The following is a 72,089-nucleotide window of genomic DNA, read 5'->3' on the forward strand; positions in this document are numbered from 1 at the left end:
CTCTTTGTGGTTGCCTTAATATTTACCCCTATTTTTCTAAGTAAAAACCTAACTTGTATTGTTCTATATCGCCTTGTATCCCTCTCCATATGGCAATTCTATGCCACCTGTATTTAGTCCCTCTTTTTGATTATTGTGATCTTTTACATATTGACTTCAATGATTCCGTGTTTTGAGCATTTTTTTTAATTAATCTTAATTTGTTTTTGTGATTTCCCTATTTGAGTTGATATCAGGATGTTCTGTTCTGTGACCTTGTGTTGTGTTGGTATCTGAAATTATTGGTTTTCTGACCAATTTCCTTTAGTATTTCTTGTAGCTTTCATTTGGTTTTTGCAAATTCTCTAAGCTTGTGTTTATCTGTAAATACCTTAATTTCGCCTTCATATTTCAGAGAGAGTTTTGCTGGATATATGATCCTTGGCTGGCAGTTTTTCTCCTTCAGTGCTCTGTATATGTCATCCCATTCCCTTCTTGCCTGCATGGTTTCTGCTGAGTAGTCTGAACTTATTCTTCTTCATTCTCCCTTGTAGGAGACCTTTCTTTTCCCCCTGGCTGCTTTTAAAATTTTCTCTTTATCTTTGGTTTTGGCAAGTTTTGATGATAATATGTCTTGGTGTTTTTCTTTTTGGATCAATCTTAAATGGGGTTCGATGAGCATCTTGGATAGATATCCTTTCATCTTTCATGATGTCAGGGAAGTTTTCTGTCAGCAGATCTTCAACTATTTTCTCTGTGTTTTCTGTCCTTCCTCCCTGTTCTGGGACTCCAATCACATGCAAGTTATCCTTCTTGATAGAGTCCCACATGATTCTTAGGGTTTCTTCATTTTTTTTTAATTCTTTTATCCGATTTTTTTCCAGCTATGTTGGTGTTAATTCCCTGGTCCTCCAGATTTCCCACTCTGCATTCTAATTGCTCAAGTCTGCTCCTCTGACTTCCTATTGCGTTGTCTAATTCTGTAATTTTATTGTTAATCTTTTGGATTTCTGCATGCTGTCTCTCTATGGATTCTTACAGCTTATTAATTTTTCCACTACGTTCTTGAATAATCTTTTTGAGTTCTTCAACTGTTTTATCAGTGTGTTCCTTGGCTTTTTCTGCGGTTTGCCTTATTTCATTTCTGAGGTCATCCCTGATGTCTTCAAGCATTCTGTAAATTAGTTTTTTATATTCTGTATCTGATAATTCCAGGAGTGTATCTTCATTTGGGAAAGATTTTGATTGTTTTGTTTTGGGGGGTTGTAGAAGCTGTCATGGTCTGTGTCTTTATGTGGTTTGATATTGACTGCTGTCTCCGAGCCATCACTAAGATATTGTAGTGATTTATGCTATATTTGCTCATTGAGTCTTGTTTTGTTTTCTTTCTATATATGTGGATGGGCTACTAGATTGTGCCGTCTTGATTATTGTAGCCCTTGACTTACTTATGATCTATTACGAGCTGTTTTGGGCTGTTACCAGATATATAAGTCTGAGTCCATTCACTGTTCTTGAGTAGAATCTGATTTTGGGTCATCAAGTGTGTAATGCACCCTAACTCCTATCCAGCTTGAGAAGTAGTGGTGATAGTTGTGTGCACCAGATTGTATTAGCAGCTGGGGTTCACTCTTCGGGGGGGCAGGATGCTGACAGGCTTCCCCCAAGTGTCAGTGAGGTAGGTGTGTCTCTATTCCTAAAGCACCTTGGTGGGAGGGCTCAGCAGCTGTACCTTAGGCCCCCAATGCAAGTACCTCTACAGATTGGTAAGTGTCACCCTCCTTAGACCCCTAAGGCAGGAATCTAGGTGGTCGGGGGAGAGCTCCAGCCCTCAGTTCCCTGTTGTGGGTCATTTAGGGCTCCGTTGAATACGCAAAGATATCAGACCTGGAAAACTTGTTTTTCCAGTAAATCCACTAAAAGAAAAAATGCAATCAGATCCCTATCAGAAATGTCTTTGCATTATAATAGCCACCTTGTTCCCTGTAGGGATGAAAGCCTGAGATATGGATCACATATGCTTGGCTGGAGCTGGTTCTGTGTTTTTAGTTCAATTAGGGAAGAATTATTGGTCCCTGGGTTTTTTGTGATTGCTTCTCTCAGGCCGGAAGAATGGGTTAGGAAAAGACCGAAAAAAAAAAAAAAGGGAAAAGAAAAGCTGCAGAGCAGTTCTCCCTCTGGCTCAGGAAATTCCAATGTTAATGAAGCCGCCTGGGAAGGGGAGGGGAGGGTTCAGAAAAACAGGAGTAGCACCCCGGAATATAGACAAAGTTACTTATCTTGCTTGGGTTGACTATTTTATCTGAGATTCCAGAGAGGCGTGTCGCCTATGCGTGCTGGCTGGGTTGAGATTGCCCCCAAGGGTCAGGCCCGCAGAAGCTGCAGTCAGATCCTCAGCTGCCAGTCCAAAGCCCAGCGTCAAGGTTCCCCGGCTGGGACACTGCACTCCCAGCTCCAAAACCCAGTCGCTGCCTCCCGGGGACTTCTCCTCCCAGCAGTCGCTTCGCCGCACTGCCCGCGATGACAGGCTGGGCCCCCTCCCGAGGTCAGTTCAGGGGAGTAGGGCTGCATGCTGTGTTTGCGCCATGACAGGATACCGTGCTCAGCTCCCCTGTGCCCAGTCCAAAGCCCGGCACCTAGGTTCCCTGGCTGGGACGCTGCACTCCTGGCTCCAAAACCAGTCGCTGCCTCCCGGGGACTTCTCCTCCTGCCAGCCGCGTCACCGCGCCCCCCTCATGGACCGGCTGGGCCCCCTCCTGGGATCAGTTCAGGGGGGTAGGGCTGTGCCCCGTGTTTGCACCTTCACAGGATGTCCTGCTCAGCTCCCCTGCACCCAGTCCTAAGCCCAGAGCCAAGGTTACCTGACTGGGACGCTGGCTCCAGGCTCCGAAAACAGTCTCTGCTTCCCCATAGTTGTTCATTCTCCATCTCTGTCACTCAGGTCAATCCTTTAAATCTGTGTTTGTTGTTCAGGGTTCTTAGATTGACATGTATGTGATCGATTCACTTGTTTTTCCAAGTCTTTGTTGCAAGAGGGATCCGAGGTAGCGTCTACCTAGTCAGCCATCTTGGCCCCCCGCTCTGTTTTGAGCATTTTTTCAATCTTGATTTATTTTTGTGATTTCCCTGTCTTGGTTAACATCTGATTGCTCTGCCCATTGTTCTAGTCTCGGGTTGATATCTGATATTATTGCATTTCTAACCAAAGGACTCCCTTTATTATTTCTTGTAGTTTTGGTTTGGTTTTCATGAATTTCCTAAACTTCTTTTTATCTGGAAATTCACAATTTCACCTTCATATTTGAGAGACATTTTTGCTGGATATATGAGTCTTGGCTGGCAGTTTTTTTCCTTCAATTTTTTTAATATAAGTCATCCTATTGCCTTCTTGCCCACATGGTTTCTGCCAAGTGGTCCAAGCTTATTCTTATTGACTCTGCTTTTCATTTATCCCTAGCTGCTCTTAAAATTCTCTTTTTATGTTTGATTTTGGCGAGTTTGATTACAATATGTCTTGGTGACTTTCTTTTAACATCTACCGTCCGTGGAGGTCAATGAGCATCTGGAATAGATATCTTCTCATCTTTCATGATATCAGGGAAATTTTCTGCCAACAATCCTTCCACAATTCTTTCTGCATTTTCTGTAATCGTTCCCTGTTCTGGAACTCCAATCACTTGTAGGTTATTTCTCTTGATAGAGTCTCACATGATTCTTAAAGTTTCTTCATTTTTTTTTAAAATTCTTTTATCTGATTTTTCTTCGAATATATTGGTGCCAAGTTCTTTGTCTTCAAGTTCACAAATTCTGTCTTCCACTTGCTCAATTCTTCTCCTCTGACTTTCTATTGTGTTGTCTAATTCTGTACTTTTATTGTTGTTAATCTTCTGAATTTCTGATTGCTGTCTGTCTATGGATTTTTCCAGCTTATTAAATTTTTCATTACGTTCCTGAATGACCTTTTTAATTTCTTCAACTGCTTTATCTGTGTGTTCCTTGGCTTGTTCTGCATATTACCTGATTTCTTGAAGGGTTTTGTATATTAATCTTTTGAATTCTGCCTCCAGTAATTCCAGGAAGGCACGTTCATCTAGAAGATCCCTTGGTTCTTTGTTTTGAGAGCTTGTTGAGGTGATCGCGGTCTGTTTCTTTATGTGGCTTCATATTGACTGTTGTCTCTGAACCATCTGTAAGTTATTGTATGAATTTATTTTATGTTTGCTTACCATATCGTAGCTTCTTGCTTAGTTTTCTTTTGATATGCCCAAGTGGGTTGCTTGGCTGAGCTAACTTGATTATTTTCACCTTTGGAGATCTGACTTCCTGTCCCTAGATAGCTAGAGCTCTTATCAGGGATAGCAGGGGTTAGTGTCTGAACAAACAGGGGGCTGAGAATCATCCCCTTAGTGTCTCTGAGGAAAGCCTGTCCCTGTTCCCTAGAGCATACAGATGGGTGGATTCTGCAGACAGGCCATGGGCACCCAATGCTTTTCTTTTTAAGGACAGGGAGGTAGCAGTTATCTTTGGACCCCTGTCACAGGTGGCTGGGTGACCTGAGTGGAGCTGCCAGTCCTTAGGCCTCTGATGTGGGTAGATGAAGACCCTGTTTAATAAGCAAATTGGTGTCAAACATCAAACACCCCCCTCCACCGCACAGCTGAAATAGCTGTAGTCTGTCAACAAGGGCCTATTCTCCTGAAATAGGCCCACACAGGTCCATGTAGAGGGGAAAGGTACTCAAAGTCCATGGGCCATCTGTGCTTGGACAGGAGCCGCTTTTGTCCTGAGCTCCTCAGTTAGTGAAGCTGGCAAATTATCCTTTCCCCCAACTGAGAATTTATTCCTTCTCCAGGGCATGGAGGATGGGTCTAGGAGCTCAATAGGGCCTATCTCAGGGCCAGGGTAGTCAACAGCCGCTGAAGCCAACTTTGGGTCAGGGAGGGCAATAAAATATATGTAAGTACTTAGCTTTTGCTGAGAGCGACATTCTTCTCTGGTTCAGGAGGTGTGAGTAGTCTGTGTGGCTGGCTGCTTCTCCCTGAGAAAACTGAGGTCGAAAGCTAGTATCAGCCTGCTGCAGCCGCTCCCAGGAATGGTGCTTAAGTGCTCCCTGTGCTTCAGGTCTGGTAACTCAGCTCCACTCCTGAACCACCTCTTCCTCCCCCTGCTCCTCAGTTCATTTTCTAAACTTGCCTTTGATGTTCAGAGCTCCTAGCTTGTCATAAATATAATCATTTCACTTGTTTTTTTGGTCTTTGTTGTAAGAGGGCTCACCAGAAGCTTCTGTCTATTCTGTCATGCTGGCCCCACATCCTCTCAGTAGGGAATTCTTACTGTACTTCTTCCAAGAAGATTTGTTTCTCCTTCTGGCAGTCCATGGTATATTAAATATTCTTCACCAAAACCATAATTCAAAGGCATCAATTGTTTTTTGGACTTCCTTATTCATTGTCCAGCTTTAGCATGCACATGGATTAGGCACACCTTAGTCCTAAAAGTGACGTTTTTGCTTTTTAACACTTTAAGGAGGTCTTTTGCAGCAGATTTGCTTAAAGTAATGCGTCATTTGATTTCTTGAATACTGCTTCCATGGACTTTGATTGTGGCTCCAATTAAAATGAAATCCTGGACAACTATAATATTTTCTCCATCTATCGTGATGTTGCTTATTGGTCCAGTTTGAGGATTTCTGTTTTCTTTATGTTGAGGTGTAATCCATATTGATGGCTGTGGCCTTTGATGTTTATCACTAAGTGCTTCAAGTCCTCTTCACTTTCAGAAAGTAAGGTCTTATCATCTGCATATCACAGGTCGTTAATATGTCTTCCTCTAACCCTGATACCAAGTTTTTTCACATAGTCTGGCTTTCAGATTACTTCGTCAGCAAACAGATTGAATCAGTATGGTGAAAGGATACAAACCAGATGCACACCTTCCCTTGCTTTAAACCATGCAGTATCCACTTTTCTTTTGAAACAACTATCTCTTGATCTATGTCCAGGTTTTCACAAGCACAATTAAGTGTTCTAAATTCCCATTCTTTGCTATGCTATCCATCATTGGTTATGATCCACACAGTCGAATGTCTTTGCATAGTCAATAAAACACAAGTAAACATCTTTCTGGTATTCAGTGCTTTCAGTCAGATTCCATCTTACATCAGAAATAATATCCCTCATCCCATGTCCTTTTCTGAAACCTGCTTGAAATTCTGACCGTTCTGTGTTGATACACTGCTGCAGCCACTTTTGAATAATCTTCAGGAAAATTTTGCTTACGTGTGATATTAATGATATTGTTAAAAAATTTCCACATTTGGTTAGATCAACTTTCTTAGGAATGGGCATAAATAGGGATCTCTTCCAGTCTATTGGCCAGGTAGCTGTCTTTGAAATTTCTTGGCATAGAAGTGAGCACTTCCAGAGTTGCATCTGTTTGCAAAAACATCTCAACTGATACTCTGTCAAATTCCTGATACCTTGTTTTTTGCCATTCCTTTCAGCGTAGCATGGACTTCTTCCTTCAGTACCATTGATTCTTGATCATATGCTACCTCCTGAAATGCTGATCATCAGCCAATTATTTTTGATGTAATGACTCTGTGTATTCGTTCCATCTTCTTTTGATGTTTCCTGAGTTGCTCTATATGTTGTCCACAGAATCCTTCAATATTGCAACTCACAGCTTGAATGTTTTCTTCAGTTCTTTCAGCTTGAAAAATACTGAGCGTGTTCTTCCCTTTTGGCTTTCTAACTCCAGGTCTTTGCACATTTCTTTATAATATTTTACTTTGTCTTTTCAAGCTGCCCTTTGAAATCCTCTGCTCAGCTCTTTTACTTCTCAATTTCTTCTATTGGCTTTAGCTACTGGAAGTTCAAGAGCAAGTTTCAAAGTCCCTTTTTGACATCTGTTTTGGTCTCTTCTTTCTTTCCTGACTATATGATACGTATAAACCAAAACCCATTACTATCAAGTTGATTCTGACTCATAGTGATCCTATAAGACAGAGTAGAACTGCCCCATAGGGTTTCCAAGGAGCACCTGGTGGATTCAAACTGCTGACATTTTGATTAGCAGCCATAGCTTTTAACCTTTACACCACCAGGTTTCCTATAATACATATAACGAAACAAAAAACCAAACACAGTGCCGTCGAGTCGATTCCGACTCATAGTGACCCTGTAGAACTGCCCCTATCGAGTTTTCAAGGAGCGCCTGGCTGATTCAAACTGCTGACCCTTTGGTTAGCAGCTGTAGCACTTAACCACTACACCACCAGAGTTTCCGTAATACATATAGAACTCCTCAAATCAACATAACAGTATAAAAATGAGCAAAATATATGTCCAGTAGAAGATAAGAAGGCACTAATATATTCATGGAAAGTTATCTAATTTTGCTAAAATTTAAATTAAAATGGCAGTCGGAATTCATCATTTTTCCAAATGTTTTAGCAGATACCAGAAGATTTGAAAATACTTAGTGATGGTAACGGTCGAAGGGAAAGAAACCGTTCTCAATCATCATTGGAAATATGGATTGTCAGGCTTTGTGGTGATATATTTTGGAGTTGTTTTCAATATTTATATTTGTGCTAGGTACAATCCAAGTTAGGAATTTGTAAAATGGGAATAAATGATTTTACATACTTTTCTTTGTTACATTTTAAAAGAGCACTCTTTGAAGCAAAATAAAAAAAAATGGAAAGAATTCCAATGACTGTAAATACCCATCAATCAGGCATTAGAACATGTCTAGTTTGAAAAAGTGAGGAAAACTTGTATTTCTAACCTAGAAAAATATCTATCAAATATAGCTAGGCAAGAGTGCATTAATTTTCAGTTTGTATTTTCAACACTTTTTTATTTCATTAATACAAAAGTAGGGAATTTTTACTTCTACTTAATTCATTCTGAATAAAATAAATATTTTAAATATTTTTTACAATCAGAAATAAAAATAACATTTAAAAATTTTAAGAGTTTTTAACCATAATGTAAATCAATGTAAATTTTCCATCACATTAATGTCCATATCTGCATAGTTAGGAACCATCGATTTTCTATTTCTTTATTTTATCTATTTTCAGACTGAAAGCAACTATAGACTTTTCCACAAATTGAAATAAAAATTTTTATTTATCGTGAGTAATCTACTCTTCTTGAATCTCTTTTTATTTTACAATATTTTACAAAAAGAAGCACACATATGTATGAACAGTTTGGTGGTAAAACAGGCAGGTACAACCTAAGATAAAGTTAAAAAAACAATAAACAAAACAAATTTTTTTCCAGCATGTCTGTCTGTGTCACTATATTATTTTCACGAGTATAGTTTTTCCAGGTCATATGTGCAATATTCTTATGTTAAAAGTAGGAATGAGGGCACATAGTTGGAAAATAGTCACAATTCATTCCGTTACACTAGATGTTGTGGCCCTGTGATTATATGGACTGCTCTCTAAATCAATACAAAGTGCTATACAAAGTTTTCCCTAATTAGTTCCTTGTTTCCTCCACTTAGGGCAGAAAGAAGTCATCAACCGAGAATGCTAGGTTTTGTTCTGTGATGATTTGCCATACAAATATAAACAACATATCCAGCAACAGTCTGCTGTAATTGACTGCTCAGTGATGTGTACCACGTGTAGACCTGATCTCCCACTCTGGTGAATGCACCTCTTGGTTTGTGAATTACAGAAATTTTAAGTACGTTTTTTTATTGTGTATGTGCAAAACTTTGGGACAAATAAAAATATTTTATTTTCTATTTTTCATTTCTACTTACATCCAAGTATTTCTTTCACCCCAATGAATGAACTTTAAAAAAAAATTCTATTTATTTTGTTTTTGTTGAGAATATATACAAAAAATCATAAATGAATTCAACAGTTTCTACATATACAATTCAGTGACACTGATTAGATTCTTTAGTTTGCTAAATCCATTCTCGTCCTCCTTTTTTAGCTAATGCTCCCTCATTAATATAACCTCACTGCCGCCTAAGGTTCCTATCTAATCTTTTGAGATGCTTTTGTCAGTTCGATTCCATATAGAACATTCTTAAAATAGGATAATGCTCAAGGCAGATCTTTTATACTATGTAAGCTAAACTATTTTTCAGTTTTAAGAAGACTTCATGGGCTATTTTGGTTTAAGATTTAAAGATTATCTCAGAGTAATAGTTTCAGGTGTTCATCCACACTCCGTGTTTCTAGAAAGTCAACAGTCCATGAAAAGCTGAAATTCTGTTTTGCATTTTCACCTTTTGATCAGAAATTGTCTGTGGGATCTTTCTTTTTTTTTTAATTGTCTTTAAGTGAAAGTTTACAGTTCAAGTTAATTTTTCATAAAAAAAAAATTTATACACACATTGTTATGTGACCCTAGTTGCTCTCCCTATAATGTGACAGCACACTCCTCCTTTCCACCCCAGGTTTCCCATGTCCATTCAACCAGATCCTGTCCCTTTTTGCCTTCTCATCTCACCTCTGGACAAGAGCTGCCCATTTAGTCTCATGTATCTACTTGAGCTAAGAAGTACTTCCTTCACGAGTATCGTTTTATGTCTTATACTCCAGTCTAACCTTTGTCTGAAGAGTTGGCTTCAGGACGGGGTTCAGTTCTGGGCTAACAGAGATTATTGGGCCATGCCTTCTAGGGTCCCTCCAGTCTCAGTCAGACCATTAAGTCTGGTCTTTTTACTAGAATTTGAGTTCTGAGCCCCAATTTTCTCCTGCACTCTCATGGACTCTTGTGTTCCCCTTTAGGGTGGTCATTGGTGGTAGCTAGGCACCATCTTGTTCTTCTGATCTCAGGCTGATGGAGTCTCTGGTTTATGTGGTCCTTTCTGTCTCTTGGGCTAATATTTTCCTTGTGTCTTTGGTGTTCTTCCCTCACCTTTGCTCCAGGTGGGTTGGGACAAATTCATGTATCTTAGATGGCCACTTGATAACTCTTAAGACCCCAGACGCTAGTCACCAAAGTGGGATGTATAATATGTTCTTAATACACTTTGTTATGCCAGTTGACCTAGATTTCCCCTGAAACCATGGTCCCCAGACCGCCGCCCCTGCTACTCTGTCCCTCAAAGTGTTTGGTTGTATTCAGGAAACTCCTTAGCTTTTGTTTAGTCCAGATGTCCTGACATCGCCTGTATCGTATGTTGTTCTTCCCTTCACCTAAGATAATTCTTATCTAATACCTAGTTAGTGTGTTTAAACCTTGTCTTGAGTTCTTATAGTAATGGTTTCATACGATATTTGTCCTTTTGTGATTGACTAATTTCACTCAGCATAATGCCTTCCAGATTCATCCATGTTATGAGATGTTTCACAGATTCATCATTGTTCTTTATCATTGTGTAGTATTCCATTGTGTGAATTTACCATAATTTGTTTATCCATTCGTCTGTTGATGGGCACGTAGGCTGTTTCCATCTTTTTGCTATTGTGATCAGTGCTGCAATGAACATGGGTGTGCATGTGTCTATTCAAGTGAGGGCTCTTATTTCTCTAGGATATATTCCAAGGAGTGGGGTTGCTCGATCATATGATAGTTCTATATCTAGCTTTAAGGAAGTGCCAAATCGATTTCCAAAGTAGCTGTACCATTTTACATTCCCTCCAGCAGTGTATAAGTGTTCCAGTCTCTCCACAACCTCTCCAACACTTATTATATTGTGTTTTTTGAATTAATGCTAGCCTTCTTGGGGTGAAATGCTGTCTCATTGTAGTTTTGATTTGCATGTCTCTAATGGCTAAAGATCGTGAGCATTTTCTGTTTATCTGTTAGCCGTCTGAATGTCTTCTTTGGTGAAGTGCTTGTTCATATCCTTTGCCCATTTTTTAATTGGGTTATTTGTCTTTTAGTTGTTGAGGTTTTTCAATATCTTGTAGATTCTAGAGGTTAGACACTGATGGGATTTGTCATAGCCAAAACCTTTTTCACAGTCTCCAGGTTGTCTTTTTATTCTTTTGATGAAGACTTTTGATGAACATATATGTTTGATTTTTAGGAGCTCCAATTATCTAGTTTCTCTTCTGGTTCTTATGCATTGTTAGTAAAGTTTTTTATTCAGTTTATGCCATATATTAGTTCCTCTATAGTTGTTCCTACTTTTTCTTCCATGATCTTTATCATTTTAGATTTTATATTTAGGTCTCTGATCTATTTTGAGTTCATTTTTGTGCATAGCGTGAGTTATGGGCCTTGTTTCAATTTTTTTGCAAATGGATATCCAGTTAGCGAGCACAATTTGTTAAAGAGACTGTCTTTTCCCCAATTAATGGACTTTGGGCCTTTGTCAAATATCAGCTGCTCCTAGGTGGATGAATTTATGTCTGGATTCTCAATTCTGTTCCCTTGGTCATTGTATTTCTTGTTGTACCAGTATTAGGCTGTTTTGACCACTGTGGAAGTATCATAAGTTCTAAAATCAGGTGTTGGGAGGCCTCCCACTTTGTTCTTTCCTTCAGTAATGCTTTACTTATACAGTGTCTTTTCTCTTTCCATATGAAGTTGGTGATTTCCTTGTTCATATCATGAAAAAATGCCATTGGAATTTGGATCGAGGATGCATTGTACCTGTAGATAGCTTTGGATAGAACTGACATTTTTACAAAGTTGAGTCTTCTTATCCATGAGAAAGGTATGTTTTTCCGCTTATGTATGTCTCTTTTGGTTTCTTACAGTAATGTCTTGTAGATTTCTTTGTATAGGTCTTTTAAGTCTGCTTAGATTTATTGCTAAGTATTTTATCTTCTTGTGGGCTATCGTAAATGATATTGATTTGGTGACTTCATTTTGGAAGCTCTCTCTGTTGGCGTAGAGGAAGCCAACTAATTTTTGTATGTTTAACTTGTATTCTGATACTTTGCTGAAATGTTCTATCAGTTCCAGTAGTTTTCTTGTGGGTTCTTTGGGTTTTCCTGTGTATAAGTTCATATCATCTCTAATAGAGAGATTTTACTTCTTCCTTACCAGTTTTGACTCCCTTTATTTCTTTTTCTAGCCTAATGGCTCTGGCTAGGACCTTCAGCATGATGTTGAGTATGAGTGGTGATAAAGGGCATCCTTGTCTGGTTCCTGTTCTCAAGGGGAATGCTTCAGACTCTCTCCATTTAGGATGATGTTGGCTGTTGACTTTATATAAATGCCCTTTATTATGCTGAGGAATTTCCCTTCCATTGCTATTTTACTGAGAGTTTTTATCATGAATGCATGTCGAACTTTGTCAAATACCTTTTCGGCATCAATTAATAATATCGTGTGGTTCTTGTCTTTTGTTCTATTTATGTGATGGATTTCGTTGATTGTTTTTCTAATGTTAAACCATCCTGCATACCTGATATGAATCCCATTTGGTCATGGTAATTTTTTTGATGTGTTTTTGAATTCCATTGGCCAGAATTTTCTTAAAGATTTTTGCATCTATGTTCATGAAGGATATTGACCTGTAATTTTCTTTTTGTGGTGTCTTTACTGGTTTTGGTACCAGGGTTTTGCTGGCTTCATAGAACGATTTTGGGAGTATCCCATTGTTTTAGGTTAAAGGCCACCAGCCTCACATTAATCCCCTTTAAAGCCAGGGCCAAGATGGCAGAGTAATCAAACACTTCCTGTGGTCCCTCCTAAAATAAAGAACCAAAAAAATAAGTTAATCAATTATATATGACAATCTAGGAGCTGCCAGACCTGACCTGGTGAGAACTGGCATCTGCAGGCTGGGTAGGCTGGTGTGCATCGTGAGGCAAGCAATGGTGCTCAGGACACCTTTTCCACACTTGGAGTGACCAAGTGACGGAGGGTCCACTCAACCCTCCAAAACCAGAGAGAAGAGGCATTCAATTGGCAAACCTGCCACACAGATTAAAAAAAAAAAAAAAAAAAAAAAACCTATGGGAAGAATGTACCTCCCATTTATTTTCCCCTTCTTTCTATACACCTGGTCCAGGCTGGCTTTCGCAATTGCCATGTCCCCTGGGCCAGAAGTAGAACCCATCATGTTCCCTGGGCCAGAAGTAGAACCCATCATGTGCCTTGAACCATTCTCCTAGCTTTGAAGAGGGAACAAATTAACAAAGAAGAAAAAATAATCTGCAAGCTCCCCTAAGCCAGGAACACAGGGCATTCACAGCTTCTTTGCCTAGGCACAGGCACAAGGGGTCTACAGGCTTTGAATACCTTTCACTCCTGAATAAAACTGTGTGGGCCCATTTCAGCAGTGTAAGCCCTCATTAACACAGTAAACGAAACCAAAACCAAACCCAGTGCTGTCGAGTCGATTCCAACTCATAGCAACCCTATAGGACAGAGTAGAACTGCCCCGTGGAGTTTCCAAGGAGCTCCTGGTGGATTTGAACTGCCGACCTCTTGGTTAGCAGCCATAGCACTTAACCACTATGCCACCAGTAGGGTATATACCTGAAGGCTAATTTCAACAGTACCAGCTATAAGGTGGAGTGGCGGGTTCATGACATTTGACACTGCTCTGTCCATTAAGCAGGGTCCTCACCTACCCACATCAGAGGCCTGAGGACTGGTTGCTGCACCCATTCCACTAAGCCACAAGCAATAGGGGCCCAAGAATAGGTGGTGCCTTCCAGTCCTTACAGCAAACAACATTTGGTGCCATAGTACAGCTGCAAAATCCACCCATCTATCCCTCTAGGGAACTTTCCTCTCAGATACTTAAGGGCAGCCATCAGCCCCCTACATTGCTCATCGCATGACCTTCTACTGCAGCCAGAGACCTGTGCCGACTCCAATCACCCTGCCTGTCTAGGGCTGTAGGTGAGAGCCTGCACTACACACTTGGTGATTAATTACCTGGACATCTGAGCTTCACCCATACAAGAAAAGTAAATGGACTCCTGGGCTCACATACCCAGTAACAGCTCTAACTGCCTGGTGACAGGACATGAGAGCTTCAAAGGCACCAATAATCAAACCAGCAAACACAAGAATCCTATTTGTGCATATCAAAACAAAAAACAAAACAAGAAGCTAGAACACGGTAAGCAAACATAAATAAATATAATAACTTGATGGCTTGGAGACAACAGTCAATATCAAATCACATAAAGCAGCAGACCATGATGGCTTCAGCAAGTGCACAAAACAATCAAGAAATCTGGAGGAAGATGATTTCTTCAGACATAGAATTCAAAGGATTAATACACAGAGCTCTTCAACAGATCAGGGAGGCGATCAGGCAAAATGCAGAACAAGCCAAGGAACACACAGATAAATCAATAGAGGAACTTAAGGAGGTTTAACAGGCTGCAAGAAGCCATAGAGAGACAGCAAACAGAAATTTAAAAGATTAACAATAAAATTTCAGAACTAAACAACTCAATAGAAAGTCATAGGAGTGGAACTGAGGAAACGGAAGTCAGATTAGTGAGATTAAAGATAAAGCACTTGATACCAACATACTTGAGGAAAAATCAGATAAAAGAATTACAAAAAATGAAGAAACCCTAAGAACTACATGGAACTCTATCAAGAGGAATAACCAACGACTAACTGCAGTACCAGAAGAAGGGTGGGAACAAAAAATACAGGGAGAATTGTCAAATATTTGTTGACTTAAAACTTCCTTGATATCGTGAAAGATGAGGACATATTTATCCAAAGAGCTTATGTAACCCCACACAAGGTAGAGCCCAAAAGAAAGTCACCAAGACATATTATAATCAAACTTGCCCAAAACAAAGATAAACTGAGAATTTTAAGAGGGTCTAGGGATAAACAAAAAGTCACTTGCAAAGGAGAGTCAATAAGACTAAGCTCAGACTACTCAGCAGAAACCATGCAGACAAGAAAGCAATGGGATGACATATATAAAGCCTTGAAGGGAAAAAAAAAATCCAGCCAAGAATTGTATATCCAGAAAAACTGTTTCTCAGCTATGATGGTAAAATTAGGGCATTTGTAGATAAACAGAAGTTTAGGGAATTTGTAAAAATCAAACCAAAATTAAAAGAAATACAATGGGGAGTCCTCGTGTTAGAAAATCAATAATGTCAGATAACAACTGAAGACTAGAATATAGGAAAGAACAACCACATATCAACACATATAGGGAAATCACAAATAAATCAAAGCTGAATATAGGAAAACAGAGACATCATTAAGTAAAAGATGACAACATTAAAACAAAACGAGGGACTAAATAATGTAGTCATAGATCTTTTGTATGGAGAGGAAGTCAAGGCAATATAAAGAAATAAAAGATTGGTTTAAAATTAGAAAAATAGGAGTAAATATTAAGATAACCACAAAGGAATATAACAATCCTACATATCAAGATTAAAAAAAATCTTATCAAAATAAAAAAAGGGCAGGGCCAAGACAGCAGAATGGTTAGAGGCTTCCTGTGCTTCCTCTTACAACAAAGACCCAAAAAAACAAGTGAATCGATTATATATGACAATCTAGGAGCCATGAACATCAAATGCAAAGTTGAGAAATTGGACTAGGTGGCAGGGGGAAGGAGAGATGGTTAAAAAGCAGTGAGGAGTTGCCAGACATGAATTGGCAGGAACTGGCAGCCCACAGGTAGGATCCCCTGATGCCAGCTCAGTGAGGAAGGCAGTGGCATTTGGGACATGCTTTACTCATCAGACCAAGTGGTGGAGAGTTCACTCACACCTCCAGAATCAGTGAAAAGCGGTGCTCAATCAGCAAAAGATAAGTAGATGCGTCTAGCCTACTGTGCAGATAAAACAAACAAACAAAAAAACCTTTGGGAAAAATTTTCTCCCACTTACCTGTCCCCTTCCCACTCTGCACTGGGTCCAAGCCAGCTTCAGAGATTGCCACATCCCCTGGGCTGGAAGTAGGACCTATCATACACTCTGATCCATTTCCAGGCATTGGAGAGAAAACAATTTAACAAACAGGGAAAAAAATAATTTTCTGGCTCTCCTAACACAGGAAATCAGGGTAGAAACAGCTACTTTGCCTAGGCACAGGCATAAGGTTCCACAGACTTTGACTACCTTTCACCCCTCCATAGACCTGTGTGGGCCCATTTCAACAACATAGGCCCTCTTTAGCACGGTATAACAGGGTATATACCTGAAGTCTAACTTCAACTGTTTTACCTATAGGGTGGAGAGGCAGGTTCATGACATTTGTCACGGCTCTTCCCATTAAGCTGGGTCCTCAACTACCAACTTCAAGGGCCTGGGGACTGGTTTCTCCACCCACTCCACCAAGCCACCCATGACAGGGATTCAAGAATAAGTGGTGACTCCCAGTCCTTACAGACAACAGCATTAGGTGCTGATAGTAAAGCTGCAAAACCCAACCACCTATGTGCTCTGCAGAACGGGAACAAGCTTTCATCACAAACACTCAGAGGCAGCTATGACCACCTGCCTTGCTCAGCGTGTGACCCCCTACTGCATCCAGATACCTGTGCCTACATGAATCACCCTTTCCCATCTAGTACTGCAGGTGAGAACCTGCACCAACACTTGGTGACTGACCACCTGAACACCTGACCTGTAACCATACAAGAAAAGTAAATGGATTCCTGGGCTCACATACTTTGTAAGAGCTCTAACCACCTGGTGACAGGATGTTAGAGCTTCAAAAGGACCAATAATCAAGCTACCTTACATGAGGAGCCTATCTGACCATAACAAAACAAAAAAGAATCTAGGACAAAATAAGCAAACATAAAATAAATACATACAATAAGTTATTGATGACTCAGAGACAACAGTCAATATCAAATCACATAAAGAGGCAGATCATGATGGCCTCAGCAAGCTCCCAAATCAAAGAATCAAGAAACCTTCCTGATCAAGATAACTCCTTGTAATTACCAGAGGTAGAATACAAAAGGTTAATATACAGAACTCTTCAAGATATCAGGGAGGAGATCAGGCAAAATGCAGAACAAGCCACGAAGCACAAGACAAACAATACAGTAACTTAAGAAAATTAGAGAAGAGCATAATGACAAATTTAATAGGCTGCAAGAATCCGTACAGAGAGAGCAAACAGAAATCCAGAAGATTGAAATTAAAATTTCAGAATTAGACAACTCATTAGAAAGTCATAGAAGCAGAACTGAGGCAATGGAAGTTAGAATTAGTGAGACTGAAGATAAAGCACTTGACACCAACTTACTTGAGAAAAATCAGACAAAAAAATAAAAAAAAGAAGAAACCCTAAGAATTGTGTGGGACTGTAACAAAAGGAATAACCTACCAATAACTGGTGTACCAGAATGGGGGGAGGGGTGGGGAGGGATAACAGGAAATACAGAGAGAATTGTTGAAGACTTGTTGCCAGAAAACTTCTCTGATATCATGAAAGATGAGAAGATATCTGTCCAAGATGCTCATCCAACCCCACACAAGGTAGATCCCAAAAGAAAGTCACCAAGAATATTATAATCAAACTTGCCAAAGCCAAAGATAAAGAGAGAATTTTAAGAGCAGCTAGGGATAAACAAAAAGTCACCTACAAAGGAGAGTCAATAAGACTCAGCTCGAACTACTCGGCAGAAACCATGCAGGCAAGAAGACAATGGGATGACATATACAGAGCCTTGAAGGAAAAAAAAATGCCATCCAAGAATTATATATACAGCAAAACTGTTTCTCATATATGATGGTGAAATTAGGACATTTCCAAATAAACAAAAGTTTAGGGAATTTGTAAAAACTGAACCAAAATTACAAGGAATACTAAACGGAGTCCTGTGGTTAGAAAATCAGTAACATCAGACAACAACCCAAGACTAGAACACAGGACAGCAACCAGATATCAATGCAGATAAGGAAATCACAAAAATAAATCAAATCTAAAACACTCAAAATAGGGAAACAGGAACATCATTAGGTAAAAAGTAACATTAAAACCAAAAAAAAAGAAGAGAATAAAAATGTAGTCCTAGATCTTTATACGGAGAAGAATTCCAGGCAATATGAAGAAATAAAAGGTTAAACTTAGAAAAATAGGGGTAAATATTAAGGTAACCACAAAGGAAACTAACAATCCTAAACATCAGAATAAAAAAAACAAGTAAAAGAGACTCAGCAAATACAAATCAACAAGAATGAAAAAGAGGAAAAGAAAATATATAAAGAAAAAGGACTCATCACCACAGAAAATTAAGTAGAAAAAAGAAACTGTCAACAACATGCACGCAAAAAAAGACACCAACATGACAGCACTAAACTCATACCTATCAATGATTATCCTTAATGTAAATGGACTAAATGCACCAATAAAGAGACAGAGAGTGGCAGAATGGATTTAAAAAAAACCCAAAATCCATCTATATGCTGTCTACAAGAGACACACCTTAGACTTAAAGAAACAAACAAGCTAAATATCAAAAGATGGAAAAAATATATATACCAAGGAAACAACAATCAAAAAAGAGCAGGAGCGACAATTTTTAATTTCTGACAAAATAGACTTTAAAGTAAAATCCACAACAAAGCTTACAGAAGGACTCTATATAATGATTAAAAGGTCAATACACCAGGAGGACATAGCCATAATAAATATTTACACACCCAAGTACAGGGCTCCAAAATACATAAAACAACTACGGTCACATAACAATGTGTGTATAAGTTTCTGTATGAGAAACTGACTTGAACTGTAAGCTTTCACTTAAAGCACAATAAAAAAAACTCACACCTATCAAAAATTATGCTGAATATAAATGGACTAAATGCATCAATAAAGAGACAGAGAGTGGTAGAATGGATAAAAAAAAAAAACACAATCCATCTATATGCTGCCTACAAGAGACACACCTTAGGCTTAAAGACACAAACTAAAACTCAAAGGAAGAAAAAAATACATACATATATGTATCAAGCAAACAACAATCAAAAAAGAGCAGGAATGGAGATATTAATCTCTGACAAAATAGACTTTAAAGTAAAATCACCACAAAGGATAAGAAAGGACACTATATAATGATTAAAGGCTCAATACACCAGGAGAACATAACCACAGTAAATATTTATGCACCCTATGATAGGGCTCCAAAATATATAAAGGAAACTCTAACACATTGAAAAGAGAAATAGAGAGCTCCACAGTAATAGTAGGAGACTTCAACACACCACTGTCGATGAAGGACGGAACATTCAGACAGAAGCTCAATAAAGACATGGAAGATTTAAATGCCACAATCAACCAACTTAATCTCATAGACATATACAGAACGCTCCACACAATAGCAGCCAAGCATACTTTCTTCTCCAATGCACATGGAACATTCTCCAGAATAGACCACATATTAGGTCATATAAGCTGTAACAGAATACAAAACATTAAAATATTACAAAGCAACTTTCTGACCATAAAGCCATAAAATTAGAAATCGATAACAGAAAAAGCAAGGAAAAAAAAAAAATCAAACACATGGAAACTGAACAACACCTTGCTCAAAAATACCAGTTTATAGAAGAAATAGTGTGGAAAAAGAAATGCGCAGAATCCAATGAGAATGAAAACACATCTTACCAGAACAATTGGGACACAACAAAAACAGTGCCCCGATGTCCATTTATAGCAATAAATGCACACATCCAAAAAGAAAAGTCCAAAATCAAAGAATTAACTCAAGAACTCTAGCAAATAGAAAGAGAGCAGTAAAAGAAGCCCTCAGTCACAAGAAAGTAAATGATAAAAATTGGACCAGAATTAAATGAAATAGAGAATAGAAAAACAATAGAAAGAGTTAACAAAACTAAAAGCTGGTTCTTTGAAACGATCAACAAAATTGATAAACCAATGACCAAATTGACAAAAAAACTCACGAGGAACTGTATAACCAGTAAAAGAAATGAGATGGGCTATATCACAACAGACCCAACTGAAATTAAAAGAATCATAACAGAATACTATGAAAAATTGTACTTCAACAATTTTGAAAACCTAGAGGAAATGGACAAATTTCTAGAAACATACTACCTACTAAACTAACAGAAACAGAGGTAGAACAACTAAATAAACCTATAACAAAAGAAGAGGTTGAAAAGGTAATTAAAAACTCCCAAGAAAAAAAAAAAAAAGCCCTCTCCCTGACAGTTTCACTAGAGAATTCTACCAAATTGTCTGAGAAGTAACACCACTACTACTAAAGATATTTCAGAGCATACAACAGAATGAAATACTCCAAAACTCACCCAGCATAACCCTGATAATGATACCAGGTAAAGACATCACAAAAAATTAAATTACAGACCAATATCTCTCATGAACTTAGACACAAAATCCTCTACAAAATTCTGGCCAATAGAGTTCAACAACATATCAAAAAAGAATAATTCATAATGACCAAGTGGGATTCATACCAGTTATGCAGGGATGGTTTAACATTAGAAAAACAATCAATGTAATCTATCACATAAATAAAACTAAAGACAAGAACAGTGTGACCTTTAGTAAGATGCAGAAAAGGCATTTGACAAAGTCTAACACCCATTCATGATAAGACCTCTCAGCAATATGGAAACAGAAGTGAAATTCTTCCCCATAATAAAGGGCATTTATATAAAGTCAACAGCCACCATCACCTTAAATGGAGAGAGCCTGAAAGCATTCCCCTTGAGAATGGGACCCAAACAGGATGCCCTTTATCACCACTCTTATTCAACATTGTGCTGGAGGCCCTAGCAATTAGGCTAGAAAAAGAAATAAAGGGCATCCACATTGGTAAGAAAGAGATAAAAGTGTCTGCATTTCAGATGATGTGCTCTTATACACAGAAAACCCCCAAAGAATCCACCAGAAAACTACTGGAACTAATAGAAGATTTCAGCAAAGTATCAATACAAGATAAACATACAAAAATCAGTTGGATTCCTAAACTCCAACAAAGAGAACTTCAAAGAGGAAATCACCAAATCAGTTGTCATTTACAATAGTCTCCGAGAAGATAAAATACTTAGGAATATATCTAACCACAGATGTAAAACACCTATACAAAGAAAACTACAAGACACTACTGCAAGATATCAAAAGAAGACATTCTGACAGCTAACAGATACATGAGGAAATGATCATGATCATTAGCTATTAGAGAAATGCAAATCAAAACTACAATGAGATACCATCTCACCACAACAAGGCTAGCATTAATCCAGAAAACACACACACAAAAAAACAAATGTTGGAGAGGTTTCTGAGAGACTGAGATACTTATACACCGCTGGTGGGAATGTAAAATTGTACAACTACTTTGGAAATCAATTGGGCACTTCCTTAAAAAGCTAGAAATTGAACTATCATATGATACAGCCATCCCACTCCTTGGAATATATCCTAGAGAAATAAGAGCTCTCACATGAATAGATATATGCACACCTATATGTACTGCGAAAACGCTGGTGCCATAGGAAACCCTGGTGGCATAGTGGCTAAGTGCTATGGCTCCTAACCAAAAGGTCGGCAGTTTGAACCCACCAGGTGCTCCTTGGAAACTCTACGGGGCAGTTCTACTCTGTGCTATAGGGTCGCTATGAGTCGGAATAGACTCGACGGCAGTGGTGGGTATATGCATTGCACGGCGAAAAGATTGAAGTTGTCAAGGGCTTCATTTTACTTGTATTCACAAGCAACACCCATGGAAGCAGCAGTCAAGAAATCAAAAGACACATTGCATTGGACAAATCTGCTGCAAAGAACCTCTTTAAAGTGTTGAAGAGCAAAGGTGTCACTTTGAAGACTAAAGGTGTGCCTGGCCCAAGCCATGATATTTTCAATGGCATCATATGCATGTGAAAGCTGGACAATGAATAAGGAAGACTGAATAAGAGTTGACGCCTTTGAATTGTGGTGTTGGTGAAGAATATTGAATATACCATGGACTGCCAGAAGAACTAACCAATCTGTCTTGAAAGAAGTACAAACAAAATGCTCCTTAGAAGTAAGGATGGCGAGACTCCGTCTTACACACTTTGGACATGTTGTCAGGGGGGATCAGTCTCTAGAGAAGGACATCATGCTTGGTAAAATACAGGGTCAGCAGAAAAGAAGAAGACCCTCAAACAGATGGGTTGACACAGTGGCTGCAACAATGGGCTCAAGCGTGACAATGATTGTAAGGATGGCACAGGACCGGGCAGTGTTTTGTTCTGTTGTACGTAATAAGGATGCTATGAGTCGGAACCAACTCAAGTGCACCTAACAACAACAGCAACAACATGTTCATTGCAGCACTGTTCACAATAGCAAGAAGATGGAAACAACCTAGGTGCCCATCAACAGTCAAATGCATAAACAAATTATAGAATATAATACAATGTGTGTATAAATTTTTGTATGAGAAACTAACTTGAACTGTAACTTCCACTTAAAGCACACACACACACACACACACACACACATGTCTAATTTACACTGCAAGTTCTGGCCTCATTACATCTACCCATTTCATACTACTCACCAATTTACTCCTTGAACTTTTGTGACTATGCTGGGTGTGTCCCCATCTCAGGGAATTCTCACTCATTCTTTGCTTTTCCAAGAACACTCATCCCCAGATATCTACTTGAATCTTTTCCTTGGATCCTTTTAGTTTTTGACAAATGTCTCATTCTTTGTTCTTCTTTCTCTGTTTTCCCTATTCCAGTTTTCCACTTAGTTTTTCTTCACAGCAATTAATACTTTTTGGTATACTGTCAAATTTACACAAAGAAATGTAAATTCATGACAGCAGAGATTTATGTCAGTTTTATCTTGTTTCATCCCATTTCACCAGTGCCTATGACAGTGTCACATACACAGTTAAAGCATTAAAGCCTTCGTTTAATGAATGAATAAATAAGTGGATGTATGCACTTTCCTCTACATTATAGTTTGTTTGTCACATATATTTTCCTGATACTATGTATTATATGGTAAATTATATTTCATATTCATTTTATTTCAGAATAAAGTGTTGAAAATATTTGTTATGACATAGGAGCATTGTGTTGACAGGGATTAATTCTATTGCTTTAGAAGACAAATAAAGCTGATAATTCCAAACATTCTCTAGCTTCACACTGCAAATACATCCAGTTCCAATAACTGTGCTTTAACTATTTCTCAAAAGAGGGGAAATCAAGACATTCTTCCATTTATTTATTTTGTAAACATTTATTGGAGCTTATACAGTAGGCTAGTCAAGGCTTGCTGTTGAGTCTCAAACTATAAAAGCTTCCTGAAGTCATATTTTCTATACAAATATCCATTATCCCAGCAGTCTTCTCATGGCCCTTATGACCGCCTTGTTCCTAAGATTGTAGATAAATGGGTTCAGAAGAGTTGTGATAATGCTGTAAAATATTGCCACCACCTTTTCCTCCTTAGGGTAATGCAAGGAGTGTGGTCTTGTATAGGTGGAGAGAGCAGTCCCATAGGAAGCCAAAAGGGCCAAAAATGATAGTATCAGAATGATAAGACTGCTAAATAGGACAGTATACTCATACTGGGAGATGTCCCGGTGCACCAAAGATATTAGAGATGGAACTTCACAGAAAAAGTGGTTAATGAGCCAAGATCTACATAACGGAAGTTGAAATACATGCAATGTATGTGTTTAAGAATTCCTAAAACTACTGGCCTATATACACATGACCATGAACAAACAGATCATCTTGCTCATAAGAACAGGATAATGTAGGGGATGACAGATGGCTATGTTTCGATCATAAGGCATAAAACCAAGAAGAGCTTCAGTTCCACTGAGAGTCAAAACTACAAAGGTTTGAATCTCACAACTTAAAAAAGTAATGGATTTACTATTTGACAGAAAATTTGCTGCCATCTTGGGTACCATGGTGGAGATGTACATCAAGCCAATGAAGGAGAGCTGGCTGAAGAGGAAGGACATGGGAGCGTGGAGTCAGGTGTCCAGTCGGATGAGGTGGATCAGTATGATGTTCCCCATCAAAGTCACTGAGAAAAGGCCTGCAATGGCAACAAAGAGGACAGTGTTCATTTGGCCATATGGGAAAATACCAAGAAGTATAAACTCTGCTCCTAAATTTTGATTTTCTGTCTTCATGCTTACATCAAAATAAAGCAGACAATATCTAAAAATTCCATGTAATAACAGTGACTATCCTTCCAGAGAAAATAAAATGATTACTAAATACGGTAGAATTTGCTTGTGTTACCTTAGGAGGCTATTTCTTTCCCTGTTTTTATACACAGACTCTGTGTCTGTTGAGCAATGGCCATTTTGGAAATAAAAAAAAAAGGTTTATTTATTTCTTCATTTTTTACTGGTTACAGAATAAATTTTTTTTTATGGGAATAAAACATTTAGATGATTTGTCAAAGTAAGCTATTTCTCCCCTTGTAAACATCTTCGAGATGATAGGCTGGAGATATGTTCATTGTTACAAAAAAAGAATCTTTCACTCAATTCATTCATATAAATAATTTAGCATGGCAGTGATGGCCAAATGTGGTATAATATTCTTACAATATTTTTCGGTTTTGAAATTATATTGGATATAAATTATGATAAAAGTTATATTAACATTTGTATGTCAGGAATATTATAGCTCTTAAAATGAATTGGTGGTTATTTTTATAATACCTGTAAGTGTAGATGGGAATACATAACCCAGGCAAAAACAAAAAATATGCCAGACCTTACGGAGAGCTGGAGAATGAATCATTAAAACGTATGTTAACAATTATTAATCTAAGTTTAACTTAAGGAGCAAGTCAAGAAGGGCATTTTGAATTTGATTTGGTCCTTTTATATTAATAGGGGAAATTTACATTTAAACTATACTTGGAAAAAAAGGCAGTTAGTAAAAGTTTATCACTTGCTCCTCAATCAAGATATGGAATCAAAAGACTACTGAACGCCTTGTTAAAATTTGAAAATTTTAGATAATTCTTAATACAAAAATATTGCAGAACAAATTTGAAGAATTGAAAATATTTTCAATAACAGGTAGCCAACTTTAATATAAAATCTGACAAATAAGAAAATTAACTGACAGTAACAACTGTTTATTATATGCATGCAAATACTAACACAATTCTGGAATATATGATCCAACGATCTATCATAAATTTACATTTATTGTTAACCTGAATATCCTCGGTGCAAGATGCAGTCACTGAAGCTAAGCCTCACATCAGCAAATCAAAACCTAACAAAGTGTACATTCTGTCAATGCCTGACCTTCCCAGAAGCCAAAATGTCATCTAACCAATTAGGACTTGCCTGTTGAGCTTAACCTGGTTCAAAATGTTCCATTAATCCCATCCCCATCACCAGAACTGTTAAAAAATAAAATTTCTACAAGATTAAATTTGTATATGAATTTTAAGCTGTATTTGCTCTTCATTAACTGGAAAGGTCTTGTCTGAAACTGCCTATTCAAGTGCTGCAAATAAGGTTTATGAGTTCATATGTGAGTTTAATCTAGGAAAAAAATTATTTTTTACACTATAGTCAGCCAAGTTGGTATAAACTAAGGCACATTTGACTGTATATAAGAAAGATAATATACACATTTTACATATTCCAAAAAGTATTTGATGCTATCGAACATGCATTCTTCCTTATAGGCCTCACTCAAAAAACAAAACAGCAAACACAATGATATAAAATAAAGATGGATGCTTGTTTAACTCAAAAAAAATTTATTCTAACATCATTATTATTTTGTTTACAACGTTCTCACCCATAAATAGGATAGAACAAATAAAATAACAATAACACAAAAAAGAAAAAGTAGTTTATCTATGGGAAAGCCTTATTGCTTTTGCAATTCTGATAAAAGAAAAATACTTAACTCACTAAATGTATTAAAAAAATTGATTCTATAAATTATAATTTACAAAATTAGTAACATTCCAATACATTAGGATAATATTTTAATATTCTTAATATTTTTCACTTTACTAATAATAATATTGTTGTTGTTAGGAGCCTTTGAGTCAATTTTGACTCATAACGACCCTATGTACAACAGAACAAAACACTGCTTGGTCCTGTGCCATCCTTACAACCATTGCTAAGTTTGAGCCCATTGTTAAAGCCAATGAGTCAGTCCATCTTGTTGAGGGTCATCCTCCTCTTTGCTGACCCTCTACTAATAACAGTATTCCATGATAATAAAATATTATTTAAATATGATTATACTAAAAACTGGCTTATGCTTTAAAAATATCAAATACAACCACCAAGAGAGCATGTAACTAAAAGGACAAAATAAATATCATTACAAACTCCTTCTTTGTAAAACAATTCAAGCAAACGCAATCTAAATTTCAAAGTTATATATTTCAGATCATGCTGCATTTTTTAAATAAAATCCTGAAAGAAAACGATCAAGTTAAAAATAAAAATAATAAAAATATGTTGATAAGAGAACAAAGAGGAGGAAATACAACATATAAGATTTTATAGACATAAAAGTAATAAAAGAGTGTGATAATTGGGCAACATAGAGAAATAAGACATTAAGAATATGATAGCTGTAGAAGTTATAAGGAACTTTGATGACAGCGTAGAGATTAAAGTGTTGGGCTGCTAACCAAAATGTCGGAGGTGGCTCGAACTCACCTACAGCTCTACAGGAGAAAGATGTAGCATTCTGCTCCTGTAAAGACTCACAACCTTGGAAATCCTATTGGGCAGTTCTACCCTGTCCTATAGGGTCACTGTCAGTTGTGATTGACTCCATGGCAGTGGGTTAATAGAAGTTACAAAATATAATAAATTATTATATGATGATACATCATCAATGAAGTATATACACTACCCATTGCTATCAAGTTAATTTCAATTCATACTGACCCCCTGAGGACTGAGTAGAACTGCCTCAGAGGCTTTCCAATGCTGTAATCTGTATGAAAGGGGCCCTGGTTTGCAGTCATTAAGCATTTTGGTGCTACCAGAAAGTTTGGTGGCTCAAACCTACAGAGCACTTCATAGGAGAATGTTGTGGCAGTTTGCTCCCTTAAAGATTTACAGGCTTAAAACCCTATGGGGCAGTTCTACTCTGTCCTACATTTACACTATGATTTGGAATCTACTCAATGGCAGTGGGTTAATCTTTATAGAAGCAGACTGCCACATCTTTCTCCCTGGAAGCACGTGATAGGTTCCAACTCCCCACCTTTGGGTTAGCAATCCGGCATTTAACCACTGTGCAATGAGGCCTTCTTCAATAAAATACACAGGGAAGTCTGGTCTTTTTTTGTGAATTTGATCATTAGTTCTACATTTTCTCCCACTCTATCACTACCCTCTGTTGCAATCCCAGTCAGAACAGAACTCTGCAGACTATGGCCCTGGACACACTTCTAACTAAGAAAAGAAGCCACTCCAGAAGTTTACCTTTTAGCCAAAGATTAGACAGGTCTATAAAACAAACAGTAACACATGTAAGGAATGCGCTTCTTCGTTCAATCAAGTAAATGACACCAAATGGGCTTCACCTGCCCCAAAACAAAGAGGAGAAGCCAGGGACAGACAGGAAAACTAGAAGAATGGAACCTGAGAAAGTGGGGTGAAAAGGGAAAGGTGGGAGTGCTGACACAATGCTGGATTGCAACCAATGCCACAAAACAATTTGTGTATACATTTTTGAATGAGAAACTACATATATATATATATATATGAAAAATGTTTTTAAAAATGGGAACATTAGCAACAATTCTCAAACTATTGAAATACTCATTTCATCTTGTGTGGATCATTTACATTTTATAATTTTGATAACAAAAAATCTAATGCAACAAATTATAAATCTGAACAGGAACCTGAAGGAAATTCTTAGAGCAAGTTAAGAAAAAAATTTAATATCACAAATAAAAAATAATTTGCCAAACAGTAATAATAATGATAAAAAGAGTTTACTAAAAGGGAAAATGTACAAATAGATGATGCATCCAAAATGAAAGAGAAGAGAGGTGGGGCCAAGGTGGAATAGCCAGATGCTTCTGGAGATCCCTCTCAGAACAAAGACCCAAAAATCGAGTGAAATGATTACATTTATGACAAGCTAGGAGCACTGAACATCAAAGGTGAAGTTAGAAAATTGACTAAGTGGCAGGGGGAGAGTGAGACTTTCAGAAGTGGAGAGGAGTTGCCACTCCTGAATCACTGGGATCCCTTAGGCACCATTCCCAGAAGCGGATGTGATGGGCTGGTGGTAGCATTGAGCTGCAGTTTCCTCAGGAAGAAACAGTCAGCAGCACAGCCTACTCACAACCTCCGGAGCCAGAGAAGAACGGTGCTCAAGGCAAAAGCTAAGTAGTTGCCTATGTTTTACCTGGCCCCTGCCCCCAAGCTGGCTTCAGTAGCTGTAGATTTCTCTGGGCCTAAGATAGGCCCATTTGAGTGCCCTGAGCCATGCTCCTGGATTTGGAGAAGGAATAATTCACAACAGGGGGAAAAGATAATTTGCCAGCTCCACTAACACAGGGAGTTCAGAACAGAAGTGGCTCCTGTCCAGGCATAAAAGGTAAGCAGACATTTCACTTCTGCATGGACCCATGTGGGCCTGCTTCAGGAGAACAGGCCCTTGTTGACAGACTACAATTGTTTCTGCCGTGTGGCGGAGAAGTGGGTGTTTGATGTTTGACATAGCTTTGCCTATTAAACAGGATCCTTGCCTACTCATATCAGGGGCCTAAGGACTGGTGGCTCCTCCCAGGTCACCCAGCCACCCGTGACAGGGGTCCAAGGGCCTCCCAGTAATTACTAGCAAAACCATTGGGTGCTCATGGTCCGTCTGCAGAACCCACCCACCTGCATGCTCTAGGGAACAAGGGTGAGTTTTCCTCAGAGACACTCGGGGGATGTTTTTCAGCCCTCTGCTTATTCAGAGCATGGCCTCCTGCTGCAATCAGATACCAGTACCTGCACCAAACACCCCTGCCCTTCTAAGACTGTAGTGCAGAGCTTGTACCACACACTTGATGACCAGCTACCTGGACACCTGAGCTGAATCCACACAGGAAAAGTGAATGAACTCATGAGCTCATATACCTGATAACAGCTCTAGCCATCTGGTAACAGGACGTCAGAGCCCCAAAGGCAAAAATAGTCAACCTAGTTCACTCAAGCAACCCACATGGGCATATTAAAAAAAAAGTGAGAAACTAGGATACAGTAAGAAAACATAAAATAAACTAATACAATAACTTATAGATGGCTCGGAGACAACAGTCAATATCAAACCACATAAAGAATCAGGCCATGATTGCTAGAACAAACTCTCAAAACAAAGAATCAAAGGATCTTCTGGATGAAGGTGCCTTCCTGGAATTACCAGATGCAGAATTAAAAAGATTAGTATACAGAACTCTTCAAGACATAAGGAAGGAGATCAGGCAATACGCAGAACAAGCCAAGAAGCACACACATAAAACAGTTGAAGAAATTAAAAAGGTTCTTCAAGAACATTATGAAAAATTTAATAAGCAGCAAGAATCCATAGAGAGACACCAATCAGAAACTCAGAAGATTAACAAAAAAATTACAGAATTAGACAACTCAATAGAAAGTCAGAGGAGCAGAATGGAGCAAGTGGAAGGCAGAATTGGGGACCTAGAAGGTAAAGCACTTGGCACCAATACATTTCAAGAAAAATAAGATAACAAATTTTTTTAAAAATGAATAAGCCTTAAGAATCATGTGTGATTCTATCAATAACCTGTGAGTAATCAGAGTACCAGAACAGAGAGGGAAAACTGAAAAAAGAGAGAGAACTGTTGAAGATTTGTAGGCAGAAAACTTCCCTGATATCATGAAAGATGAGAAGGTGTTAATCCAAGATACTCACAGAACTCCACGTAAAGTAGATTATAAAAGAAATTCACCAAAACATATTATAATCAAACTTGCCAAAACCAAAGATAAAGAGAGAATTATAAGAGCAGCTAGGGATAGATGAAAATCACCTACAAAGGAGATAAAGGAGAGTCAATAAGAATAAGCTCAGACAACTCGGCGGAAACCATGCAGGCAAGAAGGAAATGGGATGACTTATACATACAATTGAAGGAAAAAAACTGCCAGCCAAGAAACATATATCCATCAAAAGTGTCCCTCAAAAATGAAGGTGAAATTAGGACATTTCCAGATAAACAGAAGTTTAGGGATTTCATAAAAACCAAACTAAAACTACAAGAAATGCTAAAGGGGGTTCTTTGGTTAGAAAATCAATAGTATCAGGTATCAACCCAAGACTAGAACATGTTAACCTAGACAGGAAAATCACATGAATAAATCAAGATTTAAAAAAAGGCTCAAAACAGGGAAATAGTGATTTCATTATGGAAAAAAGACCACATTAAAATAATAAAGAGGGACTAAGAAATTTAATCATACATCTCTCATATGGAGAGGAAGGGAAGGCGATGTAAAGAAATAAAAGTTAGGTTTAAATTTAGAAAAATAGGGGTAAATATTAAGGTAACCACAAAGGAGACTAACCTACTTATCAAAGTAAAATACAAGAAAAAAAAAATAGAAACTCAGGAGGAAAAAAAAAAATTCAATAACAACAAATAAGTGGAAAAGACAACATATAAACTACTCAGCACAAAAAATTAAGTGGGAAAAAGAAACCGTCAACAACACACAAAAGAAGACATCAAAATGATAGCACTATATTCATACCTATCCATAATTACGCTGAATGTTAATGGAATAAATGCACCAATAAAGAGACAGGGAGTGGCAGAATGGATTAAAAAAACATGATCCATCTATATGCTGCCTACAAGAGACACACTTTAGGCTTAGAGACACAAACCAACTAAGACTCAAAGGACGGAAAAAAATATATCAAGCAAATAATCAAAAAAGAGGAGTGGTGGCAATATTAATTGCAGACAAAATAAACTTTAAAGTTAAATCCACCATAAACAATAAGGTAGGACACTGTATATTGATTAAAGGGACAATATACCAAGAGGATATAACCATAGTAAATATTTATGCACCCAATTACAGGTCTGCAAGATACATGAAAAACTCTAACAGCGTTGAAAAGTTAGATAGACAGCTCCACAATTATAGTAGGAGAACTCAACACTCCACCTTCAGTGTAGGACAGGACATCTAGAAAGAAGCTCGATAAAGACATGGAAGATCTAAATGCCAAAATCAACCAACTCGACCTTATAGACATATACAGAACACTCCACTCAACAGCACCCAAGTATACCTTCTTTTCTAGCGCACATGGAACATTCTCTAGAATAGACCACATATTAGGTCATAAAGCAAGCCTTAGCAGAATGCAAAATAGCAAAACATTACAAAGCATCTTCTCTGACCATAAGGCCATAAAAGTAGAAACCAACAACAGAAAAAGCAGAGAAAATAAATCACACACCTGGAAACTGAACAATACACTGTTCAAAAAAGACTGGGTTCTAGAAGACATCAAGGATGGAAAAAAGAAATTCATAGAATCCAATGAGAATGAAAACACTTCCTATCAAAACCTTTGAGACACGGCGAAAGCAGTGGTAAGAAGTCAATTTATACCAATAAATGCACGCATACAAAAAGAAGAAAGGGTCAAAATCAAAGAATTACCACTACAACTTAAACAAATAGAGCAACAAAAGTAACGCTCAGGCACCAGAAGAAAGCAAATAATAAAAATTAGAGCAGAATTTAATGAAATAGAAAACAGAAAAACAATTCAAAGACTTAACAAGACCAAAAGTTGGTTCTTTGAAAAAATTAACAAAATTGATAAACCACTGGCCAAACTGCCAAAAGAAAAACAGGAGAGGAAGCAAATAACCAGAATAAGAAATGAGATGGGCAATATTAGGACAGATCCAACTGAAATTAAAAGAATCATATCAGATTACTATGAAAAATTGTACCCTAACAAATTTGAAAACCTAGAAGAAATGGGTGAATTCCTAGAAACACAATACCTACCTAAACTAACACGAACAGAGGTAGAACAACTAAATAAACCCGTAACAAAAGAAGAGATTGAAAAGGTAATGGAAAACTCCCAACAAAAATAAGCCCTGGCCCGGACGGCTTTACCTCAGAGTTCTGCCAAACTTTCAGAGAAGAATTAATACCACTACTACTAAAGATATTTCAGAGCACAGAAAAGGACAAAATACTCCCAAACTCATTTTATGAAGCCAGCATATGCCTGATACCAAAACTGGGTAAAAACTCTACAAAAAAGAAAATTACAGACCTATATCCCTTATGAGCTTACATGCAAAAATCCTCAACAAAATTCTAGCCAATAGAATTCAACAACATATCAAAAAAAAAAATTCAGGAGGCAGAGCCAAGATGGTGGAATAGACAGACGATTCTGGCGAGCCCTATTTACAACAAAGACCAAAAAACCAAGTAAAACGAGTATAATTATGACAAGGTAGGAGCCCTGATATCAAAGACAAGCTTATAAAATGACCTTGAGGGGCAGGGGGAGGAAGAGACGGTTCAGTAGCGTAGAGGAGTTACCAGACCTGAATTGCAGCCACACCTCAGGCACCGTTCCTGGGAGCAGCGGAGGCTGGATAGTACTAGTGTTTGGCTGCAGTTTCCTCAGGGAGAAGCAGCCAGCCACATAGCATACTCATACCTCTGGAATCAGAGAAGAATGGTGCTCTCAGCAAAAGCTAAGCCCTTGCGTTTATTTTACCGCGCCCCACTGCTCCCGAGTCGGCTTCAGTAGCTGATTTCCCTGGGCCTGAAATAGGCCCTTTTGTGTGCCTAGAGCCTTCCTCCCAGCCTTGAAGAAGGAATAGGTTTGCAATTGGGGGGAAGACAATTTGCCAGCTCCACTAACCAGGGGAGCTCAGGACAGAAGCAGCTCCTGTCCAGGCATTAACCGTCCAAGGACTTTGAGTACCATTCCCCTATGCATGAACCTGTGTGGGGCTAATTCAGGAGAATAAGCCCTTATTGGCAGACTCCAACCCCTTCAGCTGTGCTGTGGAGACATGGGTATTTGATGTTTGACATTGCTTTGCCTATTAAACAGGGTCGTTACCTACCCACATCAGGGGCCTAAGGCCTGGTAGCTCCACTCAGGTCACCCAGCCACCCACAACAGGGGTCCAAGGATAACTGGTACCTCCCAGTCCTTACAACCAAAAACTTTGGGTCTCCATGGTCCATCTGCAGAACCCACTCACATGTACACACTAGGGAACAGGAAACTGCTTTCCTCAGAGGCACGTGGGGGACAAGTCTCAGCCCTGGCCTTATTCAGAGTGGTACTCTCTGCTGCAACCAGATACCGGTACATACACCAATCACCCCTGCCCCTCTAAGACTGTACAATAGAGCCTGAACCACACAATTGATGATCAGCTACCTGGACATCTGAGCTGAATTCAAACTAGAAAACTGAATGGACTCCTAGACTGATATACCTAATAACAGCTCTAGCCATCTGGGGACAGGATGTCAGAGCTCCAAAGGTGAAAATAATCAAGCTTGCTCACTCAAACAACCTATTTGGGCATATCAAAACAAAACAAATCAAGAAGCTATGACAAAGTAAGTAAACATACAGTAAACTAATACAATAACTTATAGATGGCTCAGAGACAACAGTCAATATGAAGTAAAGAAACAGAGCATGATCGTCTCCACAAGTTCTCAAAACAAATATTCCAGGGATCTTCTAGATGAAAGTGCATTTGTGGAATTACCAGAGGCAGAGTACAAAAGATTAATATACAGAACCTTCAAGACATCAGGAAAGAAATGAGGCAATATAGAACAAGCCAAGGAACACACAGATAAAACAACAGAAGAAATAAAAAAGATTATTCAGGAACACAATGAAAAATTTAATAAGCTAGAAAAGTCCATAGATAGAGAGCAATCAGAAATTCAGAAGATTAACAATAAAATTACAGAAGTAGACAACGCAATAGAAAGTCAGAGGAGCAGAATTGAGCAAGTGGAAGCCAGAATTTCTGAACTTGAAGATAAAGCACTTGGCACTAATATATTTGAAGAAAAAACAGTTAAAAAAATTTTAAAACACAAAGACCTTAAGAATCACGTGGGACTCTACCAAAAGAAATAACATAAGAGTGATTGGAGTACCAGAATATGGAGGGATAAAAGAAAATACAGCCAGAATTGTTGAAGATGTGTTCGCAGAAAACTTCCCTGAAATTGTGAAAGATGAGAAGATATCTATCCAAGATATTCACAGAACTCCAAGTAAGGTAGATTTTAAAAGAAAGTCACCAAGAAATATTATATTCAAACTTGCCAAAACCAAAGATAAAGAATTTTAAGAGCAGCTAACAAAAAACAAAAAGTCACTTAAAAAGGAGAGCCAATAAGAATAAGCTCGGACTACTCAGCACAAAACCATGCAGGCAAGAAGGCAATGGGATGACTTATATAAAAAATTGAAGGAAAAAAATTGCCAACCAAGATCATGTATCTGGCAAAACTGTCTCTCAAATATGAAGGTGAAATTAGGACATTTCCAGATTAACAGAAATTTAGGGAATATGTAAAAAAACAAACTAAAACTACAAGAAATACTAAAGGTAGTTCTTTGGTTAGAAAATCAATAACATCAGATATCAACCCAAGACTAGAACACTGGGCAGAGCAATCAGAAGTCAACCCAGGCAGGGAAATCAAAAAAATAAATCAAGATTAAAAAAAAAATGCTCAGAACAGGGTAACAGCGATGTTAATATGTAAAAGAAGACAATATCAGAACAATAAAGCCAACCCAGTGCCCTCCAGTCGATTCGGACTCATAGCGACCCTATAGGACAGAGTAGAACTGCCCCATAGAGTTTCCAAGGAGAGGAACTAAGAAATGTAGTTATAGATCCTCCATATGTAGATGAAGACAAGGCGATACAAAGAAAAAAAAACCTTGGTTTAAATTTAGAAAAACAGGGGTAAATAATAAGGGAACCACAAAGGAGACAAACTTTCCTACATATCAAAGTAAAATACAGGGAAAAAATAGAGACTCAGTAGAAACAAAATCAATAACAACAAATATGAAGAAATGACAACGTATAAAGATAAGCTACTCAGCATGTAAAATTAAGTATGAAAAAGAAACTGTCAACAACACACAAAAAAAGACATCAAAATGATAGCACTAAATTCATACCTATCCATAATTCTCTGAATGTAAAAGGACTAAATGCACCAATAAAGAGACAGATAGTGGCAGAATGGATTAAAAAACATGATCCGTCTATACGCTGCCTACAAGAGACATACCTTAGACTTAGCGACATAAACAAACTAAACCTCAAAGGATAGAAAAAATATATCAAGCAAAAAACAATCAAAAAAGAGCAGAGGTAGCAATATTAATTTCTGTCAAAATAGATTTTAAAATTGAACCCGTCATACAGGATAAGGAGGGACACTATATAATAATTAAAGGGACAATACACCAAGAAGATATAACCATATTAAATATTTATGCACCCAATGACAGGGTTGCAAGATATTTATAACAAACTCTAACAGCATTGAAAAGTGAGATGGGCAGCTCCATAACAATAGTAGGAGACTTCAACACACACCTTTCAGTGAAGGACTGAATGTCAAGAAAGAAGCGCAATAAAGACATGGAAGATCTAAATGGCACGATCTGACCTCATAGACATATAAAGAGCACTCCATCAAACAGCAGCCAAGTATACTTTCTTTTCCAACACACATGGAACATTCTGTAGAATAGAAAGCAAGCCTCAGCAGAATCCAAAACAACGAAATATTACAAAGTATCTTCTCTGACCATAAGGCCATAAAAGTAAAAATCAATAACAGAAAAAGCAGGGAAAAGAAATCAAACACTCGAAAACTGAAAAATACCCTGCTCCAAAAGACTAGATTATAGAAGACATTAAGGATGGAATAAAGAAATTCATAGAATCCAATGAGAATAAAAACACTTCCTATCAGAACTTTTGGGGCACAAAGAATGTGGTGATCAGAGGTCAATTTATATCAATAAATGCACACATATGAAAAGAAGAAAGGGCCAAAATCAAAGAATTATCCCTACAACTTGAACAAATAGAAAGAGCAACAAAAGAAACCCTCAGGCACCAGAAGAAAACAAAAAATAAAAATTAGAGCAGAACTGAATGAAATTGAAAACAGAAAAAACTATTCAAAGAATTAACCAGACCAAAAGCTAGTTCTTTGAAAAAATCCACAAAATTGAAAAACCATTGGCCAAACTGAAAAAAAGAAAAACAGAAGAGGAAGGAAATAACACAAATATGAAATGACATGGGCAATATTACAACAGACCCAACTAAAATTAAAAGAATCATACCAGATTACTGTGAAAAATTGTACTCTAACAAATTTTAAAACCTAGAAGAAATGGATGAATTCCTAGAAACACACTACCTATCTAAACTAACAAAACAGAGGTAGAACAACTAAGTAGACCCATAAGAAGAGATTGAAAAGGTAATCAAAAAACTCCCAAGAAAAAAAAGCCCTAGCCCAATGGCTTCACTGAAGAGTTCTACTACACTTTCAGAGAAGAGTTAACACCACTACTACTAAACGTATTTCAGAGCATGGAAAAGGATAGAATATCCTGAAACTCATTCTATGAAGCCAGCATATCCTTGATGGCAAAACCATGTAAAGATCCCACAAAAAAAGAAAATTACAGGCCTATATCCCTCATGAACTTAGATGCAAAAATCCTCAACAAAATTCTAGACAATAGAATTCAACAACATATCAAAAAATTAATTCCCCATGACCAAGTGGTATTCATAGCAGGTATGCAGGGATGGTTCAACATTAGAAAAACAATTAACATAATCCATCATATGAATAAAACAAAAGACAAGAATCACATGATTTTATCAATTGATGCAGAAAAGGCATTTGACAAAATTCAACACCCATTCATGATAAAAACTCTCAGCAAAATAGGAATAGAAGGAAAATTCCTCAACATAATAAAGGATATTTACATAGAACATCATCCTAAATGGAGAGAGCCTGAGAGCATTCCCCTTGAGACTGGGAACCAGACAAGGATGCCCTTTATCACCACTCTTATTCAACAATGTGCTGGAGGTCCTAGCCAGAGCAATTAGGCTAAATAAAGAAATAAAGGGCATCATAAGGTTGACAAGGAAGAAGTAAAATTACCTCTATTTGCAGACATGATCTTATACACAGAAAACCCTACGGAATCCTTAAGAAAACTACTGAAACTAATAGAAGAGTTCAGCAGAGTATCAGGATACAAGATAAACATACAAAATCAGTTAGAATCCTCTATACTAACAAAAAGAACATGGAAGGGGAAATCACCAAATCAATACCATTTACAGTAGCCCCCAAGAAGGTAAAATACTTAGGAATAAAAATTACCAAAGATGTAAAAAGACATACAAAGACAACTACAAAACACTTCTGCAAGAAACCAAAAGAGACCTACATAAGGGGAAAAATGTATGTTGCTCTTGGATAGGAAGACTTCACATGATAAAAATATCTATTCTGCAAAAAGCGGTCTATAGATTTCATGCAATTCTGATCCAAATTCCAATGACATTCTTTAATGAGATGGAGAAACAAATCACCGACTTCATACGGAAGGGAAGAAGTCCCAGGATAAGTAAAGCATTACAGAAAAAGAAGAACAAAGTGGGAGGCCTCGCTCTATCTGATTTTAGAACCTATTATACTGCCACAATAGTCAAAACAGCCTGGTACTGGTACAACAACAGGTACAGAGACCAGTGGAACAGAATTGAGAATCCAGACATAAATCCATTCACATATGAGCAGCTGATATTTGACAAATGCCCAAAGTTGGTTAAATGGTGGAAAAGGCAGTCTCATTAACAAATGGTGCTGGCATAACTGGATATCCATCTTCAAAAAAATGAAACAAGACCCATACCACACACCATGCACAAAAACGATCTCAAAATCGATCAAAGACCTAAACATAAAATCTAAAATGATAAAGATCATGGAAGAAAAAATAGGGAGAATGCTAGGAGGCCTAATACATGGTATAAACTGTATACAAAGCATTACTAACAATGCAGAGGAAAAACTAGATAAATGGAAGCTCCTAAAAATCAAACACCTATGGTCATCCAAAGACTTTACCAAAAGAGTAGAAAGATTACCTAAAGACTGTGAAAAAGTTTTTAGCTATGACTTTTCCGATCAGCATCTGATCTCTAAAATCTACGTGATACTGCAAAAACTCAACTACAAGAAGAAAAATAACCCAATTAAAAGATGGGCAAAGGATATAAACACTTTACTAACAGATACATACTTACAGGTGGCTAACAGATACACAAGGAAATGCTCATGATCGTTAGCCATTAGAGAAATGCAAATTGTAATTACAGTGAGATTCCATCTCACTCCAACAAGGCTGGCATTAATCCAAAAAACACAAAATAATAAATGTTGGAAAGGTTGTGAAGAGACTGGAACATTATACACTGTTGGTGGGAATGTAAAATGGTACAACCACTTGGGAAATCGATTTGGCACTTCCTTAAAAAGCTGGAAATAGAACTGCCATAAAAAAAAAAAAATCCGGCAATTCCACTCCTTGAAATATATTCTACAGATATGAGCTTTTACACTAACAGATATATGCATGCCTATGTTCATTGCATAGTATATTTTCTGACCATAAAGCCATAAAAGTAGAAATCGATAACTGAAAAAGCATGGGAAAAAATCAAACACATGGAAACAACAATACATTGCTCAAAAACTACTGGGTTATAAATGTAATTAAGAATGGAATAAAGAAATTCATAGAATGAAATGAGAATGAAAACACTTCCTATCAGAACTTTCGAGACACAGCAAAAGCAGTGCTCAGAGGCCAATTTATAGCAATAAATGCACACATCCAAAAAGAAGAAAGGGCCAAAATTAAAGAATTATCCCTACAATTCAAAGAAATAGAGAGCAGTAGAAGGAGCCCTCAGGCACCAGAAGACAATGAAAAAGCTTAATATCACCAGTCAGAACAAGGCCAAGGGCCAACCACAGAACAGATAATCAATTGCTCCTATGTAAGTTCAAGTTGAAATTGAAGAAAATTAGAATAAGTCCATGAGAGCCAAAGTAAGACCTTGAGTACATCCCACCTGAATTTAGAGACCTAAGATTTGATGCACTAAACACTAATGACCTAAGACCAGACGAGTTATGGAATGACATCAAGGACATTACACATGATGAAAGCAAGAGGTCATTAAAAAGAAAGAAAAGACCAAAATGGATGTCAGCAGAGCCTCTGAAAATTGCTTTTGAAAGTGGAATAGCTAAAGACAATAGAAGAAATGATGAAATAAAAGAGCTGAACAGAAGGTTTCAAAGGGCAGCTCAAGAAGACAAAGTATTAAAATGACATGTACAAAGATCTGGTGATAGAAACCAAAAGGGAGGAACACACTCAGCATGTCTCAAGCTGAAAGAACTGAAGAAAAAATTCAAGCCTCGAGTTGCAATATTGAAGGATTCTACAGGGAAAATATTAAACAATGCAGGAAGCATCAAAAGAAGATGGAAGGAATACAAAGTCACCATACCAGAAAGAATTAGTCCATGGTCAACCATTTCAGGAAGTAGCATATGGTCAGGAACCCATTGTGCAGAAGTAACATGGTCAAGCTGTACTGAAAAAAAAAAAAAGTACTGAAGGCATGGGCAAAAAACAAGACTTCAGGAATTGATAAAATACCGATTAAGATGTTTGGACAAATGGATGAAAAGCTGGAAGTGACCACTCTTCAATGCAAAGAAATATGGAAGACAGCTACCTGGTCAAATGACTGGAAGAGATCCATATTTATGCCTATTTGCTAGAAAGGTGATCCAGCAGGATGAGAAAATTATTGTGCAATTTCCTTATTATCTCATGGATGTAATATTTTGCGGAAGATAATTCAAAAGCAGCTGCAGCAGTATATTGACAGGGAACTGCCAGAAATTCAAGCCAGATTCAGAAGAGGGCTTTGAACCAGTGATATCATGGCTGGTGTCAGATGGATCCTGGCTGAAAGCAGAGAATATCATAAACGTGTGTACCTGTGCTTTATTGACTATGCAAAGGCATTTGACTGTGTGGATCATAACAAATTATGGATAACATTGCAAAGAATGTTTTGCATTCTGTTAAGGCTAGCTTTATGACCTAACATGTGGTCCACTCTGGAGAATGTTCCATGTGCATTGGAAAAGAAAGTATACTTGGCTGCTGTTGGGTGGAGTGTTCTGTATATGTCTGTGTGGTTGATTAATTGTGACATTTGGATCTTCTGTATCTTTATTCATCTTCTTTCTGGACTTTCTATCCTTCACCGAAAGTGGTGTGTTGAAGTCTCCTACCACTATGGTGGAGCTATTTCTCTTTTCGATGCCATTAGAGTTTGTTGCTTATTGGTCCAGTTGTGAGGATCTTTGTTTCCTTTATGGTGAGAAGTAGTCCATACTGAAGGCTGTGGTCTTTGATTTTCATCAGTAAGGTCTACAAGTCCTCTTCAAATTCAACAAACAAGGTTGTGTCATCTGCATGTCGCAGGTTGTTAATGAGTCTTCCCCCAATCCTGATGCTCCATTCTTCTTAATATCGTCCACCTTCTCAGGTAATTTGCTCAGCATAGAAATTGAATAAGTGTGGTGAAAGGATACAACCTTGATACACATCTTTCTTGATTTTAAAACACTCAGTATCCCTTTGTTCTGTTCGAATGACTGCCTCTTGATCTATGTACAAGTTCCTCATGAGCGCAATTAAGTATTCTATTATTGTGGAGCTGTCTCTTTGTTCAACGCTGTTAGAATTTGTTTTATGTATTTTGGAGCCCTGTTGTTGGGTGCATAAATATTTATTATGGTTACATCCTCCTGGTATATTGACCATTTAATCATTATATAGTGTCTTTCCTTGTCCTTTGTCATGAATTTTACTTCAAAGTCTATTTTTTAGAAATTAATATGGCCACCTATGCTCTTTTTTGATTGTTGTTTGCTTGGTTTTCTTTCTTTTTTTGTCCATCCTTTGAGTTTTAGTTTGTGTCTTTCAGACTAAGGTGTGTCTCTTAAGGCAGAATATAGATTGATCATGTTTTTTTAATCCATTCTGCCACTGTCTCTTTTTTGGTGCCTTTAGTCCATCTACTTTCAGTGTAATTATTGACAGGTAATTTTTTTTTTAATGATAGTGCTGTCATTTTGATGCTTTTGTGTGTGTTTATGTATGTTGTTGATAGTTTCTTTTTTCCACATAATTTTCTGTGCTGAGTCGTTTTTCTTTATATATTGTCTTTTCCTCTTTTTCATTGTTGTTGCTATTGTATTTGCTGAGTCTTTATGCTTTTCTTGTTATTTATTTTGATGTGTGGGATTGCTAGTTTCCTTATGGTACCTTAATATTTACCCCTATTTTTCTAAGTGTAAACCAATCTTTTATTTCTTTGTATTGCCTTCACTTCTTCTCCATATTGAGAGATCTTTGAATACATTTTTTAGTCCCTATTTTTGTTTTAATGTTGTCATCTTTTACATTATGGTGTCTCTGTTTCTCTGTTTTGAGCGTTTTAACTTTGATTTATTTTTGAGATTTCCCTATCTGGGTTGATATCTGGTTGCCCTGTCCTGTGTTCTAGCCTTGGGATGTTATCTGATGTTATTGATTTTCTACCAGGAGGCCTCCCTTTGGTATTTCTTGTAATTTTGGTTTGGTTTCTGCAAATTCCCTAAAATTCTGTTTATCTGGAAATGTCCTAATTTCACCTTCATATTTGAGAGACACTATTGTTGGATATATAATTCTTGGCTGGCATTTTTTTTTTCCTTTGAGGCTTTCAATATGTCATCCCATTGTCTTCTTGCCTGCATGGTTTCTGCAGAGTAGTTAGTCTTATTGACTCTCCTTTGTAGGTGACTTTTTATTTATCCATAGCTGTTCTTAAAATTCTCTTTTTATCTTTGGTTTTGGCAAGTTTGATTGTAATTTGCCTTGGTGATTTTCTTTTGGTATCTACCTTGTGTGAGGTTTGATGAACATCTTGGGTAGATATCTTCTCATCTTTCACAATATCAAGGAAGTTTTCTGCCAACAAATCTTCAACAATTCTCTCTGTTATTATCTTTTATCCCTTCCTGTTCTGGTACTCCAATCACTTGTAGGTTATTTCTCTTGATAGAGTCCCACATGATTCTTGGGGTTTCTTCATTTTTAAAAATTCTTTTATCTGATTTTTCTTCAAATATATTGGTGCCAAGTGCTTTATCTTCAGTCTCACCAGTTCTGCCTCCCACTGGCTCAATTTTGCTCCTCTGGCTTTCTATTGTCTACTTCTGTAATTTTATTGTTAACCTTCAGAATTTCTGATTGCTGTCTCCCTATGGAGTCCTGCAGCTTATTGAATTTTTCATTATGTTCTTGAATAACTTTTTTAATTTCTTCAACTGCTTTATCTGTGTGTTCCTTGGCTTGTTTTGTGTATTGCCTGATCTCCTTCCTAATCTTTTCCTGATGTCTTGAAGAGTTCTGTATATTAATATTTTGTATTCCACATCTGGCAATTCCAGGAAGCCACCTTCAACCAGAAGATCCCCTGATTCACTGTTTTGAGAGCTTGTTGAAGTGATCATGGTCTGCTTCTTTATGTGATTTGATATCGACTGTTGTCTCTGAGACATTTATGTTATTGCATTAGATTATTTTATGTTTGCTTACTGTATCTTAGCTTCTAGCTTTTTGTTTTGATATGCCCAGATAGATTGCTTGAGTAAGCTAGATGGATTATTTTTGCCTTTGAAGCTTTAACGTCCTGTCACCAGGTGGCTAGAGCTGTTATCAGGTATATCAGCCTAGGAGTCCATTCACTTTTCTTGTATGGATTCAGTTCAGGTGTCCAGGTAGTTGGTCATAAAATGTGTGGTATGGGCTCTGTCCTACAGTCTCAGGGGGCAGGGGCTACTGGTGTAGGTACCGGTACCTGGTTGCAGCAGGGGGTCACACTCTGAACAAGTCAGGGGGCTGACAACTGTCCCCGAGTGTCTATGAAGAAAGTGCATCTCTGCTCCCTAGAGTGTACAGGTGGGCAGGTTCTGCAGACAGACCATGAGCACCGAATGCTTTTGGTTGTAAGGACTGGGAGGTACCAGTTATCCTTGGACCCCTGTCACCGGTGCCTGGGTGACCTGAGTGGAGCCATGAGTCCTTAGGCCCCTGATGTGGGTAGTTGAGGACCCTGTTTAATATGCAAAGCGGTGTCAAACATCAAACACCCATCTCTTTACCGCACAGCTGAAACAGTTGCAGTCTGCCAACAAGGGTCTGTTCTCCTGAAATAGACCCACACAGGTCCATGCATGGGGGAAAGGTATTCAAAGTACACAGACTATTTATATCTAGACAGGAGCCACTTCTGTCCTAAGCTTCCCAGGTTAGTGGAACTGGCAGATTATCTTTTCCCTCAGTTGTGAATTTATTCCTTCTCCAAGGCTGGGAGAATGGCTCATAACACTCAGCAGAGCCTATCTCAGGCCCAGGGATATCAGCAGCCACTGAAGCTGGCTTGGGGACTGCGAGCAGGATAAAATATTTGCAAATACATAGCTTTTGCTGAGAGCACTCACACCTCTGGTTCTGGAGGTGTGAGTAAACTGTGTAGCTGGCTGTTTCTCCCTGAGGAAACTGTGGCTGAAGGCTACCATCCAGCCAAACGCAGCCGCTCCCAGGAGTGGTGCCTGAGGGATCCTGGGGTTTCAGGTCCAGCAACTCCTCTCCACTTCTGAACTGTCGTCTGCCTGCCACTCAGTCTGTTTTCTAACTTTGCCTTTGATGTTCAGGGCTCTTAGCTTGTCATAAATATTATTGTTTCACTTGTTTTTTCAGGTCTTTGTTGTAAGAGGGATCACTGGAAGCATCTGACTACTCCGCCATCTTGGCCCTGCTCAGTTATTCCTCTTGATAGAGTCCCACATGATTTTTAGGGATTCATTTTTTTTTTAATTCTGTTATCTGATTTTTTCTCTAATATGTTGGTGTCAAGTGCTTTATATTCAGTCTCACTAATTCTGACTTTCATTGACTCAGTTCCTCTCCTCTGTCTATTGAGTCATCTAATTCTGAAATTTTATTTTTAATATACTGGATTTCTGTTTTCTGTCTCTGTATAGATTCTTGCAGCCTATTAAACTTGTCATTATGCTCTTGTCTAATCTTCTTAAGATCCTCTAATGCTTTGACTATGTGCTGCTTGACTTGTTCTGCATTATGCCTGATCTCCGTACTGGTCTGTTGAAGAGTTTTTGTATATTAACCTTATTTATTAATTTATATTTATTGTGCTTTATGTGAAAGTTTACAAATCAAGTCAGTCTCTCATACAAGAACTTACACGCACCTTGCTATGTAATCCTAGCAGCTCCCTCCTCCTAATGAGACAGCGTACACCTCCTCTCACCCTGTATTCCTCATGCCCATTCAACCAACTCCTGTCTCCTTCTGCCTTCTCATCTTGCCTCCATACAGCAGCTGCCCACGTAGTCTCGTGCGTCTACTTGAGCCAGGAAGCTCACTCCTAAATAGTATCATTTTGTGTCTTATACTCCTGCCCAATCCCTGCCTGAAAGGTTGCCTTCCAGAATGGTTCCAGTCTTGTGCTAACAGAGGGTCAGGGCCCATGACCTTTGGGGTCCCTCTAGTCTCATTCAGACAATTCTAAGCTTTTTTTTTTTTTTTTACAAGAATTTGAGATCTGCATTCCACTGTACTCCTGCTCCCTCTGGAAGTCTCTGTTTTGTTCACTGTCAGGGTACTCGTTGGTGGTAGCCAGGCACCATCTAGTTCTTCTGGTCACAGGCTGTGATATAGTCTCTGGTTTAAGTGGCCCTTTCCATCTCTTGGTCTCGTATTTACCTAGTGTCTTTGGTGTTCTTCATTCTTCCTTGTTCCGGGTAGGTTGAGACCAATCGATGCATCTTAGATGGCCGCTTGCTAGGTTTAAGACCAGTCAACAAAGTGGGATGCAGAACGTCTTCTTAATACATTTTGTTATGCCATTTGACCTAGATGTTGCCTGAAACTATGGTTCCCAGACCCCTGTCCCTGCTACTCTGGCCTTTGAAGAGTTTGTTTGTATTCAGGAAACTTCTTTGCTTTGGTTTAGTCCAGTTGTGCTTACTTGCCCTGTATTGTGTGTTGTCTTTCACTTCACCTAAAATAGCTCTCATTTACTTATCTAATTAGTGAATACCCATCTCCATCCCTCCCCACCCTCTTTCGCATCAAAGAATATTTTCTTCTGTGTTTAAACTTTTTCTTGAGTTCTTATCCTAGTGGCCACATACAATATTTGTTGTTTTGTAACAGACTAATTTCACTCAGCATAATGCCTCCCGGATTCCTTCATGTTATGAGATGTTTCATGGATTCATCATTGTTCTTTATCCTTGTATATTATTCCATTATGTGAATATACCATAATTTATTTATCCATTCATCTGTTGATGGGTACCTTGGTTGCTTCCATCTCTTTGCTATTGTAAACAGAGCTGCAATAAACATGGGTGTGCATATATCTGTTCATGTGAAGGTTCTTATTCCTCTAGGATATATTCCAAGGAGTAGGATTGCTATGGTACCTCTATTTTTAGCTTTTTATGTAAGCACCAAATTGATTTCCAAAGTGATTATACCACTTTACATTCCGGCCAGCAGTACATAAGTGTTCTAGTCTCTCTACAACCACGCCAACATTTATTATTTTGTGTTTTTTGGATTAATGATGGCCTTATTGGGGTGAGGTGGTATCACATTGTAGTTTTGATTAGCTGTTTTTTTTTTTTTTAATGGCTCATGATCGTGAACATTTCCTCATGTATCTGTTAGCCACCCGAAAGTCTCCTTTGGTGAAGTGTCTGTTCATATCCTTTGCCCATCTTTTAATTGGGTTATTTGTCTTTGTGTTCCTGAGTTTTTACAGTATCATGTAGATTTTAGAGATCAGACACTGATCAGGTTTTTCATGGCCAAAATTTTTTCCCAGTCTATACATAATTTTTTTTACTCTTTTTGTGAAGTCTTTGGATGAGCAAAAGTGTTTGATTTTTAGGAGCTTCCAGCTATCTATTTTCTATTCTGGTGTCTTCATTGTTAGTAATCTTTTATATACTGTTTATGCCATTTATTAGGGCTTCTAGTTTTGCCACTAGTTTTTCTTCCATGATCTTTATCATTTTAGATTTTATATTTAGGTCTTTGATCCATTTTCAGTTAGTTTTGAGCATGGTATGAGGTATGGGTCTTGTTTCATTTTTGTTCAGATGGATAACCAGTTATGCCAGTATCATTTGTTAAAGAGACTGTCTTTTCCCCATTTAATGAACCGTGGGGCTTTGTCAAGTATTAGCTGCTCATATGTGGATGAATTTATATCAGAATTCTCAGTTCTGTTCCTTGGTCTATGTGTCTGTTTTTGTACCAATACCAAGCTATTTTGATTACTGTGGCGGTATAATAGGTATAAAATCAGGTAGTGTGTGGCCTCCCACTTTGTTCTTCTTTTTCAGTAATGCTTTACTTATTTGGGGCCTCTTTCCCTTCCATATGAAGTTGGTGATTTGTTTCTCCAGCTCATTTAAAAATGTCATGGGGAGGGGAGGGGGCCAAGATGGTGGACTAGGTAGATGCTACCTCGGATCCCTCTTGCAACAAAGACTCGGAAAAACAAGTGACTCGATTACATACATAACAATCTATTAACCCTGAACAACAAACACAGATTTAGAGACAGAGAGTGAACAAATACGGGGAAGCAGTGACTGTTTTCGGAGCCTGGAGCCAGTGTCCCAGTCAGGTAACCTTGGCACCGGGCTTAGGTCTGGGCCCAGGGGAGCTGAACTCAAAAATCTTGGGACGGCACATACAAGGGGTGCAGCCCTACCCCCCTGAACTGACCCCGTGAGGGGGCCCAGCCGGTCTGCGGGGGTGGCGTGGCGACGCGGCCGGTGGAAGAAGTCCCTGGGAGGCAGTGACTGGTTTTGGAGCTGGGAGTGCAGTGTCCCAGCTGGGGAAACTTGGAGCCGGGCTTTTGAATGGGCTATCATGGCATAAGCACTGGGCCCAGCCCTACTCCCCTAAACTAACCCCGAGAGGGGGCCCAGCTGGTCCCTGGAGGCGGCGCGGCAACGCAGCTGGCGGGACGAGAAGTTCCTGGGAGGCAGAGATTGATTTTGGAGCTGGGAGTGCAGCGTCCCAGCAGGGGAACCTTGATGCTGGGCTTTGGACTGGCAGCAGAGGATCTGACTGGGGCTTCAGCGGGACAGACCCCCAGGGGCAATCTCCACACAACCAGCACACATAGGCGACACGCTCCTCAGGAATCTCAGATAAAATAGTCATTCCAAGCAAGACAAGCAACTTTGGCTACACTCCGAGGTGCTAATCTCCTATTTCTCTGAACCCTCTCCCACCCTTCCCAGGCAGCTTCATTAACATTGGAATTTCCTGAGCCAGAGGGAGAAAGGCTCCAGCTCCGCGGTGGCTTTGCTTCCCTCCCCCCCTTTTTTTTTTGGTCTTTTGCTAACCCATTCTTCTGGTCTGAGAGAAGGAACCACAAAAAACCCAGGGACCAAAAATCCATCCCTAATTGGACTAAAATCACAGAATCAGCTACAGCCAAGCATATATGATCCAAATCTCGGACTTGCATCCTTACAGGGAACAAGGTGGCGGTTATAATCCAAAGGAACTTCTGATAGGGATCTGACTGCATTTTTTTTTTAGCAGATTTCGGGAAAAACAATTTTCCCAGATCTGATATCTCTGCTTACTCAACAGAGCCCTAACTGACCCACAACAGGAAACTGAGGGTTGAAGCTCCCCCCAGACCACCTAACCTCTTGCCTTAGGGGTCTAAGGAGGGTGACACCTACCAATCAGTAGAGGTACTTGCATTGGGGGTCTAAGGTATAACTGCAGTGCTCTCCCACCAAGGTGCTATAGGAATAGAGACACACCTAACTCACTGACACATGGGGAAAGCCTGTCAGCATCCTGCCCCCCTTGGAGGGTGAACCCCAGCTGCTAATAGAATCTGGTGCACACAACTATCACCACTAATTCTCGAGGTGGATAGGCGTTAGAGTGCATCACACACTTGATGACCCAAAATCAGATTCTATGCAAGAATAGTGAATAGACTCAGGCATGTATACCTGGCAACAGCCCAAACCAACTGGTAATAGGTCATAAGTAAGTCAAGGGCTACAACAAAAAAGACAGTACAATCCAGTAGCCCATCCACGTATATTGAAAGAAAACAAAACAAGATAACACTTAGTGAGCAATTATAGAATAAACCACTATATCTTAGTGATGGCTCGGAGACAGAAGTTGATATCAAACCACATAAAGAAGCAGATTCTACAACCCCCCAAACAAAAGAATCAAAATCTTTCCCAAATGAAGATAAAATCCTGGAATTATGAAATACAGAAGATAAAAAACTAATTTACAGAATGCTTCAAGACATCACAAATGAAATAAGACAAACTGCAGAAAAAGCCAAGGAACACACTGGTAAAACAGTTGAAGAACTCAAAAAGATTATTCAAGAACATAGTGGAAAAATTAGTAAGTTGCAAGAATCCATAGAGAGACAGCATGTAGAAATCCAAAAGATTAACAATAAAATAACAGAATTAGACAACACACTAGGAAGTCAGAGGAGCAGACTCGAGCAATTAGAATGCAGACTAGGAAATCTGGAGGACCAGGGAATTCACACCAACATAGCTGAAAAAAAATCAGATAAAAGAATTAAAAAAATGAAGAAACCCTAAGAATCATGTGGGACTCTATCAAGAAGGATAACTTGCATGTGACTGGAGTCCCAGAACAGGCAGGAAGGACAGAAAACACAGAGAAAATAGTTGAAGATCTGCTGACAGGAAACTTCCCTGACATCATGAAAGACGAAAGGATATCTATCCAAGATGCTCATCGAACCCCATTTAAGACTGATCCAAAAAGAAAAACACCAAGACAAATTATCATCAAACTTGCCAAAACCAAAGATAAAGAGAAAATTTTAAAAGCAGACAGGGAGAAAAGAAAGGTCTCCTTCAAGGGAGAATCAATAAGAATAAGTTCAGACTACTCAGAAGAAACCATGCAGGCAAGAAGGCAATGGGATGACATATATAGAGCACTGAAGGAGAAAAACTGCCAGCCAAGCATCATAAATACAGCAAAACTCTCTCTGAAATATGAAGGCAAATTTAAGATATTTACAGATAAACACAAGCTTAGAGATTTTGCAAAAACCAAACCAAAGCTACAAGAAATGCTAAAGGATATTGTTTGGTCAGAAAACCAATAATATCAGATACTGGCACAACACAACGTCACAAAACAGAACATCCTGATATCAACTCAAATAGGGAAATCACAAAAACAAATTAAGATTGATTTAAAAAAAATGCTTATAACAGGGAAGCATTGAAGTCAATATGTAAAAGATCACAATAATCAAAAAGAGGGACTAAATACAGGTGGCATAGAGTTGCCATATGGAGAGTGACACAAGGTGATATAGAACAACACAAGTTAGGTTTTTACTTAGAAAAATAGGGGTAAATATTAAGGTAACCACAAAGAGGTATAACAACTCCATAACTCAAGATAAAAGCCAAGAAAAATGTAACGACTCAACAAACAAAGTCAAACACTACAAAAATGAGGATGTCACAATTTACTAAGAAAAACATCTCAGCACAAAAAAGCAAGTGGAAAAATGAAACTGTCAACAACACACATAAAAAGGCATCAAAATGACAACACTAAACACTTATTTATCTATACTTACGCTGAATGTAAATGGGCTAAATGCACCAATATAGAGACAGAGAGTCTCGGACTGGATAAAGAAACACGATCCGTCTATAGGCTGCCTACAAGAGACACACCTTAGACTTAGAGACACAATCAAACTAAAACTCAAAGGATGGAAAAAATATATATCAAGGAAACAATAAGCAAAAAAGAAGAAGAGTAGCAATATTAATTTCTGACAAAATAGACTTTAGACTTAAATCCACCACAAAGGATAAAGAAGGACACTACATAATGATAAAAGGGACAATTGATCAGGAAGATATAACCATATTAAATATTTATGCACCCAATGACAGGGCTGCAAGATACATGAATCAAATTTTAACAGAACTGAAAAGTGAGATAGATACCTCCACAATTATAGTAGAAGACTTCCACACACCACTTTTGGAGAAGGACAGGACATCCAGTAAGAAGCTCAATAGAGACACGGAAGACCTAATTACAAAAATCAACCAACTTGACCTCATTGACTTATACAGAACTCTCCACCCAACTGCTGCAAAGTATACTTTTTTTTCTAGCGCACATGCAACATTCTCTAGAATAGACCACATATTAGGTCATAAAACAAACCTTTGCAGAATCCAAAACATCGAAATATTACAAAGCATTTTCTCAGACCACAAGGCAATAAAACTAGAAATCAATAACAGAAAAACTAGGGAAAAGAAATCAAATACTTGGAAACTGAACAATACCCTCCTGAAAAAAGACTGGGTTATAGAAGACATTAAGGAGGGAATAAGGAAATTAATAGAATGCAATGAGAATGAGAATACTTCCTATGAAAACTTCCGGGACACAGCAAAAGCAGTGCTCAGAGGTCAATTTATATTGATAAATGCACACATACAAAAAGAAGAAAGAGCCAAAATCAGAGAACAGTCCCTACAACTTGAATAAATAGAAAGTGAGCAACAAAAGAATCCATCAGGCACCAGAAGAAAACAAATAATAAAAATTAGAGCTGAACTAAATGAATTAGAGAACAGAAAAACAATTGAAAGAATTAACAAAGCCAAAAGCTGGTTCTTTGAAAAAATTAACAAAATTGATAAACCATTGGCTAGACTGACTAAAGAAATACAGGAAAGGAAACAAATAACCCGAATAAGAAACGAGAAGGGCCACATCACAACAGACACAACTGAAATTAAAAGAATCATATCAGATTATTACGAAAAATTGTACTCTAACAAATTTGCAAACCTAGAAGAAATGGATGAATTCTTGGAAAAACACTACCTACCTAAACTAACACATTCAGAAGTAGAACAACAAATAGACCCATAACAAAAAAAGAGATTGAAACGGTAATCAAAAAACTCCCAACAAAAAAAAGCCCTGGTCCGGACGGCTTCACTGCAGAGTTCTACCAAACCTTTCAGAGAAGACTTAACACCACTACTACTGAAGGTATTTCAAAGCATAGAAAATGACGGAATACTACCCCACTCATTCTATGAAGCCACCATCTCCCTGATACCCAAAGCAGGTAAAGACATTACAAAAAAAAGAAAATTACAGACCTATATCCCTCATGAACATAGATGCAAAAATCCTCAACAAAATTCTAGCCAATAGAATTCAACAACATATCAAAAAAAATAATTCACCACGATCAAGTGGGATTTATACCAGGTATTTTTTTTATGCAAGGCTGGTTTAATATCAGAAAAACCATTAATGTAATCCACCACATAAATAAAACAAAAGACAAAAACCACATGATCTTATCAATTGAGGCAGAAAAGGCATTTGACAAAGTCCAACACCCATTCATGATAAAAATTCTCACCAAAATAGGAATTGAAGGAAAATTCCTCAACATAACAAAGGGCATCTATGCAAAGCCAACAGCCAACATCATTCTAAATGGAGGGAGCCTGAAAGCATTTCCCTTGAGAACGGGAACCAGACAAGGATGCCCTTTATCACTGCTCTTATTCAACATTGTGCTAGAAGTCGTAGCCAGGGCAATTAGGCTAGACAAAGAAATAAAAGGCATCCGGATTGGCAAGGAGGAAGTAAAATTATCTCTATTTGCAGATGACATGATCTTCTACACAGAAAACCCTAAGGAATCCTCCAGAAAACTACTGAAACTAATAGAAGAGTTTGGCAGAGTCTCAGATTATAAGATAAATATCGAAAAATCACTTGGATTCCTCTACATCAACAAAAAGAACATCGAAGAGGAAATAACCAAATCAATACCATTCACAGTAGCCCCCAAGAAGAGAAAATACTTAGGAATAAATCTTACCAAGGATGTAAAAGACCTATACAAAGAAAACTACAAAGCTCTACTACAAGAAATTCAAAAGGACATACTTAAGTGGAAAAACATACCTTGCTCATGGATAGGAAGACTTAACATAGTAAAAATGTCTATTCTACCAAAAGCCATCTATACATACAATGCACTTCCGATCCAAATTCCAATGTCATTTTTTAAGGTGATAGACAAACAAATCACCAACTTCATATGGAAGGGAAAGAAGCCTTGGATAAGCAAAGCATTACTGAAAAAGAAGAAAGTGGGAGGCCTCACTCTACCTGATTTCAGAACCTATTATACAGCCACAGTAGTCAAAACAGCCTGGTATCGGTACAACAACAGGCACATAGACCAGTGGAACAGAATTGAGAACCCAGATATAAATCCATCCACATATGAGCAGCTGATGTTTGACAAAGGCCCAGTGTCAGTTAATTGGGGAAAAGATAGTCTTTTTAACAAATGATGCTGGCATAACTGGATATCCATTTGCAAAAAAATGAAACAGGACCCATACCTCACACCATGCACAAAAACTAACTCCAAGTGGATCAAAGACTAAAATAATAAAGATCACGGAAGAAAAAATAGGGACAACATTAGGAGCCCTAATACAAGGCATAAACAGAATATAAAACATTACTAAAAATGACGAAGAGAAACCAGATAACTGGGAGCTCCTAAAAATCAAACACCTATGCTCATCTAAAGACTTCACCAAAAGAGTAAAAAGACCACCTACAGACTGGGAAAGAATTTTCAGCTATGACATCTCCAACCAGCGCCTGATCTCTAAAATCTATATGATTCTATCAAAACTCAACCACAAAAAGACAAACAACCCAATCAAGAAGTGGGCAAAGGATATGAACACACACTTCACTAAAGAAGATATTCAGGCAGCTAACAGATACATGAGAAAATGCTCTCGATCATTAGCCATTAGAGAAATGCAAATTAAAACTACGATGAGATTCCATCTCACTCCAACAAGGCTGGCATTAATCCAAAAAACACAAAATGATAAATGTTGGAGAGACTGCGGAGAGATTGGAACTCTTATACACTGCTGGTGGGAATGTAAAATGGTACAACCACTTTGGAAATCTATCTGGCGTTATCTTAAACAGTTAGAAATAGAACTACCATACAACCCAGAAATCCCACTCCTCGGAATATAGCCTAGAGAAATAAGAGCCTTCACACAAACAGATATATGCACACCCATGTTTATTGCAGCTCTGTTTACAAAAGCAAAAAGCTGGAAGCAACCAAGGTGTCCATCAACGGATGAATGGGTAAATAAATTGTGGTATATTCACACAATGGAATACTACGCATCGATAAAGAACAGAGAAGAATCTGTGAAACATTTCATAACACGGGGTAACCTGGAAGGCATTATGCTGAGCGAAATTAGTCAGAGGGAAAAGCACAAATATTGTATAAGACCACTATTATAAGATCTTGAGAAATAGTATAAACTGAGAAGAGCACATACTTTTGTGATTACGAGGCGGGGAGGGAGGGAGGGAGGGAGAGGGTTTTTTACGGATTAATTCGTAGATAAGAAGTGCTTTAGGTGAAGGAAAGGACAACACTCAATACATGGAAGATCAGCTTATTTGGCCTGGACCAAAAGCAAAGAAGTTTCCGGGATAAACTGAATGCTTCAAAGGTCAGCGGAACAAGGGCGGGGGTTTGGGAACCATGGTTTAAGGGGACTTCTAAGTCAATTGGCAAAATAATTCTATTATGAAAACATTCTGCATCCCACTTTGAAGTGTGGCGACTGGGGTCTTAAATGCTAACAAGCGGCCATCTAAGATGCATCAATTGGTCTCAACCCACCTGGATCAAAGGAGAATGAAGAACACCAAGGCCACACGACAACTAAGAGCCCAAGAGACAGAAAGGGCCACATGAACCAGAGTCTTACATCATCCTGAGACCAGAAGAACTAGTTGGTGCCCGGCCACAATCGATGACTGCCCTCACAGGGAGCACAACAGAGAACCCCTGAGGGAGCAGGAGATCAGTGGGATGCAGACCCGAAATTCTCATAAAAAGACCATACTTAATGGTCTGACTGAGACTAGAGGAATCCCGGCGGTCATGGTCCCCAAACCTCCTGTTGGCACAGGACAGGAACCATCCCCGAAGACAACTCATCAGACATGAAAGGGACTGGTCAGTGGGGGGAGAGAGATGCTGATGAAGAGTGAGCTAATTAAATCAGGTGGACACTTGAGAGTGTGTTGGCAACTCTTGTCTGGAGGGGGGATGGGAGGATAGAGAGAGAGGGAAGCTGGCAAAATTGTCACGAAACGAGAGACTGAGAGGGCTGACTCAATAGGGGGAGACCAAGTGGGAGAAGGGAGTAAGATGTATGTAAACTTACATGTGACAGACTGATTGGATTTGTAAATGTTCACTTGAAGCTTAATAAAAGTTAAAAAAAATAATGTCCTTGGAATTTGGATCGGAATTGCATTGTATATATAGATGGGTTTTGGTAGAATAGACATTTTTACTATGTTAAGTCTTCCTATCCATGAGCAAGGTATGTTTTTGCACTTAAGTACGTCCCTTTTAGTTTCTTGCACTAGTACTTTGTATGTTTCTTTGTGTAGGTCTTTTACATCTTTGGTAAGATTTATTCCTAAGTATTTTATCTTTTGGGGGGCTACTGAGAATGATATTGATTTGGTGATTTCCTCTTTGATATTCCTTTTGTTGATGTAGAGGAATCCAAGTGATTTTTGTATGTTTATCTTGCAACCTAAGATTCTGCCAAACTCTTCTAGTGGTTTCAGTAGTTTTCTGGAGGATTCCTTAGGGTTTTCTGTGTATAAGATCATGTCATATGCAAATAGAGATAATTTTACTTCTTCCTTGCCAATCCGGATGCCCTTTATTTCTTTGTCTAGCCTAATTGCTCTGGCTAGGACCTCTAGCACAATGTTGAAAAAGAGCAGTGATAAAGGGCATCCTTGTTTGGTTCCCGTTCTCAAGGGAAATGCTTTCAGGCTCTCTCCATTTAGAATGATGTTGGCTGTTGGCTTTGTATAGATGCCCTTTATTATGTTGAGGAATTTTCCTTCAATTCCTATTTTGCTGAGAGTTTTTGTCATGAATGGGTGTTGGACTTTGTCAAATGCCTTTTCTGCATCTATTGATAAGATCATGTGGTTTTTGTCTTTTGTTTTATTTATATGGTGGATTACATGAATGGTTTTTCTAATTTTGAACCAACCTTGCATACCCGGTATAAATCCCACTTGGTCGTGGTGGATTATTTTTTTGATATGTTGTTGAATTCTATTGGCTGGAATTTTTGTTGAGGTTTTTTGCATCTATGTTCATGAGGGATATAGGTCTGTAATTTTCTTTTTTTGTGGTGTCTAACCTGGTTTTGGTATCAGGGATATGCTGGCTTCATAGAATGAGTTAGGTAGTATTCCAAGATTTTCTATGCTTTGAAATACCTTTAGTAGTGGTGGTGTTAACTCTTCTCTGAAAGTTTGGTAGAACTCTGCAGTGAAGCCGTCCGGGCCAGGGCTTTTTTTTTTCTTTGGGAGTTTTTTGATTACCTTTTCAATCTCTTTTTTGTTATGGGTCTATTTAATTGTTCTACTTCTGATTTTGTGTTAGTTTAGGTAGGTAGTGTTTTTCTAGGAATTCATCCATTTCTTCTAGGTTTTCAAATTTGTTAGAGTACAATTTTTTGTAATACTCTGATACGATTCTTTTAATTTCAGTTGGATCTGTTGTGATATGGCCTATCTCATTTCTTCTGGTTATTTGTTTCCTTTCCTGTATTTCTTTAGTCAGTCTGGCCAATGGTTTATCAATTTTGTTAATTTTTTCAAAGAACCAGCTTTTGGCATTGTTAATTCTTTCAATTGTTTTTCTGTTCTCTAATTCATTTAGTTCAGCTCTAATTTTTATTATTTGTTTTCTTCTGGTGCCTGATGGGTTCTTTTGTTGCTCACTTTCTATTTGTTCAAGTTGTAGGGACAGTTCTCTGATTTTGGCTCTTTCTTCTTTTTGTATGTGTGCATTTATCGATATAAATTGACCTCTGAGCACTGCTTTTGCTGTGTCCCAGAGGTTTTGATAGGAAGTATTTTCATTCTCGTTGCATTCTATGAATTTCTTTTTTCCCTCCTTAATGTCTTCTATAACCCAGTGTTTTTTGAGCAGGGTATTGTTCAGTTTCCAAATATTTGATTTCTTTTCCCTGATTTTTCTGTTATAGATTTCCACTTTTATGGCCTTCTGGTCTGAGAAGATGCTCTGTAATATTTCGATGTTTTGGATTCTGCAAAGGTTTGTTTTATGACCTAATATGTGATCTATTCTACAGAATGTTCCATGTGCACTAGAAAAAAAAGTGTACTTTGAAGCTGTTGGGTGGAGTGTTCCGTATAAGTCTATGAGGTCATCTTCATTGATTGTAGCAATTAGGTCTTCCGTGTCTCTATTAAGCATCTCACTGGAAGTCCTATCCTTCTCCGAAAGAGGTGCGTTGAAGTCTCCTACTATAATTGTGGAGATGTCTATCTCACTTTTCAGTTCTGTTAAAGTTTGTTTTATGTATCTTGCAGCCCTGTCATTGGGTGCATAAATATTTAATATGGTTATATCTTCCTGGTCAATTGTCCCTTTAATCATTATGTAGTGTCCTTCTTTATCCTTTTTGGTGCATTTAACTTTAGAGTGTATTTTGTCAGAAATTAACATTGCCACTTCTGCTCTTTTTTGATTGTTGTTTGATATATTTTTTTCCATCCTGTGTGTTTTAGTTTGTGTCTCTAAGTCTAAGGTGTGTCTCTTAGGCAGCATATAGATGGATCGTGTTTCTTTATCCAGTCTGAGACTCTCTGTCTCTTTATGGGTGCATTTAGTCCATTTACATTCAGAGTAATTATAGATAAGTATGAGTTTAGTGTTGTCGTTTTGATGCCTTTTTGTGTGTGTTGTTGACAATTTCATTTTTCCACTTACTTTTTTGTGCTGAAACATTTTTCTTTGTAAATTGTGTGTTCCTCATTTTCATAGTAGTTGACTTTATGTTTGCTGAGTCTTTATGTTTTTCTTGGTTTTTATTTTGAATTATGGAATTGTTAGTACTCTTTGTTGGTATCTGATATTATTGATTTTCTGACCAAACAATTTCCTTTAGTAATTCTTGCAGCTTCGGTTTGGTTTTTGCAAATTCTCTAAGCTTGTATTTATCTGTAAATGTCTTAATTTTGCCTTCATATTTCAGAGAGAGTTTTGCTGGATATATGATCCTTGGCTGGCAGTTTTTCTCCTTCAGTGCTCTCTATATGTCATCCCATTGCTTTCTTGCCTGTATGGTTTCTGCTGAGTAGTCTGAACTTATTCTTATTGATTCTGCTTTGTAGGAGACTTTTCTTTTATATCTGGCTGCTTTTAAAATTTTCTCTTTATCTTTAGTTTTGGCAAGTTTGATGATAATATGCCTTGGTGATTTTCTTTTTGGATCAATGTTATATGGGATTCGATGAGCATCTGGATAGATATACTTTCGTCTTTCATGATGCCAGGGAAGTTTTCTGCCAACAGATCTTTAACTATTCTCTCTGTATTTTCTGTTATCCCTCCCTGTTCTGGAACTCCCATCATAGACAAGTTTTTCTTCTTTATAGAGTCCTACATGATTCTTAGGTTTTCTTCATTTTTTAAATTCCCTTATCTGATTTTTCTTCAACTATATTGGTGTCAATTCCCTTATTGTCAAGGTCCCCCACTCTGTATTCCAATTGCTCGATTCTGCTCTGCTGACTTCCTATCGAGTTGTCTAATTCTGTAATCTTACGGTTAATCTTTTGGATTTCTGAATGCTGTCTCTCTATGGACTCTTGCAGCTTATTAATTTTTCCACTATGTTCTTGAATAATCTTTTTGAGTTCTTCAACTGCTTTATCAGTGTGTTCCTTGGCTTTTTCTGTAGATTGCCTTATTTCATTTTTGATGTCATCCCTGATGTCTTGAAGCATTCTGTAAATTAGTTTTTTATATTCTGCATCTGGCAATTCCAGGATTGTATCTTCATTTGGGAAAGATTTTGATTCTTTAGTTTGGGGAGTTGTAGAAGCAATCGTGGTCTGCTTCTTTATGTGGTTTGATATTGACTGCTGTCTCCAAGCCATCTATAAGATATTGTAATGATTTATTTAATATTTACTCACTGAGTCTTATCTTGTTGTGTTTTCTTTCAATATATGTAGATGGGCTACTAGATTGTGCTGTCTTGATTATTGTAGCCTTTAAATCTCTTATGTCCTATTACCAGGTGGTTTGGGCTGTTACCAGATATATAAGCATAAGAGTCCATTCACTCTTCTTGAGTAGAATCTGATTTTCGGTCACCAAGTGTGTGGTGTAGACTGTCACCTATTCACTTAGAGGAGTAGTGGTGATAGTTGTGTGCACCAGATTCTAGTAGCAGCAGGGGTTCACACTCCAGGCGGGGCAGGATGCTGACAGGCTTCCCCCAAGTGCCAGTGAGGTAAGTGTGTCTCTATTCCTAAGCACTTTGGTGGGTGGGCTCTGCAGCTGTACCTTAGGCACTCAATGCATGTACCTCTACAGATTGGCCAGTTTCGGTATCCTCAGACCCCTTTGGCAGGTGTTTAGGTGGTTTGGGTGGAGCTTCAGCCCTCAGTTACCCTTTGTTGGTCAGTGAGGGCTCTTTTTAATAGGTAGAGATATCAGACTTGGGAAACTTGTCTTTCCAGTAATCTGCTAAAACAATTACAGTCAGATCCCTATCAGAATTGCCTTTGCATTATAATAGCTACTTTGTTCCCGGTAGGGATGAAAGCCCAAGACTGTGGATCTCATATGCTTGGCTGGAGCTGGTTCTGTATTTTTAGTCCAATTTGGGGAAGTCATGGAAGGATTTTTGTTCCCTTGGTTTTTATTAGCTGCTTCTCTCAGGCCAGGAAAATGGGTTAGGAAAAAAAAAACCCACAGAGCACTTCACTCCCTGGCCCAGGAAATTCCAATGTTAATGAAGCCACGTGGGGCAGGGAGGGGAGGGATCAGATAGATAGGAGAGAGTAACACCCAGCAATATAGACAAAGTTATTTATCTTGCTTGGTGATGACTGTTTTATCTGAGATTCCCAACGGGCGTGTAGACTGTGTGTGCTGGCTACTTTAAGGAATGTATAGAACATCAAATGAAATAAAATGATTTAAAAGACATATATTTTCCACATTGATTACTTCCAAATTTATACCTGTAACCAAATAACTTCCAGAAATAGATGACTTTATGTCCAATTTCTATCTTCAACTTTCAGGTAATTTTGGTTCTTTTTCTTTTTTTAACATTTTGCCCTGTGTTTCATACATTAATGATGTTGTATTGTCATTAAAAAATTTTTCAGCACTTGATGTTATCTATAAGTTTCAAAAGAATTTCTAATCTGCTTTCATTTAACTGGCATCTACATCTACACAGTTAACAATTTTTAAAAATAAATATTTACTTGAAAGATGAATTATATAAAGTTCAAAAAAAGATTTATAAGGGGCGGGGCCAAGATTGCAGGGTAGTCAGAGGCTTACTGTGGTCCCTCTTACAACAAAGACCAAAAAAAACAAGTGAATTGATTATATATGACAATTCAGGAGCCCTGAACATTAAAGGCAAAGTTGAGGAATCAGACTGAGCAGCAAGGGGAGGGAGAGATGGTTTAGAAGCAGTGAGGAGTTGCCAGAACTGACCCAGCAGGAACTGGCACCCTGCAGGCCAGATCCCCTGTCATGAGAGAAGTGAGACAAGCAGTGGCATTTCGGGCATGTTTTCCACATTGGAAGAGGCAGAGAAGTGGAAAGTCCACTCACACTTCCAGAATCAGTGAAAAGCTGTGCTCTTGGCAAAAGATAAGTACATTCCTCCAATCTGCCCCATGGACAAAAACACAGCTTGGGGGGGGGGGGAAGCTCTATCTTTCCATGCTGCCTTCCCACTCTGCACCAGGTCCGAAGCCAGCTTCAGTGATAGCCACTTTCCCTGGGGTGGAAGTAGGACCTGTAGTGTGTTCTGAGCCACTCTCCCAGCCTTGGAGAAGGAATAAATTAACAAACAAGGAAAAGATCATCTGCCACCTCCACTAAGCTGGGAACTCAGGGCAGGCACAGCTCCTTTGCCTAAGCACAGGAATAAGGGGTCCACAGATATTTTAATGCCTTTCACCCCCACGTAGACCTGTGTGGACTCTTTTCAACAGTGTACACCCTCATTTGCACAGTACAACAGGGTGTGTACCTAAAATCTAACTTCATCTGTTTGAGCTATATGGTGGAGAGGCAGGTTTGTGATGTTTGACACCACTGTACGTGTTAAGCAGGGTCCCCACCTACCCACATCAGGGGCCTGGGGAATGGTGGCTCCACCCATGCCACCTAGCCACCCAAGACAAGGGTCCAAGGGTAAGTGGCGTCTCCCAGTCCTTACAGCCAACAGCATTGAATGTCCATAGTCTAGTTGCAAAACCCACCCACCTACATGCTATAGGGAACAGGAACATGATTTTCTCACAGACACTCAGGGACACTTGTCAGCCCCCTGCCTTGCTCAGCATGTAACCCTTACTGCAACAAGATACCTGTGCCTACACCAATCTCCTCTGCTTGTCTAAGACTGTAGGTAAGAGCCTGCACCACATACTTGGTGACTGACTATCTGGACACATGAGCTGAATCCATACAGGAAAAGTAAAGCGACTCCTGGCCTCATATACCTAATAACAGCTCCAACCACCTGATAACAGAACATTAGAGCTTCACAAGCACTGATAATCAAATTAGATCACTCAGACAGCCTATTTGGGCATATCAGAACAAAACAAGAAGCTAGGACACAGTAAGCAAACATAAAATAAATACAATAACTTATTGCTGGCTCAGCAACAAGTCATATCAAATCACATAAAGACAAACAAATGATGGCTTCAACAAGCTCCCAAAACAAAGATCAAGAAATCTTCCAGATGAAGATAATTTCCCAGAATTACCGAGGTAGGACACAAAAAATTAATATACTGGAGGTGGGACCAAGATGGCAGAGTAGTGAGATGTTTCTGGTGTTCTCTTTTACAACAAAGACCTGAAAAAACAAGTGAATCAATTACATATATGACAAGCTAGGAGCTCTGAACATAAAAGGCAAAGTTAAGAAATCAGACTGAGCTACAGACAAGGAAGTCATGGTTCAGAAGCAGTGAGGAGTTGCTGGACCTGACTCGACAGGCACTGGTGCCCCTCAGGCCTAATCCCCTTGCATGACCATGGCAGGGCTGGTGGTAGCATTTGGGACACGTTTTTCACAGGGAGAGAGAGCAAGTGGCACAGAGTCTACTCATGCCTCCAGAATCAGCAAAGAACAGAGCTCTTGCCAAGAGATAAGTACTTGCAAATAATTTACCATGTGGACCAAAAAGTACCTTTTTGAAAGAACTATCTCCCATATATCTGATCTCTTCTCCCTCTTCCCCATCCCCTGAGCTGGCTTCAGTGGCAGTCGATTTTCCTGGGCCTGAGATGTGTCCTCCGGTATGCCTTGAGCCATTCTCCTGGCCTCGGAGAAGGAAGAAACTAAGAAATGGGAAAAAAATAACCTGCTAACTCCTCTAAGCTGGGAACTCAGGACAGAAGCAGCTCTTGTTCAGGCACAAGTGGCCCATAGATTTTGAATGCCTTTCACCCCTGCATGGACCTATGTGGGCCCATTTCAGCACCTTAGGCCCTTGTTGGGACAATGCAACGGTGTATGTGCCTGATGTCTGACTTCAAGTTTTAGCTCTGTGGAGGAGAGTTAGGTTTTTTATACTGGACACAGCTGTGCCTATTAAGCAGGGTCCTAACCTACCCAAACCAGGGGCCTGGGGATTGGTGTCTCCACCAATGCAACACAACCGTCCAGGACAAGGGTTCCATGGTAAGTGGTACCTCCCAGTCTTTACAACCAAAAACACTGGGTGTCTATCATCTGGCTGCAGAGCCCACCCACTTGTGCACTCTAGGGAACAGGGATGCACTTTCCTTAAGACACACGGGGGACGGTTGTCAGCTCCCTGCCTTCCTCAAAGTGTGAACCCCTACTGCAACCAGATACCTATGCCTACACCAATCACCCCTGCTCCTTTAAGACTGTAGGTGAGAGCCTACACCACACACTTGGTGACCGACTACATGAGCTGAATCCATACAAGAAAAGGGAATGGAATCTTAGGCTCATGTACCTGGTAACAGCTCTAGCCATCTGGTGACAGGACACTAGAGCTTCAAGGGTGCCAATAATCAAGCTAGTTTACTCGAGCAGCCTATTTAGGTGTATCAAAACAAAACAAAGCAAGAAACGAGGACACGGTAAGAAAACATAAAATAATACAATAACATAGATGGCTCGGAGATGAGTCAATAAAATAAAGAAGCAGGCCATGATCACATCAAAAGTTCCCAAAACAAAGATTTAAGGAATCTTCCAGATGAAGATGTATTCCTGGAATTATCTGAGGTAGAACACAAAAGATTAATATACAGAACACTTAAAGAAATCAGGAAGGAAATCAGGTAAAATGCAAAACAAGCCAAGGAACACACAGATAAAGCAGTCTAGGAAATTAAGGAAGTTATTCAAGAGGATAATGAAAAATTTAATAGGCTAGAAGAATTCATAGAGAGAAAACGATCAGAAAATCCTAAGATTAAAAATAAAATTTTAGAATTAGACAACTCAATAGAAAGTCAGAGGAGATGAACTGAGGAACTGGAAGTAAAAATTAGTGAGATTGAAGTTAAAACACTTGGCACCAACATATTCAAAGAAAAATCAGATAAAAGCATTAAAAAAAATGAAGAAACCCTAAGAATCATTTTGGATCCTATCAAAAGAAATAACCTACAAAAGATTGGCATACTGGAACATGGAGGATGAACAGAAAATACAGAGAGAATAGTTGAAGATTTGCTGACAGAAAACTTCCCTGATATCATGAAAGATGAGAAGATATCTATCCAAGATGCTCATCAACCCTAATAGGAGGAGACTTCAACACACCACTTTTGGTGAAGGGCAGATCATCCAGAAAGAAGATCATTAAAGATATGGAGGATCAAAATGCCACAATCAACCAACTTGACCTCATAGACATATACAGGACACTCCACCCAACAGCAACCAAGTATAATTTCTTTTCCAATGCACTTGAAACATTCTCCAGAATAGACCACATATTATGTCATAAAACAATCCTTAACAGAATCTGAGACATCAAAATTTTACAAGGCATCTTCTCTGACTATAAAGGAATAAATGTAGAAATTCATAACTGAAAAAACAGGGAAAAGAAATAAAGCACATGGAAACTGAACAACACCTTGCTCAAATACTACTGGGCTATAGAAGAAATTAAGGATGGAATACAGAGCTTGATAGAATCCAAAGAGAATGAAAACACTTCTTACCAGAACCTTTGGGATACAGCTAAAGCAGTGCTCAGAGGTCAATTTATAGCAATAAATGCACTTATCCAAACAGGAAAAAGGACCAAAATCAAAGAATTACCCCTACAGCTTGAACAAATAGAAAGAGAGGAAAAAAGAAACCCTCCGACACCAGCAAATTACAAAGAAAGCAAATAATAAAAAAATTAGAAGAGAATTAAATTAAATTGAGAACAAAAAAGCAACTGAAAAAGTTAATAATACCAAAAGCTGGTTCTTTGAAAAACATAACAAAATCGATAAACCATTGGCCAAACTGACAAAACAGAAGAGTGAGCAAATAACTTGAATAAGAAATGAGATGGGTGATATCACAACATATCCAACTGAAATTAAAAGAATCATATTAAGTTACTATGAAAAACTGTACTCTAACAAATTTGAAAACCTGGAAGAAATGGACAAATTTCTAGGAATACACTACCTACCTAAACTAACACAAGCAGAGGTAGAACCACTAAATAAACCCATAACAAAAGAAGAGATTGAAAAGGTAATTAAAAGTCTCCCAACAAAAAAGTCCCTGGCCTGACGGCTACACTGAAAAATTTTACCAAACTTTCAGAGAAACATTAACACTACTATTACTGAAGGTATTTCAGAGCATAGAAAAGGATGGAATAGTTCCAAACTCATTCTATGAAGCCAGTATATCCCTGATACAAAAATGAGGTAAAGACACCACAAAAAAAGAAAATTACAGATCAATATCCCTTATGAACTTAGATGCAAACACCCTCCATAAAATTCTAGCCAGTAGATGTCAACAACATATTAAAAAATTAATTCACCATGACCAAGAGAGATTTATACCTTCAAGGGAGAATCAATAAGAATAAGTTCAGACTACTCAGCAGAAACCATGCAGGCAAGAAGGGAATGGGACGACATATACAGAGCACTGAAGGAGAAGAACTACCAGCCAAGGATCATATATACAGCAAAACTCTCTCTGAAATATGAAGGTGAAATTAAGATATTTACAGATAAACACAAGTTTAGAGAATTTGCAAAAACCAAACCAAAGCTACAAGAAATGCTAAAGGAGATTGTTTGGTCAGAAAACCAATAATATCAGGTACCAGCACAATACAAGGTGACAAAACAGAACGTCCTGATATCAACTCAAATAGGGAAATCACAAAAAAAAAAAAAATAAAGGTTAATTAAAAAAAAAATGAGTAAATAAAATAGTACACATAACACGGAATCATGGAAGTCAATAGGTAAAAGATCACAATATTCAAAAAGAGGGACTAAATACAGGAGGCATTGAACTGCCAGATGGAAAGTGATACAAGATGATATAGAATGATACAAGTTAGATTTTTACTTAGAATAATAGGGGTAAATAATAAGGTAACCACAAAAAAGAATATCAACTCCATAACTCAAGATGAAAGCCAAGAAAAACGTAACGACTCAACTAACATAAAGTCAAGCACTATGAAAATGAGGATCTCACAATTTACTGAGAAAAACATCTCAGCACAAAAAAGTATGTGGAAAAATGAAATGGCCAACAACACACATGAAAAGGTATCAAAATGACAGCACTAAAAACTTATTTATCTATAATTATGCTGAATGTAAATGAACTAAATGCACCAATAAGGAGACAGAGAGTCACGAACTGGATAAAGAAACACGATCCATCTATATGCTGCCTACAAGAGACACACCTTAGACTTAGAGACACAAACAAACTAAAACTCAAAGGATGGAAAAAAGTATATCAAGCAAACAATAAGCAAAAAAGAAGAGGAGTAGCAATATTAATTTCTGACAAAATAGACTTTAGACTTAAATCCACCACAAAGGATAAAGAAGGACACTATATAATGATAAAAGGGACAATTGATCAGGAAGACATAATCATATTAAATACTTACGCACCCAATGACAGGGCTGCAAGATACATAAATCAAATTTTAACAGAATTGAAAAGCGAGATAGATACCTCCACAATTATAGTAGGAGACTTCAACACACCACTTTCAGAGAAGGACAGGACATCCAGTAAGAAGCTCAACAGAGACACGGAAGATCTAATTACAACAATCAACCAACTTGACCTCATTGACTTATACAGAACTCTCCACCCAACTGCTGCAAAGTATACTTTTTTTTCTAGCGCACATGCAACATTCTCTAGAATAGACCACATATTAGGTCATAAAACAAACCTTTGCAGAATCCAAAACATCGAAATATTACAAAGCATCTTCTGAGACCACAAGGCAATAAAACTAGAAATCAATAACAGAAAAACGAGGGAAAAGAAATCAAATACTTGGAAAATGAACAATACCCTCCTGAAAAAAGACTGGGTTATAGAAGACATCAAGGAGGGAATAAGGAAATTCATAGAAAGCAACGAGAATGAAAATACTTCCTATCAAAACCTCTGGGACACAGCAAAAGCAGTGCTCCGAGGCCAATTTATATCGATAAATACACACATACAAAAAGAAGAAAGAGCCAAAATCAGAGAACTGTCCCTACAACTTGAACAAACAGAAAGTGAGCAACAAAAGAATCCATCAGGCACCAGAAGAAAACAAATAATAAAAATTAGAGCTGAACTAAATGAATTAGAGAACAGAAAAACAATCGAAAGAATTAACAAAGCCAAAAGCTGGTTCTTTGAAAAAAATAACAAAATTGATAAACCATTGGCCAGACTGACTAAAGAAATACAGGAAAGGAAACAAATAACCCGAATAAGAAATGAGAAGGACCACATCACAACAGAACCAAATGAAATTAAAAGAATCATTTCAGATTATTATGAAAAATTGTACTCTAACAAATTTGAAAACCTAGAAGAAATGGATGAATTCCTGGAAAAACACTACCTACCTAAACTAACACATTCAGAAGTAGAACAACTAAATAGACCCATAACAAAAAAAGAAATTGAAACGGTAATCAAAAAACTCCCAACAAAAAAAAGCCCTGGTCCGGACGGCTTCACTGCAGAGTTCTACCAAACCTTTCAGAGAAGAGTTAACACCACTACTACTAAAGGTATTTCAAGGCATAGAAAATGACGGAATACTACCCCACTCATTCTATGAAGCCACCATCTCCCTGATACCAAAACCAGGTAAAGACATTACAAAAAAAGAAAATTATAGACCTATATCCCTCATGAACATTGATGCAAAAATCCTCAACAAAATTCTAGCCAATGGAATCCAACAACACATCAAAAAAATAATTCACCCTGATCAAGTGGGATTTATACCAGGTATGCAAGGCTGGTTTAATATCAGAAAAACCATTAATGTAATCCATCACATAAATAAAACAAAAGACAAAAACCACATGATCTTATCAATTGATGCAGAAAAGGCATTTGACAAAGTCCAACACCCATTCATGATAAAAACTCTTACCAAAATAGGAATTGAAGGAAAATTCCTCAACATAATAAAGGGCATCTATGCAAAGCCAACAGCCAATATCACTCTAAATGGAGAGAACCTGAAAGCATTTCCCTTGAGAACGGGAACCAGATAAGGATGCCCTTTATCACCGCTCTTATTCAACACCGTGTTGGAAGTCTTAGCCAGGGCAATTAGGCTAGACAAAGAAATAAAAAGTATCCGGATTGGCAAGAAAGAAGTAAAGTTATCACTATTTGCAGATGACATGATTATATACACAGAAAACCCTAAGGAATCCTCCAGAAAACTACTGAAACTAATAGAAGAGTTTGGCAGAGTCTCAGGTTATAAAATAAACATACAAAAATCACTTGGATTCCTCTACATCAACAAAAAGAACACCGAAGAGGAAATCACCAAATCAATACCATTCACAGCAGCCCCCAAGAAGATAAGATACTTAGGAATAAATCTTACCAAGGATTTAAAAGACCTATACAAAGAAAACTACAAAGCTCTACTACAAGAAATTCAAAAGGACATACTTAAGTGGAAAAACATACCTTGCTCATGGATAGGAAGACTTAACATAGTAAAAATGTCTATTCTACCAAAAGCCATCTATACATACAATGCACTTCCGATCCAAATTCCAATGTCATTTTTTAAGGAGATAGAGAAACAAATCACCAATTTCATATGGAAGGGAAAGAAGCCCCGGATAAGCAAAGCACTACTGAAAAAGAAGAAGAAAGTGGGAGGCCTCACCTTACCTTACTTCAGAACCTATTATACAGCCACAGTAGTCAAAACAGCCTGGTATTGGTACAACAACAGACACATAGACCAATGGAACAGAATTGAGAACCCAGACATAGATCCATCCACGTATGAGCAGCTGATATTTGACAAAGGACCAGTGTCAATTAACGGGGGAAAAGATAGCCTTTTTAACAAATGGTGCTGGCATAACTGGATATCCATTTGCAAAAAAATGAAACAGGACCCATACCTCACACCATGCACAAAAACTAACTCCAAGTGGATCAAAGACCTAAACATAAAGACTAAAACGATAAAGATCATGGAAGAAAAAATTGGGACAACCCTAGGAGCCCTAATACAAGGTATAAACAGAATACAAAACATTACCAAAAATGATGAAGAGAAACCCGATAACTGGGAGCTCCTAAAAATCAAACACCTATGCTCATCTAAAGACTTCACCAAAAGAGTAAAAAGACCACCTACAGATTGGGAAAGAATTTTCAGCTATGACATCTCCGACCAGCGCCTGATCTCTAAAATCTACATGATTCTATAAAAATTCAACCACAAAAAGACAAACAACCCAATCAAGAAGTGGGCAAAGGATATGAACACACATTTCTCTAAAGAAGATATTCAGGCAGCCAACAGATACATGAGAAAATGCTCTCGATCATTAGCCATTAGAGAAATGCAAATTAAAACTACGATGTGATTCCATCTCACACCAGCAAGGCTGGCATTAATCCAAAAGACACAAAATAATAAATGTTGGAGAGGCTGCGGAGAGATTGGAACTCTCATACACTGCTGGTGGGAATGTAAAATGGTACAACCACTTTGGAAATCTATCTGGCCTTATCTTAAACAGTTAGAAATAGAACTACCATACAACCCAGAAATCCCACTCCTAGGAATATACCCTAGAGATACAAGAGCCTTGATACAAACAGATATATGCACACCCATGTTTATTGCAGCTCTGTTTACAATAGCAAAAAGTTGGAAGCAACCAAGGTGTCCATCAACAGATGAATGGGTAAATAAATTGTGGTATATTCACACAATGGAATACTACGCATCGATAAAGAACAGTGACGAATCTGTGAAACATTTCATAACATGGAGGAACCTGGAAGGCATTATGCTGAGCGAAATTAGTCAGAGGCAAAAGGACAAATATTGTATAAGACCACTATTATAAGATCTTGAGAAATAGTAAACCTGAGAAGAACACATACTTTTGTGTTTACGAGGCGGGGAGGGAGGGAGGGTGGGAGAGGGTTTTTTATTGATTAATCAGTAGATAAGAACTGCTTTAGGTGAAGGGAAAGACAACACTCAATACATGGAAGGTCAGCTCAATTGGACTGGACCAAAAGCAAAGAAGTTTCCGGGATAAAATGAATGCTTCAAAGCTCAGCGGAGCAAGCGCGGGGGTCTGGGGAACATGGTTTGCGGGGACTTCTAAGTCAATTGGCAAAATAATTCTATTATGAAATCATTCTGCACCCCACTTTGAAATGTGGTGTCTGGGGTCTTAAATGCTAACAAGCGGCCATCTAAGATGCAGCAATTGGTCTCAACCCACCTGGAGCAAAGGAAAATGAAGAACACCAAGGCCACACGACAACTAAGAGCCCAAGAGACAGAAAGGGCCACATGAACCAGAGACCTACATCATCCTGAGACCAGAAGAACTAGTTGGTGCCCGGCCACAATAGATGACTGCCCTGACAGGGAGCACAGCAGAGGACCCCTGAGGGAGCAGGAGATCAGTGGGATACAGACCCCAAATTCTCATAAAAAGACCAAACTTAATGGTCTGACTGAGACTGGAGGAATCCCGGCGGCCATGCTCTCCAGACCTTCTGTTGACACAGGACAGGAACCATCCCCGAAGACAACTCATCAGAAATGAAAGGGACTGGTCAGCAGGTGTGAGAGAGACGCTGATGAAGAGTGAGCTAATTATATCAGGTGGACACTTGAGATTGTGTTGGCAACTCTTGTCTGGAGGGGAGATGGGAGGATAGAGAGAGAGGGAAGCTGGCAAAATTGTCAAGAAAGGAGAGTCTGAAAGGGCTGACTCAATAGGAGGAGAGCAAGTGGGAGTAGGGAGTGAGATGTATGTAAACTTATATGTGACAGACTGTTTGGATTTGTAAACGTTCACTTGAAGCTTAATAAAAGTTATTAAAAAAAAAAAAAGACTAACAACCCAATTTAAAATTGGGCAAAAGGATATGAACACGCACATTACTAAAGAAGATATTCAGGCAGCTAATAGATACATGAGAAAATGCTTTTGATCATTAGCCATTAGAGAAATGCAAATTAAACTACGACCAGATTCCATCTCACTCCAACAAGGTTGGTATCAATCCAAAAAACACAAAATAATAAATGTTGGAGAAGCTGAGGAGAGATTCGAATTCTTATACACTGCTGGTGGGAATGTAAAATGGTACAACCACTTGGAAATGTATCTGGCGTTTCCTTAAAAAGTTAGAAATAAAACTACCATACAACCCAGAAATCCCACTCCTCGGAATATTTCCTAGAGAGATAAGAGCCTTTACACGAACAGATATATACACACCCATGTTCATTACAGCTCTGTTTACAATAGCAAAAAGATGGAAGCAACCAAGGTGTCCATCAAAGGATGAATGGATAAATAAATTATGGTATATTCACGCAATGGAATACTATGCATCGATAAAGAACAGTGATGAATCTGTGAAAAATTTCATAACATGAAGGAACCTGGAAGGCATTGTGCTGAGTGAAATTAGTCAGATGCAAAAGGACAAATATTGTATAAGACCACTATTATAAGATCTTGAGAAATAGTTTAAACTGAGAAGAACACTTTCTTTTGTAGTTAAAAGAGGGGGGAGGGAGGGAAGGTAGGAGAGGGTTATTTACTGATTGGATAGTAGACAAGAACTACTTTAGGTGAAGGGAAGTACAATACTCAATACAGGGAAGGTCAGCTCAACTGAACTGGACGAAAAGCAAAGAAGTTACCTGGGTAAACTGAATGCTTCAAAGTCAGCAGAGCAAGGGCAGATTTTGGGGACTATGGCTCCCGGGGACATCAAAGTCAATTGGCAAAATAAATTGCATTAAGAAAACATTCTGCATCCCACTTTGAACTGTGGCGACTGGGGTTTTAAATGTTAACAAGCGTCTGTCTAAGATGCATCAATTGGTCTCAACCCACCTGGATCAAAGAAGAATGAAGAACACCAAGGTCACAAGACAATTATGAGCCCAACAGACAGAAAGGGCCACATGAACTAGAGACTTACATCATCCTGAGACTAGAAGAACCAGATGGTGCCCGGCCACAAACGATGACTGCCCTGACAGGAAGCACAACAGAGAACCCCTGAGGGAGCAGGAGAACAGTGGGATGCAGACCCCAAATTCTCATAAAAAGACCAGATTTAATGGTCTTACTGAGACTGGAAGAATCCCTGTGGTTGTGGTCCCCAAGCCTTCTGTTGGCCCAGGATAGGAACCATTCCAGAAGTCAACTCATCAGACATGGAAAGGACTGGACAATGAGTTGGGGAGAGATGCTGATGAGGAGTGAGCTACTTGTATCAGGTGGACACTTGAGACTGTGCTGGCATCTCTTGTCTGGAGGGGAGATGGGAGGGTAGAGAGGGTTAGTAACTGACAAAACGGTCACGAAAGAAGAGACTGGAAGGATTAGGCGGAGAGTAAATGGGAGTGTGTCGTAAGGTGTATAGAAGTTTATATGTGACAGACTGACTTGATTTGTAAACTTTCACTTAAAGCACAATAAAAATTATTTAAAATAAAAAAATGAAAAGGAATGCATAAATTTCTATATCCTAAGCATCAGTGACCTGAAATGGAGTGGTATTGGCCTTTTTGAATCAGAGAGTCATATAGTCTACTATGCCGGAAATGACAAATTAAAGGTTAATTGTGTCGCATTCATTGTTAAAAAGAACATTTCAAGATCTATCCTGAAGTACAGCACTGTTAGTGATAGGATAATATCCATACACCTACAAGGAAGACCAGTTAATAGGACTATTATTCAAATTTATAGAAACCACTGATACTGAAGATGAGGAAATTGAAGATTTTTGCCAACTTCTGCAGTCATAAATTGATCAAACATGCAATTAAGATACATTGATTATTAGTCATGATTAGAATATGAAAGTTG

The 72,089-nt window shown here is 38.3% G+C and overlaps 1 pseudogene; it reads right to left on the reverse strand.

Annotated features, from left to right (window-relative positions):
* Positions 1–23,162: 23,162 nt before the first annotated feature.
* Positions 23,163–27,505, reverse strand: LOC135229367 (olfactory receptor 2AK2-like; annotated as a pseudogene).
* Between the last annotated feature and the right edge of the window lie 44,584 nt (positions 27,506–72,089).

The sequence above is a fragment of the Loxodonta africana genome, unplaced genomic scaffold, assembly GCF_030014295.1.
Source record: "Loxodonta africana isolate mLoxAfr1 unplaced genomic scaffold, mLoxAfr1.hap2 scaffold_29, whole genome shotgun sequence".
NCBI classification, from domain to species: Eukaryota; Metazoa; Chordata; class Mammalia; order Proboscidea; family Elephantidae; genus Loxodonta; species Loxodonta africana.